We start from the raw sequence: 53,911 nt of genomic DNA on the forward strand, positions 1-53,911 counted from the left end.
ACAGAGATTTAACAGTGTTCTTCCACAAGCGAACCTGATCCCAAAACACCACTTTGTAGAGCACTATCCCCAGCTCATCAAATCATTTGGCCCACTAGTGTCTTTATGGACAATGAGGTTTGAAGGAAAGCACAGATTCTTTAAGAAGATTGTAAGACAGACTAGTTGCTTTCGTAACATTTTAAAGTCTATGGCAAACAAACACCAGTCCATGATCGCATGCCATCTCCATGCTTCAGTTGTAAAAAAGCCTGCCGTGTCTGTATCAAAGATGACAAGAGTTCCATTAGAAGTTGTAAATGAGAACGTACAGGAATTTCTATCACAGAAATTTCCTGAGGAGACAGGTGTTAATTTGACCAACCAGGCAGAATTTCAGGGCACCAGTTACAGTGTTGGCATGATGTTGGTATATGGCTCCACATCTGGGTTGCCTGACTTTGCTGAAATACTACAAATCATCATTGTTCATGACACCTTAGTGTTTGTAGTGAAACTGCAAAGTGCATGGTACTCTGAGCATTTTAGATGTTTCAAGTTGGAGTCCACAAGAGTTGTCAAAGTAATTGAGCAGTCACAACTCACTGACACATACCCATTGGCTACTTATGCAGTGGAAGGCGATCGCATGGTTTCTTTGAAACACCACATCTGCTTGTCAAACTAGGTAAAGTAACCCAAGCCCTTCCTACATGTTTTTCTATTTATTCCTTCAGTTGACGGTTAGAGCTTCACTGTGCAGAAGCAGATGATATTTTAAGATTTTTAACAGAAACTGGAATTTTTGTGGGAAAAAAAAAACATCAGACACAAATAATATTATTTTCTGTTTTTGTTGATGTCGCCCAAAAGTGATAATTCTACTTTAAGTTTATTATTGATGTCATAGTGCACACAAGCACCACTCTTTCTTTACAGCCTCAATAATCAACATAAAATATAATTATTTTTTTTTTGATGATTTCCTGTTTTGTAAAAATATTAATTTTTTATACTTTGTCTGATTTATGAAGGTCATGTATTAATCAGGGTGTGAAAATATATTATTTGTTTTTTAGTACTTTGTTTATTATTTGTTATTACACCATGTCTTCTTTTTTTCTCTCTTGCAGTTCTGCTTGCCCAAGACTGTGATCATGTCTGCCCCAACTCAACTGCGTGTTGTTATTGAAGAGACACAAGTTTACAAGTTAACCCTACCAGATGGAATTCCTAGCACTGTAGACGAACTTTTGGCAGCTGCGCGGAATCATTTTAAACTTGAAGGGAGTTACACTGTAATGCACATGGACAAAGATTTCGATAATCAATTCTTCACACTAACATCAACCGATGTGGTTAATGACAAGGACACAATCAAACTAGTTCAAACAGAACCATCTGTAATTTTGACATTGACTTCTATCAGTGAGCCTTTAGGTTCCTCCACTCCAGTGCCGCTGGATCAGTCTTCTCAAGATGAGAGTTCCTCAGCCAGCTCATCTGACACCATTATTATTTTACAACCTTCAGCAGAGTATCGATCAGAGCCATGGCCAACCAATTTTGTGATACCCATCTTTTCATATGGTGTCGAAATGATTCTTGAAGCTGGAAATCAAGCTTATGAACGTGATGGCTCACTCCTTCAGGGTCCAAGTATCTACTCTGACATTCTAGAGAAACTTGCAGAAGCAATCTACCACTACCAGGCCTATCCCAGTGCTCTTCAACAACTCGAAGTTGTAGAAGCTCTACTAAACAAACACCCATGCTTGAGGGAGCCTGGAACCTCATATTCAGGCACATATGGGTGGCAGAATCGTCTCAAAATGAAGATGGCCAATTTCCGAAGCAAACTGAAAAGGCGCAATGTCCCTTGTCCCGAGCTTCACATCAACTCCTTGAAAAGGAAGGCCCCTGGCGAGAGATATCCTGCAAAAAAATGCAAGAAACCGAAGAGAGCCGAGGTGAACTTCCTTCCCCCACATCCAAGTGGAGAAAGCGACGACAGTCTGGAGAGGGACAGACAGGAGCTCCTTAACGAGGTTAAGAAGAAGGACAACGCTAAAATAATTAAAGAAAAAATGGCCAACACATTTTCCTATCGAAGACTCAACGTTGTGAGTGGTAGTCCTGCTGCTGCTGACTTCAGAGAGCGATGGCCTGCTTTGTTTTGTGAAGCTGAGGTAGGTTATTCTATAAAGCCTTAAACATTTCACTTGCTTTATTGAGCTGTAACAATAATTAATGAATTAAGTTTATTTTCAAACATGTACATTTATATAAAAATAATATTGATGTACTTGTGAATCTTTTGTCCATTCAGATCAAGGAGGAATTCAGGAGAATAACTACCATTCCCCTGGAGCAAACCTTCATGCACAAACTGGACGAACACACACCAAAACTTATTACCCTGATGAAAGCCAAGGGAGGTGCCGTGGGGATCAAGATGAGGCCGCTCCTGGACAGACTGAGTCAGGTGTGCTTGTTTTGCTTGTTCATACAGTATGTTTTACAGGGAGCTGGACCTACTTTTTTTCTCACTCACAGACACATACAGTATACACATATACAGCACAAGCCTCACACTTGGTAGATTCCATGCCCTTGCACGCTCTGGGTCCATGCACTTAAAACACAAGAGCAAATATATGCACTTGTGTTTTCACTTGACAGTTCATTGTGTATGTATAATGGTTATGTTCATGTTCTTAATCTGTTCACAGAAACAGAGCATTGAGATGAGACGTGAAACCATTATCCGCAGCCTTATACTGTACCTTGGCGAGAAGGAAGAGGAACTTTTTGAAGACTGCTTGGTATAGCATGATTTTAATCATTTAAAAATATTTTTTAATGACACAGGTTAATTTAATGTTAAAGTTAAGAGGAAAGCAGACAAAGGAACAGATATATTCTTGTGTTCATTCTTCCCTGATAATGAAGTCACTTTGAATGATTCATGCAGTTCTATTATTTGTTTCTCAATAACATTCTTCTTTTTTGTTGTATATTGTATGCAGGAGGACAGCCGGAGTGATGTCAGTAACCACATCCTCAAAATACTCGTCGTCCACGGTGCTGATGAGGATCCAGTCGATGTCTCCATCCTTGTCGAAGGCCATGAGATTTTGCCAGGGTGCAACAGTACTGCGAAAGCTTGCTCACTGCTCATGGGACTGATTTATGCCCTGAACTTGGCATACCCTCCCACTTTGCGCTACACTTTTGAAGTATTCCAAAAACTCTTGCTGGAGCTGGATGGATTCAAACTGTCCCCAAAAGTAAACACCTTGAAGTTGAAGTTGCTTTCTTAAATGCATGTCATGACTTTGTCATCCTAGAGGAGGAAAATGACATTATTCATGGACCCTTGTTGAGGACGTAGCATCATGCATGGACTCTTGTGAAGAAATGCCAAGAATTAGCACTGAGTTCCAGTTCATCTTGGTTTACTAGTGGGTTGCCTGTCATAAATGTTTTTCATTTTTTGTCAAATAAGGTATCTGTTGATTACAGTAAAGATTGTATTCTTCATCAAGAATGGTTAGACACCTTAAGCTGTTTATTTTTAGTTGATTTTATTTCATTAATGTTTTAATTGCATTCTTAAAAGTGCACTAGTCAGAGGACTGGTTTAAATGTTGAAATTGCACTGTTTCAATGTGTAGGTTTGTAAGATTTTAATTGCATATTTGAGAAGTGGATTTACTTTGACAGTTCTTGTTTGTTAAACTGTTAAAAATTAAACATAAACTGTTTAATTGCATTGTAATTTAGTTGTGTGATATGTGATACATATATATTAAATGCATAGAGTATTGGTTAAATTTATTTGGTAACATTTATCAAAAGAAAACTGGCAATGATTACCTAATTTTAGTGAGTAACGTAACTAACACAACCAAGTAAATTAAATGTCAAGCACAAGAAAATAATTAAAATCTACTAAATTACTTCATAACAGCAAATACTACAGATATATAAAATTTACTTAAAATTTTGAGTAAAATGATGTTCCTGCCTATGAAAAACAAGTAGACTTTACTTAATTTGTTTAAATAAATATAACTTAAAACTTGGATGTAATTAAGTAACTGTTACTTAATATCTTCACAACTGTTATGTTTTATGGTAAGTAGAATTTACTTGATACTGGCAAGTGAGTGTTAACTTAATATTGCAGCATTAAATTTTACTTAAATCATTTGCGTGCAAATACTTACAATAATTTCTTTAAGTAAATCTTATGAGTTATTTTTTTCAGTGTGGGAACGTTTTTCTCTGGCGACTGGGTTGACTCAGGAGAGTCTCAAAAATCCACATATAAATACAGCCCAGTTCACACACAAATGCAAAGTTCACAAATGAAAAGCTTCTTGTAAATTCAAGTTTAACAGTTTGTATATGAATGTAACAACAGCCAAATACATTTTTGAGGAAAATTGCAAATACTTTTTAAATTCATATATTTATGGATTTATATTGCATTTATTTAAAACAAGACACATTTGTGTGTGGATCAGAAATGTGTTTGTGAAACTTATTTTTGTTTATGGATTTATTTTATATTTTTACATACCGATATCCATTTGTGTGTGCATTGAAATGTATTTGTGAGAAGAGTCATTTATATATAAATCACAAAATACATTTGTGAATCCTTCTCTGTGCATTCATTATTAATGAGACTGTACTGACCCCATAACAGCACCAGAGATCTGCCCACAAAGCTGTATGCGCTTCGCGTTTCATACTTGCGTTTCAGACCGTTAAAATAGGGCCCTTGGACTGTTAAAGACCGGGTAAACCAAGAATAATTATGGGTTTTGAGTTTATAATACCACAGGAAAATATATTATTAACCACCCTGCCAAATTTGAAGGACTAAAAAAATCGCGAAGTATATAAAATTATGCTTCAAAGTTGATGAAAAATGAGCAGTAATCCCTGGCTCAGGACGGTGGGGGCGTATGCGCTGCAGGCCAGGAAACCACGCCCATCACCGGAGAGGTCTTCGGTCTTCGGTCGGAAACTTAAATAAAGTAAACGAACCGTTAACGTTACGTTTCCCACTGTGGCATCCAGGGAAGATGCACCAACGAGGTTGAAGAGGCATAACGGGCAAGCTAGCTGCAAACTGACAATTCAAACCAGACTCGTGAGCGGTAAAACCATAGACGGGTGAAACCACAGAATGCTAGTGCGCGGTTAATGTATTTATACCTAGAGGGCAGCAGGGGGCGGGTTTATGTGAGTATGACCGCTTTACATAAAGCGGTCATCGATGTAGACCCGCCCATTTTAAACCTGCACACAGAACATTCTCTGAGGCCTAGCTCCTCAAGGAAATGATGAATGGGAAAAATATTTTTTACATGTTTTGAGGGACACATTTAAGGCCTAATTAATATGATAAGAAGAAAAATACTGAATTTGGTTTACCCGGTCTTTAAGAGAATGTTTCCAATGCGCCCTCACCCTGAATGTATTCTGTCCACAAGGGGGTTCTCGCACGTAAGGGGAAAAGCGGTGCCAATGTTGAAGCAAGCCATGATGATCGCTCACCCATTTGTTTCCCAGCAAATAAGTGACCAAGCAGGTTTGTATTACCTACTATTAAATGAACAAATAACTAATTAATTAATAATAATTAATTATTAACTACTATCCAATGCTGGATATGTTTAGCATAATTCATATGCGTGCATTTGTTACAGGAATCGTGAGAAGTGACCCAGAAGAAAGGAGCCAACTTTTGGAGAAGAACGATGAATTACTACGAAAAGGGCTTTCTGGGATTGATCAAGTTTAACTACGATAGAGAGGTAATCACTGAGGAAGAGATGTTTGAGCTGAAGGATTATGTCTTAAATTAAATTAAAATTAAATTGTGTCTACTTTGTCATTAATTCCAGTGAATACAAAGAGATCCTTGAAGCCGTGAAAAGATCACAATAATAGTGGGGCATTCTCAAATATAGCTTTAAGATAAGATAAGATAATCCTTTATTAGTCCCACAGTGGGGAAATTTGCAGTGTTGCTTATTCTGGTCAACTTATCTGTTGTTGACCAGAATAGATTGTTAGTTGCTATAAAACTATAATGATAATTGATTAGCTTCTTAACAAACTGAAGATTTGTGTGTGACAAAGGTAGCCTACTTTAATCTAAAAGTCTAGTCTAAAAGGAAGCTTGTATGGCACTTTCCTGTATTGCATCTTTGTGCAATCTTTCAAATTACATTATGTGTTAAATCTGCGATGGCATTTCACCACTTTCAACTACTTGGCATGTTATTACATTAAGCTATATTCCTATATTCAGAGCGATATTTTACATTACACCTATAGTTGGGCCTAAATACAAACTTCCATGACCAGATTCTGGTGTCTGTCATGTTTCTAAATCAAGCCCTTCTGGTGTAGACCAGGACGGAGTTATCAGGGACACCAGCTGGAGGCTGTTCCCAGTTGGACTGGCACTGGAAGCTACTGGTGAGGCTCCGACACCAAACACTTTCCTTCAACAGGTGCCTGGATGTGTCTGCTGCCTTTTCCATGCACCATGGCAGAATGGAAAAAACCTGGAAGTTGGGATTCAAATGTGCACAGGATGGAGAGGAGCTTTCTCTATGGAATGTGGATGCTATACAGTAGTCCATGTATCAGAGCTTTGTGTGGCTATCCATCTACTTCATCAGCATGTTTCAGTCACAGGGTCTATGATTGGCCACCCCTGTAATCAGTAAGCACCAGTGTGATCTTGTTAAAAATGGGGCGGAAAAATCAGTTTAAATGAACCTCTTGTCCTTTTATCTGGGAGTTTCAATCTTATAATAGGAGCAGCTATAGATTCAACAGTAATGCAATACTTCACATTCTTCTTTAGCAGCTGTCAGAAGTCAAAAGGGGATGACACGTCACTTGAAAAATATTGATTGATCAGTGGCACATTTGACCACTAAAGAGGGCGTTGTTCACACATCCACACATGCTGATGCTGTCAAGGGGATATAACCAACTAGATCCTCTACATACTGCTCCAACTCATCCCATGTAGCCTAACCAAGAGAGAGACACTAATACAATTATGTCAATAACATTAGTTACAACATTAGTAAACACTAGTTTGATTTTGATTGGACCCCTGTAGCTAGTATGTGACAATGCTAGCGAGCAAGGGCAAAACAACTAAACAAAAACAATCAATCATCAATATCAGAGGAGTGAGCGGGATGTACACACACACCCACACACACACACACTTTCCAACCGAGCGGCGGTCTCAGGGCGCGCGCTGGAAGTCCCTCTTCCCGCCCGTCTTGCGGACCAGCTGCAGCTCCGTGATGACGATGTCGTGGCTCACCGCCTTGCACATGTCGTACAGGGTCAGCGCCGCCACGGCCGCTGCCGTCAGCGCCTCCATCTCCACGCCGGTGCGGCCCGTGGTGCGGCAGCTGGCGGTGACCACCACGGCGTGGCGCGCCGGGTCCAGCTCCAGGCCCACCGCAGCGTGGTCCAGGGGCAGCGGGTGGCAGAGGGGGATGAGCTCCGCCGTGCGCTTGGAGGCCATGACGCCGGCCAGCTGCGCCGCCGCCAGCGCGTCCCCCTTGGCCAGCTGGTTGTCCCGCAGCAGGCGGAAGGCGGCGGCGCCCAGGAGGACGGTGGCGCGCGCCGAGGCCGTGCGGCGCGTGGGCGCCTTCCCCCCCACGTCCACCATGGCGGCGCGGCCCTGCGCGTCCGTGTGCGTCAGCCGGGTGGTGGCGGCCGCCGTGTCCGCCTCCGTGTGGGCTGCTTCGGGGCTCTCGGTCTGGGGCGGGACCTGGGCGGGGGGCGGCGGGCTGGAGGCGGGTCTTTGGTACATTCTGAGGCTGTGGTTGGAGGTGAGGGGGGCTTTGCCGTTCTGAAGACGTGCACCGGATCCGGGACTCCCCGGGGCACCGAGAGAGTGGCCGCGCGGCGCTGCGTGGGAACCCGAGGTTGGTGCGTACCTGAGGCGGGCCGTGTCCGTGCCACTAGCATGTTGTGTGCGTGCTTGAAAATGTGTGGAGGGGTTGTTGGGGTAGTTAGATACATGAAGGACATCGCTGGGCTCATAAGAAGGGGCGGGTGCTGGTTTCTGAAGACCGACGGCCCCTCCTTCTTCAGCGAGCCGGGATAAGCCGACAAAGCCGTCTGGAAGGCACCAAAAACCGTTTGGACTGGAGACTCTGGCGGCGGGGCACGAGCGCCCCAGGTGAGGGGCTACGGTCGTGGGGCGGGGAAAGGGACGTGCGATGGGCAGGCCAGGAAGGGAAGCTCTCTCCACGGCCGGGGGAACTTTGGGCAGAAAGAGAGACCTCTGGGTAGCCGACCCTGTGGATACAAGTTCATCACTGTCAGCTCCCAGGCAGTGCAGTGGCCTAGGTCAGTGGTTCCCGACCTTTGGCGTCAGGTGAACCACTGGCCTAGGTCAGTGGTTCCCGACCTTTGGCGTCAGGTGAACCGCTGAATTGTCATCCTGCCCTATCGCAGAGCACCGTACATGCAAGCGGTCAAATAATAGATAAATACAGATGCCGTGGCGGAGCAAAGAGTGCCAGCGCCCCCTTTTTACACAACTATTACTGCAAGAAGGCATTAGCAGAGCCAGTGGGAGACGAAGTGGAGAGAAAAGGAGAGCAACGCTGCTTAAGCTCCCAGTGTGTTTATTTAGAAAACACAAATCAACACAAAACAGAAATGGAAAACATAATTGGAACATTATATTATATATATTTATATATTATATATTATGACATTTCAAGGAACACACACAGCGACACTATTTTTGAAATCATTAAAAGCCATAATGCTATATTTTCGGAACAATATTTATAATATTTTTATAGCATTATTTATTTATATTATGGTTTCAATTAGAAAATCCCACGTGCCGCCTGCAATACCCTCGTGTAACCACCAGTGGTAGACGTACCACAGGTTGAGAAACAGTGGCCTAGGTCATACTGGATAGTTCATTGTGCTTAGGCTGCTGTCTCTATGTGTCCATGGGTGTTTGTACGTACAGCAACGTCACCCACCGATCAGGATCATGGGCCTATTCTTCATCTTGGAGAGGTTCAACATGCCTGAAGGGAAACAGAGAAAACTAGGACTTATTTTCAACTCCTGGCATATTAAATAACAGTGATTTATTCAGGTGATATAAAGGGGATTTATTGATTAGATTCATGGTATCGTTATACCATGAATATAATCAACCAATCCCCTTTGCCATGGAACACGTGACACAAAATAGGATTAGGGTCAAGTCCCACACAGTGCATCATCTTTTGTGATATCTTTAACATGCTACACCGTGTTATGATATATTATAAATCATACCTGCATGCTGTTTCTTCTTCCGTCCCACCGCCGCACCGATGATTTCCAGCAGCTCCGTCTCCGTCGCCCCCGAACGCAGCACATCCCTGAGGGACACCTCAGAGTTGCCAAACAGGCACACCTGGTGCACAACAAAGTAGAGTGAGAGAGAAGTGAGCAGGACACTTCCTGCACCAAACACAAAAACCACACCAAACACATGCACGCGCTTGGCCACACACGTGCACACGGTCAGCGTGCTGCTAAGGCTTCCAAAAAGTGCTGAGGTCTCACCTTGAGGTTGCCGTCTGCGGTGAGCCGCAGGCGGTTGCAGGAGCCACAGAAGTGGTCCGACATGGAGGAGATGAAGCCCACCTTGCCCGCGAAGCCTGGCACTTTATACCCCTGAGGTGTGAGCGGAGAGAGGATGTTTTATTGTACAATGTTCTGAGCCGTTAGTAGTTTCTAATGCATGTGTAACAAGCAGGAATGCTAACGTCAGTAATTTCGGACCGGAGGCACTTTGCGGTATTTCTTAGAACAACACTTTTTAAGTGCCTATTTCAGGGTTGGTACTCTTCTAGCAGAGGAGGAACTGTGTCTAACGTAAGTGTGTGTTGAGCGGTAATCTAAGTTGCTCTTTAAATTGCATCAATTAAATTTGCACGTCTTGTTTCCTTACTATCGAGCCTCGCGCAGAGATGCTGATATACTAACATCTTACATTTCATCCGTGTTGCCTTTGACAGAGTGAATGCAACAAACATGTATTGAGCGCTCTGGTGTTCCCGAGTGGGTAGTTCCTCCCAGCATGTTGCGGAGGGAGCTGACCTTTGCTGTGTCTGCATGTCCGGCGGGAACCATTTCTAGGGCGGGCCACTGCTGTTTTATGCAATCCAGCATTTCCTGATAGCTCACCATCTTCTTGAAGTTCCACTTGTTTCCTGGAAGAAAAGACGAAGTACCTGATTTTATCAAACGTGAAAGTGGTCTCAGGGAGAACCTAAAACCCTTCAGCCTGAAGCCCGGACCTGTGGCGTTTTAACACATTCGCCCTGGTTGTAGTGAGTGTCATTGAAACTTTATTGCTTTCACAGAACTTCAGAGTTTCATTGACATGCGCTTGACTAATGGTCTTTTGGCTAGAGGCCAGGGTGTTTAGTGAAACTCAAGGGGGAGGCCTTGACCGGCAGTACTCACCGTCGAAGGGCATGTACTCGATGAAGCGCACCTCAATGGGCTTCTTCTCCGTCAGCGCTACAAAGTCCAGGATCTCGTCCTCGTTGAGACCTCGCATCACCACACAGTTGACCTGATGGGGACGGCCGCACACATTCAGTCTGAAACCGAGCCGTCAACACTAGGGGTGTAACGATACACTCATTCGTACCGAAATTTTTCGGTATGGGTCTAACGATTCGATGCACGTTTCATTTTGGTACGTACCGAAAAAAGATTTTTATATATTTTTTTTTTTGAAAAACGTTTTTATTGAATATTACATACTCTATGACTGCCATGTCTTGTCCTGATGTTTTGTGTTGAGGACCACAATGGAAATAAGTCCTGGACTTTATTGTGCTTTTATCCTCAATTGTATTTGATGTCTTTTCATTTGTGTAAGGCATTTGTTTGATACAATTTAATAAATCAAATCAAAATCAAAAAAAAAAAAAAAAGTTTAATAAAAAAGAAAAACTGCTGTACCGAAATACATACCGAACCGTGACTTCAAAACTGAGGTGCGTACCGAATCGTGACTTTAGTGTACCGTTACACCCCTAGTCAACACGCAACATGTGTTTTGTCCTGTTTGGGCGGGGAGGGACCTTTCTGTGTGGAGTTGCTATGTTCTCCCTGTGTTTAAGTTGCTATGTTCTCCCTGTGTTTAAGTTGCTATGTTCTCCCTGTGTTTAAGTGGGTTTCCCCCTGGTGCTCCGGTTTCCGCCCACACAACAAAAACATGTAAGTCAACACTCCTGCCCGGCCCGTTACCAAGGCAAGAGGGCGCCACACACTGGACTTGGTTTCCGGCTGCCCCCCTGTGAGCCAGGCAGCCCACTACTCCTACTAGCATAGGAAGGGTTAAACGCATCAATGCATTTAACGATGGGAGAATGTATCAATATACCCATTTGGTTGAATACAATTTTTTAAGAATAACATGAACACAATATCAACATATACAAATGTCCCTATCTGCATTGTTATAATAACCAAGAAGTAATAAATAAATCTATCATAACAATTGTATTTTAATTGTCAAGTGTACGGTATATGATGGTGTTTGTGTAAAACAATTTAAAGGAATAAAAACATCAAGGCTGTGCTGCTGGTGAAGGAAATCATTGTAGAATGTATGACACTGTCCAGCCTACAATGCTGTGTGTCTCATCAAATTAGACAAGCCTTTTTTAATACTAATGGACCATAGATCAACAATGAATAGATAGGAAATAAGCTCCCTTCATCCATAGATGCAGTCCAGATCTCAACCATTACACATGTACAAGCTTTTTTAAGTCTTAAAGATAGTTTCCACCAATGTACACATTTGGATCGTCAGTTTAACCTGTATTCTATACAGTCTATGTGCGTTCAGTTCACAATGGATTGGCCCCGCAGTTTTTCACCTGCTTTTAACTGTAGCAGAGCTTTTAAATAGCATTTAAATGTTATATCCGTTTCTGACATTTTGAAACGTGATTCCTACGACTTTTTTTAAGTCCTCTTAGATGTAAAAACGGCCCTTAATTACATACAAAAAAGAGAACATGTGCCTTGTCGGAGGCTTAACGTCAAACGATGGCTTTGGCTTTCAGCATGGCTGAGGAGACAGACAAATGGTGTGCTTTGCCATACCTTGACAGGGTTGTAGCCCATCTTGAGTGCCTTGTCAATGCCCTCCATCACCTTGTGGAAGCCTATGAAATGAAAGCATGGTGGTGGTGGTTGAGTCTTCAATTCAGACTGATGCCTACTCACTGTCCAGCAAGCTGCCTAAACTCTGCCTGCTGCTCATTTATGATTTGTATTAAAAAAATGCTTTTGAATTTTTTTGCCTTTCAGGCAGGGCTGCCTGCTTTGCTGTCACGCACATTCAATTTAGTTTCAGTAAGCAGGCAACAGCCGCTTTGCGGTAGCAGCAGGTGAGCGTGTAACCATGATTACAGTGATGCTTGCTATTCATAAAATATGCTAAACAGTGGACTGCTCACTTGTAGGCTTGTGGGTTATATAACATGATCGGCCCTGTGTTCCCTTGGACTATTGGCCTGTGTGTTTCTATATACCCTGTTTATTTGACCAGTCAAACTATGTACTATGAACACAATTAGACAGAGCAGTGAGAGCAGTCAAAGCTATTGAACCCAAGAATCCAGGTCAAGTTCAGCATTTCATTGTGTATTTTTATCTAAAACAGTTGCTACCGGTAGCAAGAAACCTAAAAGGCAACGTTGAAAGTACCAATTTGTAAACTTCCAAATAGTTACACAACTTTAAAAGTGCATACAGGCAGAAATGTGACAATGTGCTGTGGCGTAAAGCCTCATCTGTCAATGTTTGCCAGACCTGAAATCTGGCCCGGGGCCCAGAAGTATGGCAGAGCAGTGCTGCGTCTTTGCCTTTGTCCCCCTGCTAGGCCCCGCTCCCGCTTTCTCTCGGCCTCCACCACTCTCATCCCAGGTCATGCATTGGCTAGGTTCACCCCCCACCCTTTCCCCAAATCCTTAGCACCCGTAGCTCTGTTCCTCCGTCACCGGGACTGCCCTGCTGTTCCCCCCGATGCTTTGTGAAGAGCACAAAGTCTAGTGCTGGAAGCTGCAGTCTTTGAACCAACATGGCGGGCCCACGGTGGCCTGGATTTAGGGTCTCCAGCAATGAGACAATGGGAACACATGCACACACCGCCATGTTTTTCGTGCCATTCCTTATTTTGTGACCCCCCCAAAAGTTTAAAATGTCAGTTTCCCAAAGTCAGTATCCCCATTGAAGAAATATTAATAAAAAAAACTATGTAAATTACAGATCTTTTAATTACCAAGCTCCCATGCTTCAGAAATGCTCACTTCGAAATCAATTTTCTACATTTTTTGCTCCATATATTTTTAGGGGTAGCGTTGGTTCTTAGCATAGATTTCTTTCCTGTGTACGAATACCTTTTCGCCTGACGATGAACTCAAACTTGGCGGGGACCAGTGAGTCCAGGCTGATGTTGATGAGGTCCAGGCCTGAGTCCTTCAGCTTGGGCAGCAGCCGACCAAGGTTCATGCCGTTGGTCGTCACGGCGATGGTCTTCAGGCCCTCCAACTTCCTCAACTCAGCTAAAGGGCAGCGAAAACGACGACGCATAACCATTAATGACGCATTAACAAAAGGAAGACGATGCTGTACCGATTAAGAAAACACAACATTTCAAAATTTATCAATAGCTTATAAAGTAAATCAAATACATTGTATTGTACCCCAATGCTGTAATACAGGGAAAGCTATATTTTTCTACACATTTTTCAATACCTTGGCCTATTTTTTACAATTAGATGGTCAACAATTCACAACAACACTTAAGCAGTTAGCAATGAGGAGTGTTTTGTAACACTCCTCATTGTTCGCCATCAGGTGACACAAACCTGATGGCTACCGAAGACAATTAACGCTCACATGCTGGGAACTACACACAAACGACGGCACAACCTCACAGATCTAAACAGAGAAGGGAGGAGGTCAGGGCAGGTCAGGGCAAAGGCCAGTCAAGTGACGAGTTGTGTTGATCTTCATTCACACGCACGTGAATCCTCACATGACACCTGATTATGGCCCCGAAGCCACACAAATCTCCCTTACTGGAACAAAACGGTTCTCTCTCGGATGATTTCAACAGTTTCAATCACAGATTCTGGCTGGACCTGGCTGAGAGCTACGCCGTAGCAAATCCAATCTGCTACACTGAAGTTCTGACGTTCTCCTGGCGTCACTCACAAGAGCTTGTGCACAAATAGAGCCATCATCTTCTGCTCAACACATCTAAAACCAACGCCCGCTGCCCCAAACCGATGTGGAGTAACAGGAACCCTGCCCCGCTGAAGGAGTCCAACAGTGACACGTGAAAGAGCTTCGTAGCAGGCGCCACTCTTTGATTCAGATTCCCTGTTTGAGACTACCCTCAGACGGACACCTTTAGACAATACTTCCAACAGCATTGCAGGTATTGGATCCCTGACACAAGGCGCCACAGAGGGGACCTCTCCTCGCACTGCGGCCGTCTACAACGCAGGAGCCTCACCGATGATATCCAGCACATCGGGCCGGATGAGCGGCTCTCCGCCGGTGAGCCGGATCTTGTCCACCCCCTCGTGGACGAAGAGGCGGGCCAGGCTCAGAACCTCCGCCGTGGTCAGGAGCTGCGTCCGCGGCGTCAGCTTCACCCCTTCCTCCGGCATGCAGTACTGACCTGAGAGGGGAATGGGACAACATCACAGCTGGGAATGGACCATCAACCTAGTTCAATGGGTATTGGATACATATACATATACATACACACACACACATATATACATGTATATATATATATATATATATATACACATATATGGAGGAGAGTCCAATTATATACTATATTATTGAAAATCATAAATAGTAACAAACAATAATTACAAGTTTATGCATTATATAATAGTAATGCTACTTCCCACATGTGTATTGTACTGGGTTAGGCTCTGCTCATCCTGGCATATAAAGGTTCAAGAAATGGAGTGACGAGATAACACTTCAGCCTGTTTGTGTTTTAGGTGAATCTGAAGTGAATTAAATGGACACTTATGGAACTACTCCTACGCACTTATTGTATGTTGTACGCCCTGGCACTTAATGTACCCACTTATGGTATGTCGTTCTAGTACTTGTGTAGCATCTTATCCTAGCTAGCTTTGTTGTACGTGGGGAATGGACAAATGTAATTGTAATTGTAATTGTAAATCGCTTTGGATAAAAGCCTCTGCTAAATGCCCTAAATGTAAATATAACTGTTTTATGACGGGTGGGACTCACAGCGCAGGTTGCATTTCTCTGTGAGGGAGATGCGGAGGTAGCTGTGTCTTCGGCCAAAGCTGTCAGTCAGGAACGCAGAAAATGGTAAGGTGTCGTCCTTTAGAAGCAGCCTCCGCGTCGAGGGGCTGGGTGCTAGCTCCTGGGAAGGGCAAGCACAGGGTTCAGTTGGTTAATGATTGTGGATCACAATTTAGTTAGTCATTGTGTTACTGTTGAGGCAGGAGCCTCATTCACAAAGACTGCTCAATGGAACGGTAAATGAATGTACCTATGGGTCTGATAACACATTTTGATGCCATATGCAAGGGAAAGCAATTCTTCCCAAGGTGACTGAGAATAACAATACAGAACATGATGGGACTGTCAGCCTACACAGTCTGACACCAACAACATAAATGCAAATGCACATTTGAGAGTTTGGTGGTGCAAAACTGATCTAAAAGCAATGTGGAGAAGTAATATGTTCCTATTCTCGAGAGGCTGGCAGCCTGAATTCTTGTCTTGACCCAATCTCTTGTCAATAAAGGGGCTGTTAGAGGGTTACAGTGCTTTTTAAGTAATGTATTCGTTTTTTTGTTTGTATATCATCAGAATCAAACTCTTGTTAAAAAATAAAACATCTCTCCCCTCTTTTTGGATGAAGTAAAGGGTGAGGAGGACATTTGGGTAAAACGTAGACCAGCACGTATTTCTTATTCTTGCAATCTTTTTGGTTCATTGTTTTCAAATCCGGTCCTGTTTTCCCCGTAGGGTCATGACCGCAGTTAACATTCCCATGGCGAGTTCTAATAACTAACTTTTTGCAAACGAAATTATCCCCTGTATTCCAGTTGTGCACTTTGTTTTAGTCAGAGCTTCAACAAGAATGTGTAAGGTAAATCACTACGTAATAACTCAGTAACATAGGTCCCCTCTTGTGTGCATGCACGTCTTGAAATAGTGAACATGTTTGGCCAGTATTAATTTTTTAACTGCAACGTTAATATGTAGCCTGGTTTCACTTTCAAAAGTTATGCAATGGAACGTCATACGAAGAGAAACCTGTCACCTGTCATGACCCATACAAATGATTTACCTGTCCTGCAATGTTTTTCTGGACTGCGTCGAAGTTTTTCCTGGGGTGCGAGAGTTCAACTTCATTTTCCTTCTGCGTAGCGCTGGAACACCAGCGTTGATTAATCTCATTTGCGGTGTTTCTAACCCTGTACGTGAAGGGATGTCCAGTGCTGTTGTTTCTTTCTATCAAGCGACAGCACATGCGACCCGCAGAAGCCATTTCCTGGATGTAGATCGAGCAAATGGGATCCAAGAAAGGCCACTCGGTGAGCAGTGGGTTGTCAAAATGTAACTCTCTGCACCCGACAACAACCGCTCACCATGCTGCTAACACCCGGTACGGAACGAGGAGGGGTGGGACTAATAGGGAGAATCCTGGTCGAAGAAGGAGGGGCATGGGGAAAGGGGCGTGGATACCAGCAGCCAATCACACGATTGAATCACTGATGTGTACGATAGTGTACTACATTAGTGACACAGTTGCCTGTTCCACGATTTGTTGGTTATTATGGCTAACAGAAATATATCGTGTTATGATACATATTCAAAAAGGCGGATACGCGCTGTCCTGCTCTCCGCCTCATGATCAACGGATCTACAATAGACGGATCAACAATAGACTCACAAGAACATGTAGGCCTATGGGTCGACTAGTTCAAGAATAGATATTATTTTTTTTATTATTATTTGGGACGCATTAAGGTTTAATACGAATTCCAAATTTGATCCATAGATGAGATTGTTGAATTGATTGAGAAGGTCGCAGATACTGAATGCAGTCTGCCATGTGCCCAGGAGATGGTGCCACAGCCTTTATTCTTCTGAACAAGAATGAGCGCTGCTGTTTGTTAATGCGTTAATGTTGGGTTGATCCTCCACAAAGACTGCATCATTTGTCATTATTCGAGGGCAACGTTCTCAAGGATGGTTGAATAAACTAACTTTGATTTCTAGCTGGTTGAGCTTAGGTTGATTTGAAATATGCTGGTTTACACAATGTTCATTTAGGATGTGCAGGTGGGTTTTTTTGTGGGAAATTCCGACATGCAAAGCATAATTTAGAGTCCTGAACCAAACCTTTTTACAGCCACAGGACAGTATGGCCAATCGCTTATCTACTCAACACCGAAATATGTTAAACACTCAAAGCTGTTAGTACTTTCACTTAAATTCAAATGTTAGCACTTTCAATTAAATTCAAAGCTGTTAGTACTTTAACTTCAATTCAGCACCATGGACAGTTGTCGAGACATTTGAGCAAATATCTTCTTACACCCATATGACCTCTTTTATACCGAAGCCATTATTATAATTATTGTATAATTACAATAATGTGTTATTCCATCATGTAGTCTGTTGAATAGTAAAGTATAGGCTATTGCTGATGTGTATGTGTACCCTCTTCTATCGAATCAAGAGGAGAAAGCAAAGAGTCGCAACTTAAGTCATGTAGGCCTATCTATAAACTGTATCGGGCTATAAGGAAGCAATTGGGCAGATCGTTGCGAGCGCCTGGTGTAACGACAGACTCTGCGTAGGCCCATTAGTCCACTTGTACCGTTGATAGACGCTGGTGATTATCTCGTCGTGACACACCAATGGAACGGGGGTATTTAAAGGCAGCGCCAATCTAGAAAAGGATGCCTCAAATGATAGGCTGCTCCCTGCTTTTCTCCAGCATATGGGGGTTTATATGCTAAGGGGGTGTGATTGGACCACTGCAAAAAAAAATTTTTCCTGCATGGCCGAAAAATTTCGAGTCATGTCTGCCCAGAATAATCCGCGGCCTGCATTGATTATGCGGTGTGGACATACCTTTGATCTGTATGCTCCTGCTCTTTCATGAAACAGTGCAAAGGGTCAATCTTTCAGAATAACTTGTATTTCCTCCACAGATAAGAATCGTCGACAGTATCGTATCGTTGTCTTTCTTTCTGGCTAAACACGTTACACATGATTTCTGTCAAGCTGAAAATATATTAAATTGTGTCCAAGCCTTCGGTTCTTCAGTCTGCTAAATGCTACTATGCCCGTGCCAGTTTTTTGGAAAGCTTTGTGGTTATTGACTACTGCTGAAGTTTGTTTCCAGTCGGGGTCACCTTGCACACTACATTATTTCTCTTTAAGCAAGTCCTCAAGGTAGATAAGGCCTCAACACTCATTCTTGCAGTTTATCTGCTTTTTATTCATTTTCTATGCTGCTTTTACACAAGAGCACTTATGTGGATTGCATTGAGAGGTTGTCATATTTGTCTGAGCCAGGATCAGAACAATAACTTTTACTTTCCTTGACACTTACTTTGTCATGTAAACTAGAGTACCATTTTCTAACTATATTTCTAAGCTTGCTGTCAACCATTTCTGATGGAAATGTTAGTGTGGGTAGTCGGAGTGTCTAACTAAATGAATATCTTTAGGGGTTGGCTAGTCTTTCTTTCCCAGTACACCCCTGCTGATGAATACTAATGCTGCTTGATGGGCATTTTGATGGAGGCCTACAGCATATGTTGCACTCTGGTCCTCGCTCAATCCTGTTCAATGTACTTACATACAGCCTGAGCCCACATCTGTAGTTTGATGCTACAGCCTGCCTACCTTTCCCAATAGGCCTATGGATTTGAAAGCTCCAGGCCTCATGCAGCCATGTCACGAAACACTCGATTTGTATACAGTTCATACTTTTTTTTTTTTAAAGGTGCCGTCATAGTTAATATGACAGCACCTCATTTAATTTAATTGAGTGTTTTGTATTGGTCTGCGTTCCACAGTCTTAGCCGTCCATCAGTGCGGGAAATCCTGTGCGAGAACGTCTGTTCTGGTTGGCTGCGCACAACTTCAGACCGCTCCCGGCTCATTTCCGTCCAATCAGGTCAACTCGTTCACGCTTGGTTCAGGAGTCCATGTTACCTTTCAATCACAGTCACTCACACAGCGTTGCCATAGCTCCACCACATAGGTGCGTGGTTGCAACACTCGTCAATGGCGGATAAATGAAGGGAGGGAGGGAGCAGAGAGGGAGGGGAGGTTTGTTCAGCTCTGAACTGTTCAGATAATATAGATTCAGAAAATAGCTAAGGGCTAAGATTAAAGTAGATTAGCGAAGGCTCAGAAAAAGACCACACATAAGAATCACCTTGAGAAAAACACACATCTAACGATAATCATTATTCGTCTCCCCCCCCCATGGTGCATTTTCCTTGCATCCGGTGTAATTGTTCCTACGCCTTCGTCCTTTGTTGACTTTGCGTCTGATAGCTTGGGGACTTGCAGCACATGCGCACCGCGCTCCTCCAAAGCTAATCCTCGCACCATTATCAATGGTTCCGCCAGAGAGTGAGTGTTCATGGTCACGAGAGGATGCAAGGGCAGTGGAGGACAGAGAAGACACTTGGAGAGATGCAACATATACCTTGTTTGTTATGAAACCAGTTTTGATATGCTGTGGGGGGGGGGGGGGGGGGGGGGGGTCACACATTGGTATGATTGTGCTGCATTGACCCCATTGGCCGTTGATGATATGATGAATTTCCCATAGAGGTCAATGCGATTATGTCAATGAGGCATTTTATCCACTTATTTACGTTATTATTATCAATTATTATCATTACGATACATTATAGCAATTATAAACATTACAATTATAAACATCACCTGATAAATTCTCGCTCATGTTCAACCATTGCAAGCAGTTCTAATAACTGATTCATCTGATTCAGCAAAGAAGCGCAAAGAGGTCCCTGCGGGCATCCATACTTGTTGTTATGAAGTCTCACGAAATATCTGTTTTTCTGGTTTTATGTCATAGCCTACGAACTTCTGAGGGGCGTTTCCTGAACGCTCTTATTTCGTAAGAAGGGAAGGTTTACGTAAAGAGGGATCTTACACCCCTTGCACACTGTACACGTCCGTCAACGGATGGGGGCTTTTTGACGTATCTATGTGTTTTCACGGGTTGTATTACAAAGGCGATTTCATTGGACAGTGCACTTGTGTATATTTGCATAACGCGATCTGTTTTGGGTGACGGATCCATCGCTGCCTGAAAAGTTTAACTTTTCTCAACTTTTGGACGCAAGAGACGGAGCCGACTTGACGGACGGACCCACAATGCATTTCAGGAGCGTCCCATGCAAAGTCAATGAGATCCGTCGATGAGCGTGTACAGTGTGCAAGGGGACAAACCTTTACAATAAACCGGTCTTCCAACATCACCGCCCTGCGACCTTTGGTCTGGAGGAGCCCAATAGAAGTCACCTAGGTGGAGTGTGGCATGGACCTTATTACAGCACATAATCTATTACTATTATTAATATAGTAGTCCAGTAGAAGTAGGCCAACTCTTTTATTTATGATTATACCACAGCGTCCATAAGTGCAGTGCACAAATATTAACATTTTATTTCAGACAATCGTCCACAAAGCAAGAAGACCAATCAATAATTTAGTCCTCATTAAAACCACATTGGAAACATAACATTGTGCAATGAATGCTAACGAACGACTTTATAAACAGAAAAAGGTCTGATCAAATTCATGGTAAATAAAGAGTCATTAGTTGCAGAATAGCTGTTAAAAGAATTTCAGCAGCAGAAGTAAAGTTCCAGGGTGTGCCAAACGGTTTAAATTCTGCACCTAGTTCGGTATACAATTCAAGGTATTCCCATTGCATCGCTGTCCATTGCTATTCATATCCACTGCAGAGGGTGAGCACTTTCTTGTTCTTCTAGATTAATAAAAATGGCAGTGAGTGCATGAATAATTTAGGTGTGTCCTCTACATTCACCTGAACACGTAACCCCATCATATCGTACACAGTCTTGTGAATTCCTTTCAGGAATTTTACTTTCTATTTTCAAGGAATAATATAATGGTTAATAATGGTTCTAATCCATCAAACATGTCTTACAAACTCATTGTTCTTTTAAATTGGATATAGATTAAATTCACAAGGCAGAGTACTCCCCCACATTTATATCCCAATCCTGTGACGCTGTAAGTGCCCTCAAAACATTTAGAAGGACGTGATAGTTTGCACTTTTGACTGAACATTGTTAACATGATTTCCTTTCATGCGATGCGAGCGGCTTTGTTATGGTCATGGTCAGTAAGATGTACCGGTCTGTCAGTGTGTCTCTGGTGCCTGTTTTTTGAATGCACTAACACTTCATCACCTCGTCTGAAAAGTGGTGTTGGAACCTTTATGTGCTCCTAAAGTACGACTCAACATGGATCCTTTGCATCCTGCTAACAGTAACATTTAAGAGGAACAAAACACTATTGACCTCACCCCCGCACCCACCACCACACACACACACACACACACACACACACACACACACAAAACTGCTCTCACTGCTTTGATAAAAACCTAAACCATTCAGTGAAGGACGGGGGGAGGCTATAACAAGCAGACCGGCATCCTGCTGTGAGCGAGGTGTCTACAAAGGAGGCCTGAGTGCTCCCTCAGAGAAAAATAAACTTCTTTAGAAGGTCAACACGCAGACTGTTGGTGGCTTTTACAGCGTGGCTCCCACAATCAATAATTTAGAGGACTTTGTCAAATGCCCACCACCCCCCCTCTCCTTTCCTTTAAATCTATCTGTTGCTTAATCTCAAAAAATGTTCATGTTTCAAACGCTGTGTTTTCCAACACATTTCACAAAGCACAAAAGGTAAATAAGGGGTTGATTTTCCAGATGACTACGTGAGAAATGAGATAGTAAAAGGTGGTAAATTAAGTTGACCTTCACCTTCATGTCCATACAGACAACATAATTCAGCTCAACTGCTCAACATGCATCTTTCCTCCTCCAGCTCATACCCACTCAAAAAGTGTAACTCTTTGGGAAAATGACGACAGCAGCCACCTCTCTGTGAATAATTACATAAGGGTTGAGTCATTAATCAATCATTACCTTCTCTGCCGAGCATCTTTTCTTTTTTTTTGCTGATCTCTCCTGTGGGGAACAGGCTATTTTTATAGTTAAAGTTTAGACACATGGGAAGAACATTCGCTTTCAAGAAAGCAGTCGAATATGCAAGGCTAGATCAGGTTTGAATCTGAATGAATATACATGTTCAATTACGGCATACATTATTAGTGACCACTGTAAACATTATTCTTTAGATCGCTTCAATCACATGAGTAGGCACATTTTTTGATGCAATGTTTGCAATGTTTTTCTGCCCATGGCAAGGTCAAGTGATAAGCAGATATAACTGGGTAAAAGATATTAACATAAGCTTAGCCTGTGATGCTCTTTGTCTATCCTGACCAGTCAAATATAAGTTAACACACTAACAAGCGGTAACTAGTATGGTTTTACTGGCCTTACTTTGCTTAGCGTGTGAACGGAAGAGGGAAGAATATGTCAATGTTTTCACTTGAATGTGCTGACCAGAAACATGGCAGTATTATGCATGGCTCCTTTAAGGGTTTCAATGGTCGCATGCATAAACCATTGCATAGGCAATTCATAAATAATGAATGGATTGTGTGAGACTTGGGGATAACTGACCTTAACCACACTTAGAAATAAGAAGATGAGACCTAGAAATGCACTGTTGGCTGAGAGTCTGACATACATGCAATGTTGTATTTCTTTTTTTTTTTTTTGTATTTTTTGAGACGGAAGTTTGCCACAGGAAAATGAGCGATAATCGCCTTCACTTTTCTGGACACATGAAATAACTGGGATACTAATATCTTTTATGACAAGGACGTGTGATGTGTCATAATGTGGCATTCACAACGTTCTTGTCCCAGGGTGAAGCTTAATTATGTCCTGTGATTTACTGTGTATAATGTGTTCACTATGTGGGGTCAGGTCTGTTGCTTGGCTTCATTGAGCCTGATATAATGAATGTAATGGCTGTTATTTAAAGACGGAAACCATGACAACCGAAAAGCAGTGGCTGTGTGAAAACGTGGTTTGTCATTTTATGGTTTAGGCAGTTAGAAAATATGAGGTGAGGGTAAAACCCAGATGCAGGTGTAAAGTATACATGCTGTGTAAAAAGCATTTTTTGTCAGCTATCAAATCTGTGTCAGAATGTCTGTATGTTCACACACACACACACTCACACAAATGTGCACACGCACCCACACAAACACACTAACACACACACACACACACACAAATGCACACTAACACACACTCACACACACACACACACACACACACACACACACACACACACACACAAGCATGCAAACACATACACACACACACACACACACACACACACAGACAAACAGACACAAGTGCACGCACACACACACACACACACACACACACACACACACACACACACACACACACACAGCCAGACCAAATCAAATGCATCCAAGCAACGGCAGACAGTTGCACACACATATGTGCACACCATCTCCTTTACCACACACACACACACACACACACACACACACACACACATACACACACACACAAACACACCCACACAGTAACCTCCAGTAAGGGCTGTGAAGGGCAGGTGACCGTGGGATTCCTCCCACAAAGGATCCCAGAGCGCAGGTAAGAGGGGGGGCGGGGGTGGGGATGGAGGTGGTTATTGACAATGCCGTTCAACCCCTTCATTTCCCAAGGGTAGCTCCAACTTTACATACAGGATTCATATAATCATGTTTAAGAGTTGGATCGGTGGTATTCTGCTACAAAACGTGTGTGTGTGTGTGTGTGTGTGTGTGTGTGTGTGTGTGTGTGTGTGTGTGTGTGTGTGTGTGTGTGCATGTGTGCATGCGTGCGTGCGTGTGTGAGAGTGTGAGTGTGAGTGTGTGCGTGCCTGTGTGCGCATGTGCACGCGTGTCTCTCACTTGATGTGTGTTACCAAGTCATCTGAAAAGATTGCTGATGCATAAGTTATGCATGGCCAAACTGGATAAAAGGTGATGCCTGTCGGTATTCTATTTAAATGGCTCTCTTTTGTCCTTGCTATCATCTTTCAACATCCACTAATTGCATGCAAAAATAATAGCCCGATTGTGTAAGCTACTTTGAAATGCGTGTTTGAAGAACGATAGAATCTGACCCCATAAGTCGTTGTACCTGTCAACTTCATCCACCGCTGAATGCGACTGAAAAAAGTTGATGTAGATACGTCCTTGTGGACATTACATGGTACTACATGCGACTCGTCAATACTTTTCATTGGAAAACAAAAAACGAATCTTGAAAGGTATTTCCCTGCGCTGCTTTCTCTGGCGGGGACGCGCTGTTCTCTCGTCCGCAGAGCCGGAGGATGGGGGCTAAAATGAGGGGGGATATTTTGAGCCCGGACCGTGGGCGGCTGCGGCTACACTTTGAAGTCCTCCCCCCCCCTTCCCCCACTACCCCCTTCCCCCCCTCCCCAGGCGGGGGCACTGGGAGTGGGGAGAGAGAATATTCTCACAGACCAGTGTGTACATGCTGTGTACACGCAGTTTACACGCATGGTTACACACACACACACACACACACACACACACACACACACACACACACGCATATACGCATACACACAAACACACACGCGCGCACACACACACACACACACACACACACACACACACACACACACACACACACACACACACACACACACACACACACACACGCACGCACGCACAAACACACACACACACACACACACACACACACACACACACACACACACACACACACACACTCGCACTCACGGAAACTCATACTAACACGCACACACACACACACACACACACACACACACACACACTGGAGACGCGTGAATATAATTTTTGCTTTTAGTTTCTTTATTTTACTGAGAAAAACATTGCAAAGCCACAGAAAAAACCTTCAACCTTATTTTAGAATAATCGAAAACCACGGACAACAAATCCGTTAATACAGTAATGTCATGCAGCTTTGTTTTGTAGGCAGCAAATCAAATAATTAATTAAATAATAATAAAAATATAAATAAATACGTTTCCAATGTTTTGTTTTTAAATGTTTACAACGGATAACCTAAAAGCGTGAATACATAGTGGTTTAGACACACAGAGGCGTGCACACTATTAAGTTGAATCCAAGATACAGTAGGCTCAACCGCCAATAACGCTAGTTATTATAGAGCCCTATCAATACGGTAGTATTTGTCCAACAAGTTTGCACCGTTTTTCCTGCGCCATAAGTCACACTTTGCACAAACTGCAGGGATGATGATGGGGACGCACACGTGTCACTGTGCTGCGCGCGCACGCGGTTGCTGCGCGTCGTCTGGGGTCGCGCTGGTTCTTCGCGCGCTCCTCCTGCCCGACTTCAACTCCATCAGCTCCACCTCGTGCATGGCCGCCGTCTCCAGGACCCTTTGCTTGTTGTAGAACACCACAAAGTTATTGATGATGGGGTGGATGGGCAGCGCGATAGCTATCACCCCGCAGAGAAAACTCACGGCCGCGTTGCACTTCCCGAGCGTCGTCTTGGGGTAGATGTCTCCGTAGCCCACCGTCGTCATGGTGATGATGGCCCACCAGAACGACTGGGGGATGCTCTTGAACAGCGTCTCCGGGTGGCTCTGCTCCATGGTGTAGGCCAGGGCCGAGAACACAAAGATCCCCACTCCCATGTACATGAGCAGCAGGCCCAGTTCTTTCAGGCTCCTCTTGAGCGCGTGCGTGAGGGTCTGCAGCCCGGACGAGTGGCGTGCCAACTTGAAGATGCGCGCGATGCGCATGATGCGCAGAGCCTGCACCGCTTGCTGAACGTTGGCCAGCTCCATCATGGCGCTGGTGCCGAGGTAGGTGAGGCTGAGGACGACGTAGAACGGCACGATGGCCATGAAGTCGATGACGTTCATGAACGCAAAGGCAAAGTGCAGCTTGTTCGGAGCGGACGCGAGACGCAGCAGGTATTCCACGGTGAACCACAAGATGCAGGCGGTCTCGATCGCTTCCAGGGTCGGGTGCTCCACGAGTTTCCCCTCGGCGTCCATGACCTGGAGCTCCGGGATGGTACCCACGCACATCACCACGGAGGAGACGAGGATGAAGAGGAACGAGGCGATGGCGACGACGCGCGCCACTAAAGAAGAGCCGGGCTTCTCCATCATCTTCCAGAGGAACCTCTGGCACCGCTCAGAGCGCGTCACGGGGAGCTCGCTGTCCATGTCCTCCAAGATGAGCAGCACCTTGCTGGCGATCTCCTTCAGCTCGACCTCCTTCTCGCTCAGGTCACTTTTGCAGCACTCGTCCAGCACGCCGGGGTCGATTTTCCAGAACTCCATCTCCTTGAGGAAACAAATGGGACAAATGCCTCGCTTGATGTGAATCTCGTCAAAGTAGTAAACGTCAAGGATGCACTTGAATGCATCGGGGTCTCGGTCAAAGTAAAACTCGTTTCTGCCCGGGTCAAAGTCGTCACAGAGAGACAGGATTCCGTCGTAGTTTTGAGGTGAGCAGGTCACTAGTTCTGCCAGGCGACTCTCCGGGTAACGGTTCAAAACGTCCCCGAAAAGCACCACTCTCACCCCGCCAATGTTCACAGCGATCTCATCCTCACTCTCCTCCCCACCGGAACCGTTCTTGTATCTGGGCTTGGGTATGGTCCACATATTCCAGAGAAAGGAGGACTTTCCAATGAGAGGCGATATTTAGGACTCAGTAAGTTGTTGCTGTTGTTGCTGCTGTTGTTTCTCAACAACAGCCTGCCAAAATGCCATCTGCCAAAATGAACAGAAAGGATGGATACCAAGTTATACCCCCCTCTCTCTCTCTCTCTCTGACTGTCTGTGTCTCTGTCATCTCTCTCTAGCTCTCTCTCTCTCTCACACAGACACACACAGACACAGACACACACACACACACACACACACACGCGCGCGCACACACACACACACACACACACGCACGCACGCACACACACACACACACACACACACACACACACACACACACACACACGCGCGCGCGCGCGCGCGCGCTTGGCTATTATTCCTACAATTACCGTATTGGAGGCAAGTGATTGATTTTAGCTCCCTTAATCCTAATTATTGACTATCTCTGTGAATTTGTGAGATCGTGCATTTGGTATAATGGAACATGTAGGCGAAAGCAATGCAACTTTAACATTTAACAGAGTATCTGGCAACATTACTATTGCCAGTTTAACTTTAAAAAAAAGCATTTAATCGTGTATATGGTTAGCGCATTTGCCTGGTTCTAGACTCCCTCAACTGCGCCCTCTAGCGCCCATTTGTTGCAAATGTCGGCGGGGCGCGTAGAGTCCGTGGATGGAACAGCTTACAATGAACATACTTGTTGCTCCCATGGAGTAATACGATGGCTGCAGGGATAATTCCTTCTCATGACCATATAGGCAAGGGCCAGATCTCATTACAACATAGCAACCACTGGAGAGGAAATCATTAATATCACCAACGTATATCAAACTAATAGTAGCTTTGGATCACTTTTAGGCCATCACTATACATATTGAGCTATTTTACAGAGCCACACATCCACAAATACAGCACCCTTCATTCTTGTCAATAAATTCTCCACTCTAAATAGTCATGGTCTGAAAATAATACCTTTAAAAAGTGTTGTGTTTATGTGTGAATTATTTCAAAAGCTGAGTCGCCTTCTAATATATATGCATTTAAAATGACATAATATATCTAGAAATAATTCAACAACTTCAGAAGTTGGAGGGGACTTCTGCCCCCCCCCCCCCCCCCCCTCATTCACTTCTCAACTGAATAGTTGTATACAGAGGCATCACATTATTTATTGATAATGAGCTTTAACTTGGTGGGTTTGCTGGGTTATTTGGTAAAATCCTACAAACATATTTGTAAATAACACTGCAAGACATGAAAGATCAAGATCACATAACACATTTATGTATATACATCAAAACGTTTCTTTGGTTCCTAAATTTCTCATGAGATTAAGCATCATCTGTATAATAATCATACCACACTTTCAACGCCCCCCCCCCCCCCTCCCCAATATATATGACCCCATATATATTTTTTTATATTTTATTTTACAGTCGATGACCATATTAACAGTGTGGCATGAAGGGATCCATCAGAATAACAACAAATGTATGCATAGCTGTAGTAGTGTGGACAATCCTTGCTAGCATGGAAGACGTGCACAATAGTTGTGTTTTTATTCACCCTGACTTGGACACCCAACTTGTGTTTCATGAGACGTTCTGCAGCGCTCCTGCATCACCTCTGTTTGGCTCCGGGGAAAGGAAGATGCAGAATGAGGGGCGGGACTTCCTGTTGAATGACCCCGCTGGCTCTTCCTGCTGCTACTTGCCAGTGTCCAACATGTTGGTGTTGATTTGGAAGCAGATATAGGAGAAGTACTCCTGCTGAATCATTTCTGGGACATCAAAGCTGGCCTGCAAGGGACAGAGGGGGACAGCGAGCAAATTAATGAATGCAAAGTTAAAAGGAGCAATTAAAAAACTAAACAATATATGATTGTAGTTGTCAGATCGTAAGAAGGTTGAGTACCAGATGAGAACTATATTTGGAATGTTGCGTTTAAACAAAAAATATGGTATGGATGGGCAAAAAGATTCCATCGATTCCACAAAAATACCATTGCTGTTTGAGTCCTTTTGCACCATTTCTACTAACTACTGTTAACCTGCACAGAGCAGACCTCAGTTTGTGGAACCACCAATGCAGATAAGATCCATCGTATCATCCATCGTATCGTCGTACCTTTGGTTGACATTCCAAAAGCGGTATGCGGTCGTTCTGCCAGATCCAACACACTCTTACGTGGAGCCTGATTCAACATGCTTTTTATTCATACAGTATGTTGTGTATTAAATTATTTTCTTCCCCACATACATAACAGCTACTAACACAACGTCCACGCACAATCTAAACAAAATGCGAAATGATGCAGAATTCCTTCACACAACTCTATCTGTATTACTGTATTTGCATCATGGGCTTAGTCTGCACACAAATGTGATCAAATATGAACACGCAAATATGCACACATTTCTACAACAAAAAAAAGCAAATCAAATCAAATCTCAAGATAAGTCACATGGCCCCGTTGCATTTACATTTGTGTGTCACACGTACGTGCATGCGCACTTTCTCTGCCCTCGACACCCAAAACAATACGTTTTTCTCCCATCCCATGTAAAACGGTGAAGGGCCCTCTTACGTCCACCTTGTTGGACATGGCGGTGGGTTCCAGGTGCATGAAGAGGGAGGACAGCTCCTGCCTCAGCCTCTTCACACGCTTCCTGTCCGGCTGCAGCAGCAACGCCTGGTAGCTCACAGGCAGCCCGTACCTAGCACAGCGTTTACATTCATTTAGCAGACGCTTTCATCCAAAGCCACTTACGTACATTAGTCAGAAGACAGAGAAACTAGGCCTGGGCAATAAAACAATAAATTATCGTGTCGTGATAGACTTTTGATCAATATCAATATAAAACACGTTCAATATATATCGATAAGAGACTGGACCACCGAATCTAACAGCTGGGTTTGTTACACAAACACGGTTCCATACTATATTTACAATATTTGAGTGTTTTTCATTGTTGTATCGACATACAGTCGACAGTATTTATCGACAGTATTTATCAATGAAGAACAGTGGAAGGTCATATTAAGTGTTAAACAGAAGTGTTTAAATCCAGCATGGTAATTCCTAGTCTTTTTAGGTCATTCAAATTATCAATAGTTATCGATATCGATCAATATGATCAAGTTATATCATGATATGCCTTTCAGCCATATCGCCCAGGCCTAAGAGAAACAACAATATTTCGCTGTCGGTACAGTCAGGATGTTCATAGAAACAAGGGCCAAGCACGTACAGTTGCTAGGTTAACCCATTGCCCGTATACGACAAAGATAGGATAAGATTCTACACAATTCTAAGTACTATTTTTAAGTGCCAGAACACACACCTCAATCTCACTTTGATACGATTTTTTAAAGACGCAAACTTGCCGGTGGTATGTTGGTGGATAGTGTGGCTAGTGATTGGTCTAAACTCCTTGATCGATTGTTTCTTACTTCTTATTCTCTAAAACACTCATCCTACTTGGAAAACCTTTTATATTTTGAAACTGCCAGTATGACAAAGTCATATTCTTTCAGAACCTTGTTATGCAATTAGAGATGGGGCAGTTCAACATGGGTGGATGGTTGATACTGACCTGAGGACTGATTCCACAAACACCCTCAATGCCTTCAGATGAATCCAAGCAACAAACACCTCTCTGAAGTTGACCTTCAGCCAACGCACAAACACTACCTGAGAGAAGAGGAAGACACACTCATGAATACTGCCACAGATTCACACATTACAGACACACACACACACAGCATTGCAGCCAGACACAAACGCACATCAATTCTCTCAGACATCCACATTATAAATGTACTAACACTCAAATTCATCAAGAAAGGAACACATGTTCACACACACACACACACACACACACACACACACACACACACACACACACACACACACACACACACACACACACGTAATCATATAGTGACACAAGCACCACTCACATGTTGCTCCTTGTTGTCTACATTCAGCCTCTGTATTTCTTGCAGGTGTTTTTCCTCCACCTCCATGTTGCATTGACGCACTGTGAACCTGTGTGGGTCACATGACCACAGTTTGGGCAACTGCCTCAGGACAACACAACATGAGCTCTGGAGAAGACCAGTCTCTCTCTCTCTCTCTCTCTCTCTCTCTCTCTCTCTCTCTCTCTCGCTCTCTCTCTCTCTCTCTCTCTCTCTCTGTCTTGCCTACTTGCTCTGTTTGGCTTTCACTCTGAAGTCGCTGACAGCTCTCCTGAACAGGATGACGGAGAAGACCCCGCTCTGGGTGTCCTCGTACAGCATCCTGAGGGACGGGCCGCCGGACAGCCAGGGTGAAATATTAAGTGTCAAATACATGGATGCTGATGCTAATGCACACAACACAACACAGGGTAGTGCTGATGGGCAGATCTCAATAATGTTTAATTAGCTTATACAATACAAGCAACATACATTTGTCTTCAGAGGAAGTTGCAGTTTAAATATGACACAAATACCATTGTAACTAGAAGCGGAGCATGATGCGGAAAGCTTTCCCCACATATCAAGTCCCTGTCGCCCTGCCCTGGCAACCGATACAAGCTTTGTCGGGAACAGGACTCTTACTTTCAGCTGGTAATGGAACACTTGTGGTTACCCGGGAACCTTTTGGCACTAAACACAAGCCTTCCCTGGCCAGTGCATTAGGACATGGATCAAATGGATGCTGGATGTAAACCAACAGGCACACGTTACCTGCTGGACCGTGGCACCACAAACAGCGAAAAGGATTCGTAGCTGCTGTACCACTGCTTATAGTCCCCTCTACGACAGCAGGACCCCCAAGGGGACATCACATACACATGGAGGAGGGGGAGGAAAGGCCAGCATTAAAAAACGATGAGATTCAGAGTAAGCCTACTTTACTCCTTGCATTACTGTATAAATGTCTCCAATTGCCCAAATAGCTCATTTTTGTACTTAAGCAATAGATCATGACAGGCTGTGGTATGTTCTCATTATACCACAGTTAAGGGGCATTAAGGGGCGCTAAGGGGCAACCCCCTTAACTGTGGTATAATGAGCACATTTCACTGACTGAAGTGATCTATTGCTTTTATAAAACGGTTACGTAAGTATGGCGAAATGAAAGTCATAGACACCCTCAATTTTGAAAAAGCGAGAAAGTTGGAAAAGCATTTTTTTTAACGAATACAAAAAAGTAGTCCCTCCTGGCTGCCTGCAAAGTGTACGGCGGTTGCTATGCAACACACTGTAGCGTCCTTCAGAGAGAAGGCTAGGCTAGAGACGGTAGCTTGGTTCGCCTGCAATTTAGCCTACTATCGAGTTCACTCACTGTGTGCCTATTGCTTTACAACATTTCCACCCTCTCCAGCAATCAACATATTTTTAGGCTTCAGTGAACTATGCTATTGCTTTTATATATAAATAAACAATAAGCAATAAACAGTTAAAGTTAGGCATGGAGTGATACTGAACTCTGTAAACTGAACGGGCATCATACCTGTGTGTATACGCTCATTATACAACAGTTGGGGACCAATCAGATCGCTTGATTTAAGCCACCCGTTTTATAATACCAATTATATTATACTTATTATACTTATTACCCATACATAATTATATAACTCTATTGTCTCATACCTGGCAACCACCACCAGCAGTGTGGTTAAATACTCCGATTCCAGCAGATCCTCTCTGGTAACGATGTCATTCAACCCGCGTGTATGTAAGGTGCCCCTACGGAGACGAGTGGTCAGAGGAAGCACACCAGGGCTCTTTAATGTACATCAGGACCACCGACGGCAGTCACTGCCCCACACGAACGCCCGTCCACTCACTCCGCTTTGCGCTCCATGCAGTGCAGACTGCTCTTGATGCTGTTGTACACCGACGCCCGGGATTTGAACTCGGCGTCCACCTGGGACACTTGCTGGCGTGTTCATTCACACACACATGAACAAGAAGGGAGGATAATCGGCCACAAAAACGATTAGAATCATCCCTGTACCACAGTTGGCATTGATGATCCATCATGTTTTACAGGACATCAGCCATCCCCTCCTACCAGTTAAGTTCTGCCCTCACAGGTTTTTAAACCAGCCTGGCCACACGCAATGTTTCCAAAGGATCATTTGTACCAAAGCGAATTGCCCAATAAATAAGACCTGATGAACTGCTGCAATCAAACATAACATGTGTATGTCGTTGTTTTATGGGATATGTGTCTGTATTTCATGTACTCTGTTTTAATGTCTCTGAGGTGTGGCTAAAGCACATTTCCGGAGCCCGGCTGGACAATAAAGCCATATTCTATAATATTATATTCTTCAGAATGTTTGCAACACATTTGGTTAATCCCAGTCCAAATCCCTGAGCTGCTGTGTGGTTGCATCTATGTATGTATGTTGTATGTCCATGTATCACAAGAGGCGTGAAGAAGCTCAGTGTGGAACTGCTGCCCCCTTCCTGACACTCCCCTAGCAGTTTTAACTGTCCACAATATGCCTCTGGCCGTCGGTGAGGTCTCGTCCCTGTAGTAACTGTGCTCCCCGTACCCCACCTCCTTCCAAAAGCATGCATTTATTATTAAAGGCACAGTTCAAGCATTCTGATGTGCCATGTGATGATGAGGCACCTTGTTGATGTTGTCTGCCAGTACCCTGAGGGGCAGAGAGGTGGGATACTTGGCTCTGTCCCACTGAAACTTGGTCACATATTTCACCAGGTCCACTGGAAAAGCACACACACATTGATCCATGTAGAATACACATGGACACGGCATGCAGTTGTGTTAATGCAGACACACACACACACGCACGCACACACACACACACACACACACACACGCACGCACGCACGCACACACACACACACACACACACACACACACACACACACACACACACACACACACGCACATATATATTCATACAATGCAGACCCACACACACACACACATATTCATACAATGCAGACATACACACACACACACAATATAATATAATTGTGAAGTCAGCATAGAAGTAGTTAGCATAGGCTTAAGTCCTATGGCAAACAGAAGGTTGAGAAGGTGCACAAACACACACACACACACACACACACACACACACACACATAGAGAGAGACACACACACACACATGCGCATACTGCAACTCAAATTGAATATAGCTAGCAAATGAATACCCCTAAGAGCCTGGAAATAGGCTTTTGAAGGAGATGGACGAACCCCACTGTGGTCTGATGGGGAAGAATGACCAGACATTGTTGTTAGCATTGGATAGCATTGGCTTGTTTAATGATCTTGTTTGGACAGGATATGGTCAGAGAAACACACATTGGTCTTGAGTCTGTGATGTTAACCTGGCCAAATGGGGCTTGTTGTTCATAGATTCTTTGTGACAATCCCATCATATTAAGCCAGTATTGCCTCAACTAATAGCAGTAATACTGAGACAGGGCACACTACCTTACAGTAATAAGATCATTGTGTTAATGTTAAAGATTTTACAACATTTACGACAGTATTATAATTCCCAAACAAAACGGATGATTGAAAATGTGTTTCTTTGTTTGCATTGCTTAAGGCTTCTATACTCGTAAAACAAGTAGGCCTATAGAGTATACGTGATAGCTTCTGGTGATGTTTGTAGGATTTTGTGTGTGTGTGTGTGTGTGTGTGTGTGTGTGTGTGTGTGTGTGTGTGTGTGTGTGTGTGTGTGTGTGTGTGTGTCTGTGTGTGTGTGTGTGTGTGTGTGTGTGTGCATGTGTGCATGTGCGTGTGCGCGTGTGTTTGCATACCTCCGTTTACAAGGCCATTTTCCAGCACTTTGTCACTGGCCTGCTCCATCACCTCTCCCATAAAGTGGCATGTCTTTTTAATAACACTGTGTGGACCACACAATCATTCATTTACACCGTTCATTGATTATAAACAAGTCCAGCAACATTTGCCTTGTGTTACAGCAAGTTTGCGTTTGGCTCATCTTTTAACAAGGTTGTATAGCTATTAAAAGTATTATGCATATAAAATTATTATCATTTATTCATAATTTCACATTTTCATGTTCTTTCAGACATCAAGGTGTTAAGCACCACAGATGCCATTGCCGCTCCCACCTCCAGTCTCACCACCAGAATGTTCTCATCCCAAATAGAAAGGACCCAAGCAACACACATGAAGAAGATGTCGGGGGAGAGCAGCTCTGGTCTAGCTTAGCTCAGCATTGGTCCAGGGCATGAGGGCGGAGCGCACTGCACTTCACTTCACATGCTGAACACAAAGTAGAATTCACTCATGCGATCGTTTTACCTTTCCGTAAGTGTGTCGAGCTGGCTGAGGTTATCTGACACACTGAGCAGGTTGTCCAGTGTCCCCACCTGGGGGGGGGGGGGGGGGGAGGAGGGGGGGGTGGGTGGAGGTGGGGGCAACATTACAGTCTGGGCCAAACGTATAGCGCTCAAATATTGTGTGTGTATGTGTTTGTGTTTGTACAGTATTTGGAAAGTCAATTGGGAACCGAGACCAGGAAACCTGAGCAATAGCATTGCATTTATAATGTCTCTCACTAACTTATTAACTGTATTGAATCACATTAGGGAGTTGGTTTGGGGGGAGGGGGGGGCAGGGTCCACATAAACTTCGATTGTCGGCTTTCGTTCATATTTATCCGTTTAAAATGTGGGGACCAGCTCGGAAAACAAGCTGAACTCATAGTGCGTGTGTAGACGATACCGACAGAAATTGAACATGAGTGAGATGGAAATGTTTATTCAGCAATAAGAAGCAACCTGAGCCCCGCTCATCACCGAAGAAGGACACCAAACACCCTGAACCACTTCAGCTACTCTTACCTCTACTGCATACAGGACTACAAAAACAATAGGCCTACACTACGATACACTAACATGCAATTGTTCTATTATGTGTGGGCTTGACTTTAACCTAAGTATTTGAGAGTTTACATTTGCAGCAAGATTAATAATTTAGACATAGTGAATAAAAAGCATTTGCAGCAAGATGAATAGATGGAGAAAGTGAAAAAACCTTACCTACCTTGAGCTCAGGGATGGAGAGCTTGCCGCAGGTGGCCAGGTTGGTTTTGGCGATTGTCCGTTTTAACTTCTCCAGGCTGGCTACGCTCGTTTTATCCAATGGGAGAGATAATAACCAAAACTCCATTGCAACTTCCAGGGAAATAGCCGACTGATGTAGACCTACAGATCTGTTAGAAACCGGCGTCTCCCCAAAAAATTGCTTTGGCACGAAATGTACGTCGTGCGAAAAGCAGTAGAACCTAGGAACCTGACCTTGAGTAAACAAATCCGTTGATGGTCAAGGAAGTGCCTATAAGGAGAAGATAGACTTTTTATTTTATTTAGGTTATCGATTGGTAAAAGTTGCATCTTGCAATTCGATTGAAACACCAACGCGTGCCTTTTTTTCCTACGTCACAAAAATTAAACAATAAAACAAAAACTCAAAAAAGAAATTGTTAATAGGCTACTTACACTTAATTGTATGGCTTCTGAGCAGTCCTTGCACCAGAGAACCACTTTGGGATTCGCTTCTGTGTGCGTCCCAAGTTCCACGTGAGAAGCGTCGACGCGTTAGTGAAATTATATTATTTACATCTTTCTTGAGCAGGTCCCGGGGAAAATTTGATCACAAGATCCTCGTTTGTCATTACTTTTCTGTACATTCAGAGCTGCCAACTCTCACGGTTTCACCGTGTGACACACGCTTTTGCCTGTTTACGCACGCACACACGCCACACATCCAATTTCTCTTCCCCCCCCCCCCCCACCAACAATTACACCCGCGGACCCTGCTATAAGGTAGGCCTATGCATTAGGCTACGATTCTACAGAATCTCACTGCGGCCAAAACCCAAAAGTTGGCAGCCCTGGTAGCCTACATTCTAACAACAAGCTATGCCAATATCGGTTTTATTCGCGATGATGCTTTGTGCCACATTCCGCCCTGGCCGCGGTCTAAATAGTTAATGATAGACGGACTAAATATGCAATTGAAATATTCCATTCATGGTCAACATTAACAATATCGACTGAATGTTGAGGGTCCATTCCCAGTGTAGGCCTATTCATTTATTTGTTATTGAGCGCTACCACAAAAAAAGTTTTACTTTCAAATCATTTATCGACCATTCTCTTTAATAGGCCTATTTTGCGTTAGATAATTCTACATATAGAAATATATCTATATCTAGGTCTAGGCCTATATATCAATAAGTAGCTTTGGCGATGTTATAATTAAATTCAGATAGGCCTATAGGCCTAGACTTTTTATTCCCAAACAGCAAATGAGGAAATTCACAAAATATATAAAATAATCACAACTCTATACCAGTAACCACAACTTTTTAAAGATACAAATATGTTAAAAAATATATTGACAATTTTATTTTTATTTTGAGTGTCCTCGAACAGTGTTTTTCAACCTGTTGTTCGCGCACCACTGGTTACGCGAGGGTAGGCCTGCTGCAGGAGGCACGTGAGATTTTGTTTTTTAAATATAGGCTACCAATTCATGATAACATAAACATTTATATAGATAATGGAAAATAAATATATTATTATGATAATATGGTTCAGTAAATAGAGTGTAATGGTAATGGTTTCCATTCATGTTTTGTGTTAATTTCTGTTTCTAAATAAACACACTGGGAGCATAAGCAGCATTACTGACTTTTTCTTTCCACGGTTTCCCACTGGCCATGGCCTTCTTGCAGTAATACTTGAGTATAAAGCGTGCGTTGGCACTAATTTCTCAGCAACTGCAATTGTATTCATAATTCTTTACTGTTTGCATATGAGGAGCTCCACAAAGGGTCTTTATTAATATATAGTGGTAAAGTAGGAGTCAAAGAGGAACACTTAAAGCTCACCCTTTAAACATATGTAAAGATTTACATCGATATTAATGTAATGGTAATTTTTTTGCGACAGAAAATATGTGTAGGTGTGTTAAAACGATATGAACAGAAGAGCTTTTAACAGCTTCAAGTACGAGTATTTGGAAGCCGGAACTTAGTCTTTGCAGCACATTTCCACACGGACCAGTTTGGCCAAGCGCGTTACTACTTCCTGTTTTGCTCTTGTGTAGCAACGTGGATTCATTCGGCATGGGAATAATTCACTGTTATGTGTAACCGGACTCTTATTCGCTATCAAAAATGCAGATATCTAGCGTGAATGACGTTAAGATTTATAATTTAAGCTATGGAAAATCTCTCCCAGAGGTAAGCAGCCAGACACTTGATGAAAACTTGATCTAAAGTTAGCTTGGGTAACCACAAGATGAACTACATGTGGTTCTGTGAATTCAATGTTAACTAACGTTAACTCAACGAAACACTCTTCTTACAGTGGCTCACAGATCGGAAGAAGAGACAGCTACAAAAGAAAGATGTTGGTAAGTTTATGTTGCATCTCATACACAGAGAATATATCAGAAGACAAGCCTTGACAACCACTTTCCAAAGGTGGTTTTGGCAAAATTGTAATGTCGGTTTTTTTATATACACAGACGTTCAGCGCAGAATTGAGCTCATCCAGGACTTTGAGATGCCGACTGTGGCGACCTCTATCAAAGTGTCAAGGGATGGGCAATATATCTTGGCAGCAGGTAACTGCATTGGGTTTGTCTATATTCCTGTGCCTCTGTGGTACTGATGATGACATATCATATTTGGCTTTTATCAACCAAACATACACAGTGACCTGTAGGTAATGGTGTAAGTTGTTGTAACAATTCCCTCCTTTTTTTGGTTCTTTGGTTCTCGGTTTCAGGCACATACAAACCTAGGATACGCTGCTATGACACCTACCATTTGTCATTGAAATTTGAACGCTGCTTGGATTCTGAAGGTAAGTTGATGTCCATCAGTGCAGAACATCATATTACATGACCATACTGCCTCGTTATTGAAATACATTTATTTTCTCTCCCTTAAAGTTGTGGCCTTTGATATCCTGTCTGATGACTATTCTAAGGTAAGCAAAGGGGGCACTAGCTGTAATTTATGTATATTGTGAGTGTGTATGTATCATTGGGAGAGTGGAAGTCCTGTCTGTAAAATCCATGCATTTTTTCGGCTTAGGATACATCTGCTTCTATATAGTCTTATTTAAAATTGTATCCGTAAAGATGGTGATGCTGCACTTGGACCGCTACGTGGAGTTCCATTCCCAGCATGGACACTACTACAAGACTCGCATTCCCAAGTTCGGACGGGACTTTTCCTATCACTATCCCTCGTGTGACCTTTTTTTTGTAGGTGCCAGGTAAGAATATGGCATTTTACAGACCAATAATTAAACAAGGGTTGCACTTATTATTTGCGCCCTTTTTTTTTTTTTTTTTTTTTCATTTTTTCACATCAGCTAAGGCAGAATGTTTAGTTTGTTTTGAGTTCAGTTTTAATAAGCCCTGATGTCCTTTTTCAGCTCAGAGATATTCAGACTGAATCTGGAGCAGGGCCGCTTCCTGAACTCTCTACAGACCGATGCTGTGTGAGTATTTTGTGGGGTTCACTCCATCACTGATTTTGTGGAAATCTTTGGTGGCTGTATCTTCAAGGAGGCGTGGATGGATATTCTAGTTAACCATTAAGCAGTTAGCAGCTTGTTTATGAACAGCATAATTGTATGGCAGCTTTGTTCTTTTTGTCAGGGGTGACAACCCTGCTCTGTCTTTTCTGTTCTTAAAGGGAGCACAATGTGTGTGACATCAACCCTGTCCATCACTTGTTGGCTGTGGGAACCATTGAGGTGAGTTCATTGTGATGAGTGAGAAGCCAACTATTCTTTAAATTGTATTTGTATAGCCCTTAATCACAGTTAGTCTCAAAGGGCTTAACAGGACATTTATTTCTGACCTTCGGAAAATGATATTCCAGGTGTATTTCTGCCTTGTGGTTAGGGCTGCAACTAACGTTTATTTTAATAATCGATTAATCGGTTGAATATTTTTTAGATGAATCGGATAAAAAAAAGAAACATTTGTAATTGCCGCATCTTTATTCAAAAACTGAACATTACTTCAAACTCACTGTGCAGACTGAAGTGTAAAAACAACATTTTTGCTCCAATGTCCCTGAGCTATTAAAAGTAATATTAAATGATAAAAAATAAAAAAATTAAAACATAACTGTATGATATACATTTATGTATATATCTACAAAAATGAAAAGGCTCCACAAAATTTGGTTTTCAGTTGTTTAAAAGTGTAAAGTAAATAAAGACACACGCTGTACGTAGCTACGGAGACCCTGTCGGAGACCCTCTCCGTAGCTCCACGTGCGCATCCAATATTTTTAAACTATCCGTCGACGCAACGGAGACGGAAAGGGCTGTGATTGGTCCTCTAACAAAATCATTTCCGGAATCACATTTCCCGGTTTGACTTTGCACCTTATTTACTAGTACATTGTTTACTTTCCACATTTAAGGACCAATAAAACACCAAATAAGATTTGCTTTGAAAGCTTTGGAAGTTTATTTAACACTATTTAAACACTATTTACTAGTCGTAGTCAGCATACAGAGATACAAGATCTACAAGATAGATCGGGCAGCGAATTGCATTGCGTATCCGACATCCCGACGGAGAACTGCAAATGCTCGAGGGGTCTCTGTAGTTACAGAGTCGGATAGTCGGAGTCAGAGTCGGTAGTTACAGTATGTCCTTACTTGAAAACTGAATAAATGTGAGATCTTGTATTGACTTAACCCTGCTGTCGAGCCCCCTTCCTCGTCACGGATGACATCACCGTGGTGCTTCCGTGCCACGCCATTTCGCTTTTGCAAAGATTGCAACTAACACACTTTTTAGCTTTATGCATTGTAAATTGCTCCCACACTTTGGAAGATTTCGGTCTAACCGTTTTATCCGCCATGTTTCATGTCCAAAATACAAGCTGTGGTCGCTCACACTATAGCGTGCGGAAGGCTCGCTGTGGGTGCGCATGAAGCATGGACCTCTCGGCTTCTGTAAACAGTTCCGCGCCTACGAGTGACAATAGTATTAATAATCGCGCGACTCAACGAATCAATGACTAAATTCGTTGCCAACGCTTTTAGTAATTGATTTTTATCGATTTTATCGATTCATTGTTGCAGCCCTACTTGTGGTATGGTCTTTTGGAGGTTTTCCTGTCTGTCTCCCGTGTATTTCTGTGAGCTCATTCTTGTACCGGCTTGTCTCTTTTCGCCCTTGGCGTTGTCTCTACCAGGGTAAGGTGGAGTGCTGGGACCCTCGCATCAGACACCGAGTGGGCCTGCTGGACTGTGCCCTGAGCAGCGTAACCCAGGGAACAGAGTGAGTGAGGGCTGATGTCATGCCAGTTTGGTCGTAGGAACAGCCTACCTGGAATAGGTCTTTAGGTCTTTAGGGGATGAGAGAAAAAAGCTAATACAGTACAATGTATGTGTGTTAGAATAACAATAGTTTTAATATTGCAATTGATATTGTTGGCATCCAATCTTTTACCCCTGACACTTTTGTACTTCTCTCACCAGCGTTCAAGGCTTACCATCTGTGAGCGCTCTCAAATTTAACAGTTCCCTCATGATGGCGGTCGGCACCAGTACTGGACAGGTACAGTTTAGCTGCTGTGAATACTTGACCTTTATCTACTGTGTCCATTAGTACAATAAAGGGGGGGAAGCAGGGAGATTTGAAATGCTTAATTTGATCCACTCCCTCTTTTACCACTAAAGCACTTTATTACTATTCCAGAATAAATGCATAACAACTCGATTGCTTTTTAAAAATGTTAAATGATAACGAATCATCATAATAAAAAAAGGTTAGGAATAAGTTGCGCATTTACCTCAAATACACCTCAACCTGGCAACCCTACTGGGATTATTTAACATTCACAGCCAAGTCAATGAAGTGTTCACCTCTAATCAGGAGAGAGATAAAGACAGAGAGTCACCAGAGGAGAGATGGAGACAGACACCACAGGAGTCTGCAACTCCTTAAAATGACACATTAATAAATGTCTTATTTGTCAGCCATGTCCCATTAGGTCACACAGGTTAAGGAGGTTAACACCCGCCTTTGGCTTCCCCCCTCCTGTCAAACCCAACTTCGTAGTCAACCTGAGCTGCTCAGTGGTTTAGAGGACCAACTGATCATTGCTCTTCATTGGTCATTGGTCTGTGCTTGTAGGTGCTGCTGTATGACCTGCGCTCAAGTCGCCCCCTGTTGGTCAAAGACCACTTCTACAACTTACCAATCAAGTCCCTCAACTTCCACGCGCCGCTGGACCTGGTCGTGTCTGCCGACTCCAAGATTATCAAGATGTGGAACAAGGACACCGTGAGCCTTGGTTTTTATAATCCTTACACCCGTTGTCGTCACGTGATGAAGCTCAATTGTTTTGGGCTGTGTTCCCAGACTGCTTTTGTAAATGACCTGGCCTTCTGGCTGTTATCAGAGAGGCAGACTTTGGCTGTTGCAACTTGAGTTAACGTTTTTTATTGAGAAAAGCAAGATTAGTCTAGGCCATCAAAAGCAGACACCTGCATATAAATGCTATTTTATATCTTGCAAGTAACTTGTTGAATGCTAACCCTAATCTGTACAGAGAGAGTTAACTGTGCTTTTTTATATAAACAATTCTTCAATGGCACCTCCAGGGAAAGATGTTCTCCTCCATCGAGCCACAGACCAACATCAATGATGTTTGCATCTACCCACAATCAGGTGAGAGAAACGTTATATTACCATTAGGGAGTAGACTATTGGGATCATCATTACAGGTATCAGGAGGATGAATTGAAATTAGAAAGAACATTATTATACATGTGCCTTGGTTTAGCCTGTGTCTGGGGCTTGGCCACTAGAGGGCGCCATCGTGAGCAGAATGCATACCTAAAAACCTGAACTCCTATTTCAAGAATCTGTCACTCACAAGCGTTGCTCTCCATGAATGGATTTCCGCCAGCGGTGCACCGATACCGATACCAGTACTCTGACTCAGGCCGATACTGCGCTGATGTGCTCATAAAACTTCTCAGATATAACTTCCCGATACCACTTTACCCGGGCACGTATAGTACAGCGCGAGGGTGTGTGGATGGTGAAGCTCTGCCTGAGCAGCCATTTATTAATACGCGCGTCCAAGGGTTGGGATTCCCGGACTCCTATAGGATATCGCTCCGGTGTGTGGAGCATTTCAAACACACCATCGCTCATTATAACGCTTGTACACAACGACGGTACTAAAAAAGTATCACGAAGATGCCATGGGCCGTAACCATAGCGACAACACTCCCCCATCTATCCTAGAGTGGGCCGTGTTTTTTTTAAAACTGTAATCGTATTATTAAGTTCTCATGTCGGTAGTCGTTATCGGTGAAGTGTAGTACCCAAATGTAAGCACTTTAAAGGGGAATCGGTGCAGCCCACCGTTCAATTCTGACAGCTCATCATGTGTCATCTCCCGGAATGAAGGATGAGTTCCAAGTAAAAGCCACTCCTTCTTACACCTCGCCCTGTGACGCCCTTAACCTGCAATCCTCCTCCCGCCTCCAGGCATGCTCTTCACCGCCAACGAGGACCCCAAGATGAACACCTTCTACATCCCGGTGGGTTGCTGCACGCCTCACACAGCAGGCTCATGACACCACTGAGCCTCAAGGTGCAGCGAGCGCTCCCACAGAAGGGAGTGGCGCAGAGGAAGCATTGGTTTAACCGTCAGTGTGCAGTCCCACTAATGTCCCCTCTCGTGTGTGTGTGTGTGTGTGTGTGTGTGTGTGTGTGTGTGTGTGTGTGTGTGTGTGTGTGTGTGTGTGTGTGTGTGTGTGTGTGTGTGTGTGTGTGTGTGTGTGTGTGTAAGGCCTGGGCAATAAATTATCGTATCGTGATAGACTTTTGATCAATATCAATATAAAACATGTTCAATATATATCGATAAGAGACTGGACCACCGAATCTAGCAGCTGGGTTTGTTACACAAACACGGTTCCATACTTATTTACAATATTTGAGTGTTTTTCATTGTTGTATCGACATTGGAGTATTTATCAATGAAGAACAGTGTGTGTGTGTGTGTCGTAAACTGCAGTGTTGTCAAGTAAATATAGACGTAAATCAGTTACTCTTGAGAATTAGTCTCGCCATAGGTTGGTAAAATAAGAAACAATGTACCCCGGTGTCTTTCGCTCAACTGCTGTTGTCTCATCCCTTCAAGCTGCAGCTCTCGTCAGCTACAGAGTGTTTCTGTGTTTCCTTACTTTAAAGGATAGTACCGCTCTGGGTGATCAAAGCATTGTCAATGTGCCTTTTTTGGGAAGTAAGGCAATTCATTCACATGTTCACAAACTCTGTGCCGACAGATGCACATTGATTCCTAAAGATGAGGCTGTCGTTTATATTCGAGGCAGGCGCGCTCCAGCCAAATCTTCTCCGGCAGAATGCGTGCGAGGGAGTCACTTGACAAATGCCACCTTCACGGATGTTCTAGTGAAGCCAGGAGAGCCTGTTGGGTTGGTCACCCAGAACGCTATTGTCCTTTTCATAAATTACAAGGAATTACAAGGTAACAACGTGGGTTGACTTGGCACTAGCCTCTGGCCTCATACCAGCAACATGTCTCATTACGTATCTTCACAACCTTCACAACACCTTAAGATTATTTTTTTTGTCTCTGTTGTAACTGACCGCACCATTAGAAACTGTTCCGGTCCTTTGAGAACGTACCAATTGTCGGCTTGTTACAGCTACGAAAACACACAGAGGTGTTTGAACCCTCACAGAATTAAGAAAATAAAGAATGTAGCATGAGAATAGCTCTTTATTGACATCTGTCACACATCTGAGCACTCCAGCGCGTGGCGCTGAGTTGTCTGCGTATCCGCCCGCTCTCCTGCCTCCAACCCCTAACCGCCGCCTGAGCTCCAGTCGACCACGTTTGGACGAATACACAACCCGTTGATTCAGTGGCGCTGCTCTTGTCACACACGCTGCCCTGCAACTCTGAGGCTGCACTGTGTGTGTGTGTGTGTGTGTGTGTGTGTGTGTGTGTGTGTGTGTGTGTGTGTGTGTGTGTGTGTGTGTGTGTGTGTGTGTGTGTGTGTGTGTGTGTGTGTGTGTGTGTGTGTGTGTGTGTGTGTACGCGCGCGCGCACCACGTTTGGACGAATACACAACACAGTTGTGTCGCTGCTCTCATCACACACGCCGCCCCCCGCAACTCGGAGGCCGCACATTGACTGTGTTTGTGTGTCTCCCACTGCAGGCCCTGGGCCCTGCTCCTCGCTGGTGCTCCTTCCTGGACAACCTGACGGAGGAGCTGGAGGAGAGCCCCGAGAGCACCGTCTACGACGACTACAAGTTTGTCACGCAGAAGGACCTGGAGAACCTGGGTACGGACACGCACACGCACGCGTGCACCCCTACATGCGTCCTGTTTGTACATCTATGCAACACGCGCGCACTCGCACTCGCGCACACACACACACACACACACACAGATCTCTACATATATGTCCGTACATTCGCTGTCATCTGTATGCACACAGATGAAGTCCTTTCACCAGATCGTTCAGATTATTAATGGTCGTTCAGTGCTTGGATTATGGATGGTGAAGCACTTTTTTTGTGCGGCATACTAAGGTTGATTCACCTCAGACAAGGCTAATGTACCGATGTATGTTTCGGTGTAAACGGCTTCATGTCGTTATGTTGCATGTAAACTATGCTGCCCTATGCATGCACCAAAAGATCAGAGATTCAGAATGACCTGGAAACGGATGACTCACCAGATACATAATTCGGTTAAAGACGACGGAGGTCTTTTCCATTGGGTCAAATGAGGACTCAAAAAACGCAAGTACCATGACTGGCTAAAGTGCCACAACAGAGCTCAACAGTCTGACCAACGGATCAACGCATAATCTGCTAATCAATGGAAACCTACATTTCCCTTGATTAGCAGATTACGGTGGTCAGTGGTGGTCAGAGCTAGGGTTATATATATATATTTAAAAAATGTCCCGTGCAAACAAAACAGTGGTCTCCAGGGGGTTTGGGGGAACACGGTGCTGTGCTGCTGCCATGCGGCGGTCTTCATTGGTTCCGCGGGCCAGACGGAACACGCCTGCGTCTCCGCTCACCGGCGCGCCCGGTGGACAACAGGGGCGTTACGTGGTCAAAAGGCTCATGCAACTCAAACACAAATGGCCGGTAAGAGAGAGAGAGAAAAAAAAAAGAGGCTTCTGGCTTCCGTAGGGGGAAGAAAAGGAGCCATTGGGTAGGGGAGGGGTCGGGTTATGGCAGCTGTGAACTGCGGCCTCCTTGTTATGCAACACCGAAGGCGTCGGGGGATGGGGGAGCGGTCACGCACACACACACGCAAACACACACACAGTGAGTCTTTTGATTTCGCTTTATTTTAATTCCACCATTTAACAGTACGTTTCACGTCGTGCATGCTGTTATCACGGTCCAGCGGGTTTCACACTGGTCTGACGGAACTTAACGCGACCCCCCCACCCCCCGTGAGTGGATGCAGTTCACAAAGAGACTTTGAGCTGCATTCCTACTGTGCACCCTCAATACCCTTCCTGAGCACAGCTCAATTCAAACCACATAGTTGTGAAGCGTTCTTTGGGAGTTAAAGCTGTCATTTTTTTACCTGTGTACCGTGAGTGCCTTGAGTCCCCGGGCCGCGGCGGTGCGGTATTAACGAGACATGTCGTTGTTTGGTTGCACAAGGTCTGGGCCACCTGGTGGGGTCCTCGTTGCTGAAGGCCTACATGCATGGCTACTTCATGGACATGAGACTGTACCATAAGGTATGGTGCTTATATTCAGCCAATATTATTCAAACATTCACTTTTATCGTTTTATTTTTATCATCCGAGATGAAGAGATTTTTCAGTATGCCTGCATATGGGCAATAAAGTTTGATACCTTGAATTGGCAAACGTGCTTATGATGCATTCAGCATAATACAATACAAAGGAGTTGCTGAAGTATAAGTGAGAGTAAAATGACTAATGAGCTTAAAGGAAATCTGCAAGTTCAGGAGGCGTTTTTTGACATGTCCTTCCACCACTCAGGTCAAAACCATGGCCAACCCGTTTGCCTACGACGAGTACCGCAAGGACAAGATCCGACAGAAGATCGAGGAGTCCCGGGCCCAGCGGGTGCAGATCCAGGTGAGATATTGATTCAGCAATGTTCTCTTTCCATGACCAGACCAAACACACCGAGATGGCTAACTCGATCTAACTTCAATGCATAACATGTATTCATTTACATTGCGCGCGCGTGCGTGTGTGTGTGCTTTTTTTGTGGATTTAATTGTTTAGTTTGTTTGTTTTATAACTAGATAGTTGAATTGTACAGCACTTTGGTCAACTGGTGTTGTTGTCAAAGGGCTCTAAAATAAACTTGAACTTTGTGTGTGTGTGTGTGTGTGTGTGTGTGTGTGTGTGTGTGTGTGTGTGTGTGTGTCGGAGACAGAAGCTGCCCAAGGTGAACAAGCAGCTGGCTCTCAAGCTGATGGAGGAAGGAGACGACCAGGCGGAGCTGACTGCCAGGAAGAAGAAGGGCAAGGTGCGAGCATGCATGAGGGGTGTGGGCGGGGCGCAGGCGTGCATGGGCACAAAGAGAAAGCCTGCTTCTGTCCTCCGCCATTCCTGGCTCCTTATCGGCCACCAAGGTCTTTCCCCTTTACTTCAGATAGAATAACAGCGGAATAAAGAGTGAGCCGAGACCTCGACTGATCCCCCGGGGCCGGCGGAGCGCCCCGGGGGCTGATCCGTCATTGGCTCAAGGCCAACGAGGGAGAAACCACAAGCTTATCTTGCACACTTAGCGTGCTCGTTTGTGTGGCGTAAAAACGACTATGAATAACATGAAGGGTTGAGTTTGTAGCCTGGGTCATCACATTACCTCATGGATCAAATTTCAATCCGCACAATGGGGCAAGGCTGACGACAACGTTATAATTTTGTCTTCTGACGGTATGACGTACAATAATCCTGCAGGATGGTCACACAGGGACAGTGGAGCCCATTAGACTGATATGCTGCGGGACACAAGCTCAGAATGGGTTCCCCGGGCTATCAGATTTGGGCCAGAACCTATTGTGACCATGCATAGATAGAACTTAGCATAGAAAAAACAAAAATCTTAATGTGTAATAATCAGTCAGATTAATGACTATTTGAAGTATATTTTGCCCCTTTTTGTTCAGTCAGAGGCTGATTCCAGGTTGCCAGTTTGTGCCCTCAGGCCCCGTGCGTGTCATGCAGGATTCCCATGTGATCTGTCGCTCCTCTTAACCGTCCGTGACCCCTCCGCCCTGCGCAGGACATCCCCAGCATCCTGGGCGACGACCGCTTCAAGGTCATGTTCGAGAACCCCGACTTCCAGGTGGACGAGCAGAGCGAGGACTACCGCCTGCTCAACCCCATCGTCTCCAAGGTGGAGCAGAAGAGGAAGAAGAAGCTACGGCAGATGGCGGAGCAAGCGGCCCAGGTACACCACCAACATGATTCAATGCGTCCCTTTGTAGTAGTTCATGCATTGGGTTTGCATTAGTCGCGATCTCGCCGATTTCTGTACGCGCCCTGAAGATATAGATACGCACTCTGCTCCTCGAGCTGTCTCAGGACGAGGGCAAGCGACGGGGACCCTTCACTCCGGTTCCGGCTCGGCCTTTCGGTCATTTAAGCCCCGTGTAACCTCGGAACCCCTTTCCCTCCACAGGCGGAGGAGGACGGCGAGGAGGAGGAGGAGCCAGAGGGGCGGGGCAGCTCGGACGAGAGCTCTGACGACGACAAGAGCTGGGTGGAGGAGGTGCGGGAGCAGCGGCGGCAGCTGTACTTTGAGGAGCGCGAGCGGCGCCTGCAGGACCGGAAGCAGGGCGACCGCAACACCACCCTGGTCGGGGGCGGCAGGGGTGGCGGCGGCGGCGGGGCCTCGGACCGCGGGGCGGGGGGGCCCGCCAGGGGGGGCCAGCCCCGCTTCTTCCAGATCCGGGCCGGGGAGGAGTTCCGCAGCTTTGGCGACGTGGGCCGCACGCAGAAGCTCAAGAAGTGGGTACCTCTTCTGTTGTTGGAAATGAAAATGGGGGGTGTAACTCGGTGAAACTTGGTGCATATGTTACATAACAACCATATCGATCTAATGACATGCAAATTACATAACGTTACATTTTTTTTCTGCTGAAGATCTCAGCCCAAGAGGCTGACAATAATGTGCGTTCAACAATAGTCACGTTTCCACCAACATTTCCCAGAACTTTTAGTCTTAGAACTTTTAGTACTACTTGGAGGGAACCCAAAGGAACCCAAAGGTTCCCTCTGCCCCTTGTGGTCTGCGTTTCCACCACGGTCTGAAGAGCCACACAGGTTAGGCAAGTTAGGGTCATTTCACATCAGGCACATGAAAAAGCGAGACATAGCAAGAGAAAATATAGACCAACGAAATCGTGTCAACTATCAGTTACGACGAGACTATGCTGCATTTCTATAAATGAGATTCAACCCTTAACCACATTTAGCCAGTGAATACAAGCGTATACTCTACGTACTACGTACTTTCATCAAAATGTGTTGCATATTTAGAGGTGTCAATTATTATAGAGTTCGATTTTTAATCCAAGTGTAAAATAGTGTCGCAAAGGACAGTTCGCAGATGTGGGGGATTAAGATAAGTAGTTGGGCATTATTTAATACATCCGTGTTTTGAAGACGTTTTTTTTTTTTTTGGGTGGGGGTGAGGTGTGTTTCCCTGTTCCATAACTAAAAGCAGGCGGTCATTCTTTCAGAGGAAGGTTGTATCCAAAACTAAACTGTTGCGATACAACTTTACCCTGTCACGGTGATTGATCGATAGCATGCCAGTGGTGTTATCAACATGTCCCGCGGTTCAAGTAAACATTGGCTTGAAGCGCCGAATGCTATCGAGGTGAAGGATCAATACAGACTGACAGGCTCTGTCCCCGTCACCAGGGCTTCTCTGGAGGACCGGCTGAAGATGGAGGAGCACTCTGGGACCAGCAACATGGAGGACTCTGCAGTGGGCAGCAAACAGGTCACCTTCACCCTCAAAAAGGTGGGTTTTCTCCTCTGTTCTGTTGTTTAATTCAACTTAGCTTGGGGGCTCAGGGACTAGGAGGATTATGGGGACCGCACCACCCGACACGCATGGTTCTGCTTTCTTGGCTGATACCGATATTTATACAGTACTGCCACCTCCCCCCACTTTCTTAGAACTATCAGCCCGATGAGATTTAGTAAAGATTTGTATCGGGCTGATAGTTCTAAGAAAGTGGGGGGAGGTGGCAGTACTGTATAAATATCGGTATCAGCCAAGAAAGCAGAACCAAAAAAGGGGGTTCACTTAGACACGTCGTCACAGTGTGGGAGCAAACCCGATCCCATGACCCTAAAGGGCTGATTATGGTCCCACGTTCACGCAGCGCAATGACCACGCAGACGCTTCGACTCAGTCGTGAACCTTTATGGTTCTGCTTCGGGTTTTAGTGAGCGGACCAATCACAACCCTTGCGGCTGCGTCGCCTCGACGGAGGGTTACAATTTTTGGGAGCCGCACGTCAGGCCCTTGCGGTGTACGCAAGGAGGGTCCGCAAGGGGTCTGTAACCCCCTTACGTTGCGTGAACGTGGGACCATAATCAGCCCTCCACAGTGTGTGCTTTCATAATTGATGACTGAGGTTTCCATGCCAATCTTCTAGCCACAATGGCTTCTAGCTCTGTATTTAACCACACCAGCTATGATTACAATCAGTCCCTAGCAGGACTAGGAACAAGATGCAGTTTCCCTGTTGCATCTTACTCCTTCTTATCCCCAATGAATCTTAGTGTTTGAGAAATTACCTGTTTAGAATAACGTTTTGACAGAAGAACATATATTACTCGGGATCGAAACGTGCAAAGTTGTCCCTATCCATTTTCTGCTACTTTGCTCTAAAGTACTCCAAGGCCACGGACACTCATAATCCTCTGACCCCCTCCCCAACGGGATCGCGTTGCGTAAAAACGGTTCATGTAATCGGTGCACTGTGAGCCGCCATGTTGGCGCCTGATCCCTGGTACTAACATGGCTGCTGTGTCTGCCTCTCTCTCCCCCCCGCGCTGGTGTCAGTCGGAGGAGCAGTCGAAGCAGCGGCAGGCAGAGCGAGAGCACCACCAGGAGCGGAAGGCGCTGCGCCGGCCGGCCAGCCACCTGAGCAGCGCCCGGGGCAGGCCCCGAGGCTGGGGCCGCGGAGGACGGGGAGGTGGGGGTGGAGGAGGGCGAGGAAGAGGAGGAGGAGGAGGAGGCCGGGGAAGGGGCCACTATTGAGGAGGAAAGTCTCTGGGTCCTGCTCAGAGGACAGCAGCTTTAGACCAACGCAACGTGAGGATGGGAGCGGAGAATTGTCTCCAGCTCCGCTGTTCAGCTCCCAGCCTGCTAGTCCTGTGTGTGTGTGTGTGTGTGTGTGTGTGTGTGTGTGTGTGTGTGTGTGTGTGTGTGTGTGTGTGTGTGTGTGTGTGTGTGTGTGTGTGTGTGTGTGTGTGTGTGATTTTACTTTTATTTTGTGTTTAGTTTTATATTGTCTATTACAGTATACAGTGAGGGTACCAGCTGGACAACAGTCGACAGTAGGCCTGAACTATAAACTATTTTACTTGTTACAAATGTGTCATTTGCCTTATTTCAAGTTCACATACATATATATTGTATATAATGTACAAAGCAGAAATGGCCCAACTAGAACTAAGAAGGCAGTGTTATTCTAAAAAAGGCATTGATAATAATCAACAAGAGTTTGTGTGTGCAACTAAAAGGTCATAGGCTAAGCTCAAAATGAAATTTGGTCATCAGCAACTTTAATGTCTACATCCTACCGCACCCTCCTATGCTTTCCCTGCCCTATGTAAACTGTTGATCCAGCCTACACGGTCCCAGAATGTGACTGCGTTTTCACAGTTAGAGGTTGAAACGTTCAATGTCCACTTGTATTCGTTAAGTTTCCCTGCAATGAAATTATTGAAACTCCAATGAAAAATATCAATATGCCATTAACTTAGCATGTCAGGTCAAGTTAATTTTATGCATAAAGCTTATTTAAAAACAACCAGAGTTGACCGAAGTGCTGTATGAAAGGGGAGCTGAAACAGCATGTAATAGAACAATAATAACACATTAGCGAAGGTGAAAAGGCATGTGTGACACGCTGACTAACTAAAGAGATTCAAAGGCCAGGGGAAAAAACATGAAGGGGCAGCCGTAACGGGATGGCAGGGTATTCTCCAGATATGGAGAAACATGCATCTAGTCAGAGGATCTCATGGACCTATGGCAGTGGTATTCGGGCACAGTAAGTCAGAGATGTAAGATGGGGCTAGCCCATACAAGGCTTTAAAAATAAATATTATTTTGAAATCTATTCTGTAATCGGACTGGTAGCCAATGAAAGGAGGCCAGTATGGGATGACGATGTCCCGCCTACTGATGCTAGAGTTAAGGAGCCATTCTGGACTAGCTTCAGACGGGAGAGGAGCCAGCAACTAGTGAGTGCAGCGGCAAGTGAGTTGCAGCTGGACAAATAAAAGAGTTAATTACTTCTCTTGAGGAAAGATTCTCTTTACAAAAGAGATGATCCATCAGACGGCTTGGAGGGAAGATAAAAAAACAGCAAGGTGTGATAAAGTTTGGAAAATTTAGTGAATTTGGGTGAAACATATCAATATTGTCTGACAGTAAAATCAATTGTATTGTGGTTTTGCATAACGTCTTGGGACATTTTAGTGAGAGGTACAGCTGGGTATCGTCAGCGTAAAGATGGAAACATGTTGTATTTACGGACCTAGAATTGACCCTCGGGGAACCCTGTAGATAAAGGGGGGGATGTGAGATTGCCAATCTGAACCGAATAGTTTCGAGTTTGTAGGCATGACATGAACCAACTGAAGAATGTTCCATGATTGCCAATGCAATGATAAGTAGAGAGAGCTGCGAGGGTTCAGTGCCTCAGGGTCAGATAATGTGGATTGTGGCCGAGGAGGCCAGCAGAACCCCGGCCTAGCTCACTCTATTGTGCCGCTAGAAGCCCTGAAGTCACCCTGACCTAGTTGCCATCAGTCTGCAGTCAAAACAAATGGCCTTTATTTTTTCCAAGTGTCACCAGCTACTGTTGTCTAAGTAATGAATGTTTTCCAGTCAACTCGCCTCCTTTCCGAATTCAATATGCCTCGGCCTCACCGTGACAACCTCAATTTAGACCACAGGAAGTGGGTCAACTAATGTTGCCACTTCCCATTGCACAAAGAACAAGGACATAAACACACAAGAGAACAAGGGATTGCTATTTGATATTCCTCGTAGCGTTAGATGGTTAGACTGATGTAGCAATTAAGGGCCCTGGGCCTCGATCGCTCTGGAAGATTTGTGGGTTATTTGTGTTTTCTTTCCTTGGGCAAATCGGAAGAAATTATAAAATGGTATCAAATCCTTTTCATGCGTATTTATAACGACACATTTATTGGAAATTAACATTTGAGTTATTGTCGTGTTCAAAAAAAATAAAAAATATATTCAAATCAATGTCATGCAAAAATCCTTGTAGATATTTATATTTATCAAAATATGTGTTTTCCTTGGATTTTGGCACAAGGGATTATAACATCTGATCCTGTGGATTAATGAAAAAAAAATCAACACCTGCCATTTTGGCCTATTAAATGTACTTTGTATCGAAGAACATTTTGTCCATGTGTTACATGATGAGTCAATAAATGAATTTCTCCTATCCTAATTCAATCTACTTCTACTTAACCCCAGGTTATTCCATTCTCCAATAAGAAATGAACAATGGCATTCTTTTAGA

The 53,911-nt window shown here is 44.2% G+C and overlaps 4 protein-coding genes across 5 annotated transcripts; 1 reads left to right on the top strand and 3 right to left on the bottom strand.

Moving 5' to 3' along the window:
* Positions 1-6,774: 6,774 nt before the first annotated feature.
* mocs1 (molybdenum cofactor synthesis 1) lies at positions 6,775-16,777 on the bottom strand. 2 transcript variants are annotated; one of them, XM_084482221.1, is made up of 11 exons: positions 16,457-16,777; positions 15,382-15,520; positions 14,618-14,785; positions 13,494-13,658; positions 12,196-12,257; positions 10,534-10,645; positions 10,165-10,277; positions 9,628-9,738; positions 9,355-9,475; positions 9,051-9,098; positions 6,775-8,343 (listed from the first exon to the last, which is right to left on the bottom strand). In XM_084482221.1, the coding sequence occupies exons 1-11, from the start codon at positions 16,655-16,657 to the stop codon at positions 7,274-7,276; spliced, it is 2,310 nt and encodes a 769-aa protein (XP_084338347.1). In that variant the 5' UTR covers positions 16,658-16,777; the 3' UTR covers positions 6,775-7,273. The 2 variants fall into 2 exon arrangements, with proteins under 2 accessions (XP_084338347.1, XP_084338348.1); XM_084482222.1 differs by having other exon boundaries at positions 8,203-8,343; positions 9,036-9,098.
* An 8,875-nt stretch (positions 16,778-25,652) lies between these two features.
* Positions 25,653-27,023, bottom strand: kcnf1b (potassium voltage-gated channel, subfamily F, member 1b; the record flags this gene model as incomplete). The annotated part of the gene is made up of 1 exon (XM_084481977.1): positions 25,653-27,023. One exon carries the CDS (start codon positions 27,021-27,023, stop codon positions 25,653-25,655), a length of 1,371 nt encoding a protein of 456 aa, XP_084338103.1.
* Positions 27,024-28,735: 1,712 nt separating this feature from the next.
* atp6v1c2 (ATPase H+ transporting V1 subunit C2) lies at positions 28,736-36,211 on the bottom strand (the record flags this gene model as incomplete). Its single annotated transcript, XM_084481685.1, has 12 exons — positions 28,736-28,828; positions 29,617-29,746; positions 30,626-30,723; positions 30,993-31,080; positions 31,240-31,332; positions 31,764-31,832; positions 32,673-32,768; positions 32,870-32,961; positions 33,667-33,761; positions 34,831-34,916; positions 35,342-35,409; positions 36,086-36,211. 12 exons carry the CDS (start codon positions 36,209-36,211, stop codon positions 28,736-28,738), a joined length of 1,134 nt encoding a protein of 377 aa, XP_084337811.1.
* A 1,939-nt stretch (positions 36,212-38,150) lies between these two features.
* nol10 (nucleolar protein 10) lies at positions 38,151-51,714 on the top strand. The gene is made up of 21 exons (XM_084481633.1): positions 38,151-38,291; positions 38,419-38,464; positions 38,579-38,677; positions 38,842-38,919; positions 39,008-39,045; positions 39,200-39,336; positions 39,499-39,564; positions 39,762-39,822; positions 41,286-41,371; positions 41,572-41,650; positions 42,230-42,379; positions 42,700-42,766; positions 43,598-43,650; positions 45,302-45,428; positions 46,780-46,859; positions 47,127-47,225; positions 47,533-47,625; positions 48,385-48,552; positions 48,784-49,112; positions 50,031-50,133; positions 51,187-51,714. Exons 1-21 carry the CDS (start codon positions 38,226-38,228, stop codon positions 51,382-51,384), a joined length of 2,223 nt encoding a protein of 740 aa, XP_084337759.1. The 5' UTR covers positions 38,151-38,225; the 3' UTR covers positions 51,385-51,714.
* Positions 51,715-53,911: the final 2,197 nt, after the last annotated feature.

The sequence above is a fragment of the Micromesistius poutassou genome, assembly GCF_964030765.1.
Source record: "Micromesistius poutassou genome assembly, chromosome: 17".
Classification (NCBI taxonomy): Eukaryota; Metazoa; Chordata; class Actinopteri; order Gadiformes; family Gadidae; genus Micromesistius; species Micromesistius poutassou.

Excerpts from the sequence above, each read along its gene's own strand:
- mocs1 (XM_084482221.1), bottom strand. The coding sequence starts at position 16,657 with ATGGCTTCTGCGGGTCGCATGTGCTGTCGCTTGATAGAAAGAAACAAC. Across the intron at positions 9,476-9,627 it reads CCGCAGACGGCAACCTCAAG|GTGTGCCTGTTTGGCAACTC; the intron begins GTGAGACCTCAG and ends GTTGTGCACCAG. Across the intron at positions 8,344-9,050 it reads TAGGCCCATGATCCTGATCG|GGTCGGCTACCCAGAGGTCT; the intron begins GTGGGTGACGTT and ends TTGTATCCACAG.
- nol10 (XM_084481633.1), top strand. The coding sequence starts at position 38,226 with ATGCAGATATCTAGCGTGAATGACGTTAAGATTTATAATTTAAGCTAT. Across the intron at positions 38,292-38,418 it reads ATGGAAAATCTCTCCCAGAG|TGGCTCACAGATCGGAAGAA; the intron begins GTAAGCAGCCAG and ends CTCTTCTTACAG. Across the intron at positions 39,823-41,285 it reads TGGCTGTGGGAACCATTGAG|GGTAAGGTGGAGTGCTGGGA; the intron begins GTGAGTTCATTG and ends TGTCTCTACCAG.